The 72,089-nt window shown below is 44.1% G+C and overlaps 1 protein-coding gene across 2 annotated transcripts; it reads left to right on the plus strand.

Moving 5' to 3' along the window:
* Positions 1-18,315: 18,315 nt before the first annotated feature.
* On the plus strand, positions 18,316-47,375 carry LOC128423460 (protein FAM240B-like). 2 transcript variants are annotated; one of them, XM_053408598.1, is made up of 4 exons: positions 18,316-18,497; positions 42,595-42,637; positions 43,019-43,189; positions 46,894-47,375. In XM_053408598.1, exons 3-4 carry the CDS (start codon positions 43,050-43,052, stop codon positions 46,973-46,975), a joined length of 222 nt encoding a protein of 73 aa, XP_053264573.1. In that variant the 5' UTR covers positions 18,316-18,497; positions 42,595-42,637; positions 43,019-43,049; the 3' UTR covers positions 46,976-47,375. The 2 variants fall into 2 exon arrangements, with proteins under 2 accessions (XP_053264573.1, XP_053264572.1); XM_053408597.1 differs by having other exon boundaries at positions 18,317-18,497; positions 43,023-43,189.
* Positions 47,376-72,089: the final 24,714 nt, after the last annotated feature.

Raw genomic sequence — 72,089 nt, forward strand, 5'->3', positions numbered from 1 at the left:
ATACATTATTACAGCATATGTTTTTATAGTAGATTCTGTTTACCTTAGTGTCAAAAAAGTCTATTACATTTTTTTTTTAACAGAGCAGTTTCTCTGGCTTCCTCGAGCTACATGTAGATTATAAAATGTTGTCAAAGTGGCATCCATGTAAAATAAGAGGCGCTTTGGAATACTTTCCAACTGTATTTACTAGGGACAGTACTTAGTACGTAACTGTGTCTGGCAAATCACTACCTCCCCGGGTGTTGTAGACTGTAGACTGGAGTAGAATTTCTTATTTTAACTGTGCACAGAGCCATGTAGATTGGTGCAATAATATAAATGATAACAGCAGCAGCAACAACAACTCCTGTTGGGAAAGATTTTGGCAACACTTCTTTTAAAAAGTGTTAGCCTTCACGCTTGTGCATTTACAAACACCAGCTTTGCTCGGATGCCAACCGCCATAACCATTTCTCGAATTCCAGATAGCTTTATACAGAAACTAAATGTGCTCCATAATAAATATGAACAGTAAGTACTATGTTGAGATTAAACACTATTTCTTTTTTAAAAAAGAGGAAGCTGTCACAGTCAGCTGACTAATACAGATCAGATTGTTACAAAGTCAAGAGAAAGCGTGTTCTCCTTCAGGGAGAGCACGTGTTGCGGTGGGGTCTACTGAGCCACCCCCTTTGTTGCTGGGTAAGTTCTCCAAGATGGCCAGGGGGCATTGATTGGATTGCCGAGTTGCTGGGGGAAAAGTTATGTTGCAATTTTGGTGGGAGGGGTAAAAGGTTTAAATACTCTGCATGCAGCCTTCTACTTTCTCTTTTGCTGCATGCAACGGATCACCTGGAGCACTTGGACCGTCTGGAGGACAGTGGAGCGATCTTCTCATTGTCTGGTTACATTTCTTTATTTTCCCCTTCTTTTTAGTCTTCTCTAGTCCCTTAATTAATTTAATTCCCCCCCTTTTTTTTCTGTTTGATTTCCCACCCCACCCCTTACCCTGCCCTTTGGGAAGATTCTCCCTGTAACTGTGAGCGCTGCCTGTGCATAATCCTCCTGGGCTTGCCTTTCCCAATAGGGAGAGAGCCCCCATTAGGGGCTTTCTTTTGCAAAAAGGTTTTCCCCATTTTCGCCTGTTTGATTGTGGGGCTAGTCAGGGCTGTTCCCAGCTTACCTGGAATCACTTTCATTTATAGTATCCCCAAAGGTTGGCTTTATTTTGGGTGCGTGCAGTGCTGTTGGCCAAATTTTAATCTAGCCTTGGGCGGGAGCACTATATTGAGTTCCTTTAATATTGCAATGAGACAAAAAGGCTGAGAGCAGAAGCAGGGAGGCCTGCACGGCCTGCACATATCATTGAAGCCTAGCCTGCTACAGTTAGCAGTACAGTAAATTGTTAAGTTTCTGTGACATGTGACTCATTCTCTCTATAAGAATGTATCTGTTTGTTTGCAGGCTCACTTGTCGCTAATGTATATCTTAGGCAGACAGAGTGGAGCCAGAGGCTCTCTGTGCCTCCAATGAGCACTCTGTGTATGCTCTTTAACTATGCTGTTTCTGAACAAGTTTATTTTCTTCAAGTTTGTTTTGCCCTGATAGTGGCGACTGCCGTTTTAGAGACGAGCCATTGTGGCTTAGTGGCTAGAGTGCAGGACTAGGACCTGGGAGACAGGGTTCATTTCCCCCGCTTAGCCATTGTTATAACAAAGCAAAACAAGCTGCTCCTTTTGGACTATTTTGTTGCTGGGTAGTTTGGCCCATTTGTGATATTGCTCCCAAAAAGAACTTTGGGTTTCTTGAGGAGGTGCTTCCCTCTAAAGGGCAAGCAGGGGTACCTGGACAGGCGGCGGGCTGCCTCAAGTTTGTTATCTCATTGGAAACATTTATGTCTGGCCTAGCAGGTGATCCTAGGGCTTGGCCCGCTTGGCCCTATAATTTGATGGCCTCTGGCAGCGTTTCTGGCCTGAATAGCGTCCCCATATGGTGCACAAAGCATTGGTTTCACCTGTTCCTCACATTGTTTAGGTTTTTTCTTTTTGGAGTCTATGACAGGGCCTTTGCAGATGCCTCCAGAGCTTGCCTCTCCTGCAGAGGATGACTTGCTGATGCCCCAGGTACCTTCTTCCAGAAGGAAGCGTCTTCAGAGGCAGAAAAAAGCGGAGCAGGGATGATGCTTACATCTCCTTGCAGGTAAATCATCCCTGGGCTCTGATGATGATTCAGACATCACCTTGGACCTCTCCAGGGGTCAGGGTGAGGCTGTTCCGGGTCTTTAGGGATCATCCTGGATAGCTCAGCTGGTCAGCGTATGGTGCCGGTAATGCCTAGGTTGCAGGATTGGTCCCTGTTTGGGACAGCTGCATGCTCCCTCATCACTCTACCCGGACACTGAGGTCCAGCGCCGAGGGCCTTTCTGGTGGTTCCTTCACTGTGAGAAGCCAAGTTACAGGGAACCAGGTGGAGAGCCTTCTCGGAAGTGGCACCCGCCATGTGGTACACCCTCCCACCAGATGTCTACTACCAGACTTTTAGAAGACATCTAAGGCAGCCCTGTTTAGGGAAGCTTTTAATGTTTGATGCATTACTGTATTTTAATATATATATATATATTATATATATATATATATATATATATATATATATATATATATATATATATTGGACGCTGCCCAGAGTGGCTGGGGAAGCCCAGCCAAATGGGCGGGGTACAAATAGATTATTATTATTATTATTATTATTATTATTATTATTATTATTATTATTATATTGTGGGAGAGTGGACTAGATGATCCTTGGAGTCCCTTCCAACCCCACTATTCTATAAGTGGTAATTCACTATGATGGGAATGTTAGACGCAGGGCTGCCATCATCCCCTCAGCTCACTAGGATCCCAGGGACGGGGACATGTGGACCACTTGCGCAGCTCCACATTTCAAATGGAAATTCCCTGAGCAATAGAACCTGAAGCTGGTATGCAGGAAGCTGGCCCGGTGGCAGCTTTGTTGGGACTTCTTTAGGGTTTCTGGCCAGCGTTGGCCCTGTAAATTTACACATCATGGTGGCAACACGAGGCAGGGCATCTTGCCCAAGCGGGAGCCGGTAAGCAATAACTCAATACCTCTTGCCCATATTTCCATAAAAATATCTCCCTTGAAAGCCTGGCTAAAAGGTTATCTAGATGGGTCAGTGGCTTTGTGCTTGTGGGAAGGATTTTTCCCAATGTTTGGGATTCCTGTGGCTTTTCAGCCAGTGGCTCGGAATACAGCAACTCAAAAGCCAGTTAGAGAGCTACCTGTGGTAGCCTGAAAGAAGGTTAGGAAGCAGCTTGCATTGGGACGTATGGTGGGATCCCCTTGATTCTCCTTCTATTCCCGATTTTCATTTATCCCCATTGGGGATCGTCCCTAAGAAAGCCCATATAATTCCATCTGATCCATATTTATCGCATCCCAAAGGCACCTCAGTGAATGATGCTATCCCTCCGGAATTGTTCCGTGAAATATGCATCTTTGGATCAGGCAGTTGAGGTTACCAACAAATTGGAGGAGGTGCCTTGTTGGCATTATGCGATATTGAATCGGCTGTTAGGCTGCTGCCGGTTCACCCTCAAGATTTTAAGTAGTTAGGCTTTAATTGGATGGTCCTTATATTGATAAGGCGATGCCGGTGGGTTGCTCAATAGGCTGTGCAGCACTTGAGTCCTTTAGCGCCTTTCTGGATTGAACATGGCGAGTCAAGACTCGTTTAACTGGGGGTATCGTTATGTGGATTATTTTACTGGCTGGTTCATGTGACACCAGGCACTGCTTAGGCTAACTGGACGCCCCTTTATTCCCTGAGGAGCTGGGTGTTCTGTTGGCAGTGGAGGACAGTGGCTCCTACTGCCCCTTTTAACGTATTTGGGGGCTAGCTGGATACCATTGCTCAAACATCTGCTTGCCTGTGGAAAAGCTGTTTGCCTTGAAGGACGTTATTCTTGTAATACTTCCTCTGAAGCAAGTGTTGCTTTGTCAGATCCTATCGTTCCTAGGTCAGTTAAATTTTGCATGCAGGGTGGTTGCTCCAGGCTGCCCCTTCCATTCCCGCTTGGCCAGGTGGTCTCATGGCCCGGGGTCCCTTCATCATCATGTACAGTGGCCTTGAGCCTGGCAGGGCAAGGCAATCACATGTGACCTAACTTTTCTCGAGTTTTCCCCATTGTAGTGTCAGCGCACATCTGGACTGAGGAGTTTAGGGACCGTCGGGTCTGTCTTGGTCTGATAACCAAGCAGTGTGAGAGTCCTGGCAAAACGGTCCTCGTGCTCTGGCAGAGTCTTCGCACTGCTTAAGGTTTAATATTGCGTTTCTGCTCTCTTTATTTCGGGATCGTCTAATGTTTTCGCTGTCGCTCTATCCCGTTTTTTCAGTTGGAGAGCTTCAGATCCTGGGCTCTGGACGCCCAGCTATAGCCGGATTTTTCCGGAGCTCCTGTGGCACTTGGCAACAATTAATAATTATGAGGAGTAGTAGCTTACTTTTCCCCATCCGCTTTCAGGTCTTATGAGAAGGCCTGGACTGATTTCTTAAAATTTAGTTGGCAGTCCTCGGCCATTCAGAGGAACCTGACCCCATCTTCTGAGCAGGACCTGCAGTAATTCGCCCACCTGCTGCAGATCGGATACACTGTTAAAACTATCAGAATTCAGTCCGCTGCAATGTCTGCTAGAGTAAAGCTTTAATTTTTCAGAGACCCTTCTAAAAGTGTGTCGTGCGCAGGGTCTCGGAAGGTTGGAATAGGCTCCAACCTTCACAGGACAGCAGGCAGGAAGCCGGTCAATCTTTGACCTATGCAGTATCCGCAACAAGTTAAGACTTGTCGGCTGGTTCAAGATCAAGACGAGACTTATTTCAGTATTCCATTGTAATTTTGGTGTACTGAGGGTTGGGGAAATTGTGTTGGAGCCAGCACGGGGCTGAGAGTTTGGAGGCTTATTGCCTCAGGACTTTTCCTTATCTGCGTTGGAGCTTGTCATAAGTGTCTGGAGCTCTAAGTCAGACCTAGTGAGCAGGTTTGCCACCATCAGGCTTCCAGTCACAGGTGAGGTGGGCCCTTGCCCTGTTATTGGATACCGGAAATATTTGGCTTTTCGTTCCCTTGGGGGCTGCCTCGATCTTAGTGCACAGAAATGGGTTCCGGTTCGACAGGCATCTAATTGCTCACGTCGTGCGCCAGTTATTGCAGCCTGCGGCTTGCCTACCGCTGAACACGCCTCATTCAGCCCGGTTAAGGATTTGAGGAAATTCTTAGCAGTAAGGCCCTCTGGGGGGGGGATCCACTGTTCATTCATGAAAATGGTCGTCCCTTGGCACGGCATCAGTTTTCCAAGGTAATGCGTAAGGTTATTTCTGCTTGTGGGGTCCCGGCTTATGGTTTTGCACCCCATTCCTTTCGCATTGGTGCTGCTACAACAGCAGCCCATTGGGGGTTGTCGGCCCACAGGATTAAGGACTTGGGCCGGTGGAAGTCTGATGCGTTCAAGGGTTACGTGCGGAAGAGATGTTGAATTATTGTATTGATGTGTGCTTGTTCTCCACCCTGTAGGTCTCGCTCCAGTCCGTATCTGGATTGTGGGGCACAGCATCGTTCACTGGGCTGGCATCAGAGCGAGGCAGTCTGGAAGGGGACCGGATCTTGGCTTCCCACAGCACGTACAGGTGTCGTGGATATCCAGACGGGGAATGCGGTGGAGTGAATTCATCCCACTAATTAAGCGGAGGGTGCTTTCACATGGTCCCCCTTTGGCAATTGTGGTGCAGTTGGGGGAGAATGATATAGCAAAGGTTGATTGCTATACTTTGCGCTCCACAATTCAAAGAGACTTGGGGGAGTGGGTGACCTTAATACCTACCGTTAAAATATTTTGGTCACAATTGCTGCAAAGGAGCAATTGGCTGGGCATTTCTCAACCCAAGGCTGCTGAAAGGGCCAGGAAGCGAATTAATTCCGCAGTGAGCAAAAGGGTAACGGAATTGGGTGGGTTGGTGATTTACAACCCAGATATTACCTTCAAGGCTCTGGCCCTTTACCGCAATGATGGGGTACATCTTTCCGAGCTGGGGAATGATGTCTGGTTGGATGCGGTAATTGAAGGGTTGAAGAATGGGTTGGGATTGTGAGTGGTTGGCGGCGAGCATAAAGGGCTCGATTGGCGGTTAGGCATTGGTTATAAATCTGGTGGAGGAGGGGTTAGGATAGGCTGGGCCTGCCCCTCCATGGTTGCTGCGGAAAGGGAATTCCGTTAAAGGAATCCTGGGGCTTGCCATCTTTTCGTCCAATCCCTGGAATGGGACTAGGGCCGGCAAGCCTTCGGGGAGCAGGCGGGTGAGAGTTGAGGGTCTGTGTCTCAGCTCCAATTCTTCCCCGACTTGCTTTCCCCCGCACTGTCTTTCGGTGGTGCCCGGAAGTCAGTTCTGTCCCCAGGCGGGGGGACAGATAGTCTTAACCAATGCCTAAACAACCACTCACAGTTTGTATTTTAATAAAGTTGTGGCCAAAATCATGCCAAAAATCTTAAACAAAAAATTACGTGTCCATTGTGAGTTATTTTGGGGGGTGGATTGGGGACCTCAACACGCAAAGCGTGTTCTCCTTCAGGGAGAGCACGTGTTGCGGTGGGGTCTACTGAGCCACCCCCTTTGTTGCTGGGTAAGTTCTCCAAGATGGCCAGGGGGCATTGATTGGATTGCCGAGTTGCTGGGGGAAAAGTTATGTTGCAATTTTGGTGGGAGGGGTAAAAGGTTTAAATACTCTGCATGCAGCCTTCTACTTTCTCTTTTGCTGCATGCAACGGATCACCCGCCCACCCGCCCTAGAATAAGGGGTTGTTGCATTGACTTTGCTATGCCTGTCATGGGGTCGTCTGCCTTTGAGCAGGGGCCTGGTAGGAATTTTTCCACCTGGCAAATTGGCTGGCTGGGTGGTTTTTGCCTACTGCGTAGCAAATCGTCACAACTTGTAAGGTTGTGGTTAGGCATTGGTTATAAATCTGGTGGAGGAGGGGTTAGGATAGGCTGGGCCTGCCCCTCCATGGTTGCTGCGGAAAGGGAATTCCGTTAAAGGAATCCTGGGGCTTGCCATCTTTTCGTCCAATCCCTGGAATGGGACTAGGGCCGGCAAGCCTTCGGGGAGCAGGCGGGTGAGAGTTGAGGGTCTGTGTCTCAGCTCCAATTCTTCCCCGACTTGCTTTCCCCCGCACTGTCTTTCGGTGGTGCCCGGAAGTCAGTTCTGTCCCCAGGCGGGGGGACAGATAGTCTTAACCAATGCCTAAACAACCACTCACAGTTTGTATTTTAATAAAGTTGTGGCCAAAATCATGCCAAAAATCTTAAACAAAAAATTACGTGTCCATTGTGAGTTATTTTGGGGGGTGGATTGGGGACCTCAACACGCAAATAGCCTTATAAGGATAGGAGAACCCTTAGCAATATGTAATTGGGGGGGGGGGTTGTTTATTTTATTTAGCCAAATTTGTATACTGCTTAATCATAAAAAGCTTTAAGCGTTTTACATAAAATGTAAAATATGCATTAAAAGGATCAATAAAAGTCAACTGTTAGAAACAAGTTGGGCTGAGTCTCCCGTCCCCTTTTTTATTTATAAAGTAAAATGACATCTTGAAACACATGCCAGATTTACATCTGGGTGGGCTTGCTGAAACAAAAAAGTTTTTGCAGGTGCCAAAAGTAGTACAGGGAGTTTCAGAGGGTAGGTGCAGCCATGTTGAACAACCTCATTCCTTACAAAGAATTGTTGAAACAGTGATCACTGTTAAAATAGAATATTAAAAGTACATATGCTTATTTTCCTCTGTGAGATGTTTGGAACATAGCAAGCTGCCTTATGCCGGATCCGACTGACAGCAGGGGTTTCCAAGAGACCTCTTTGAAATCATCTGATTCCTTTTAGCCTCTGCTTGCATAAAGGTAAAGGGACCCCTGACCATTAGGTCCAATCGTGGCCGACTCTGGGGTTACGGCGCTCATCTCGCTTTACTGGCCGAGGGAGCCGGCGTACAGCTTCCGGGTCATGTGGCCAGCATGACTAAGCCGCTTCTGGCGAACCAGAGCAGCATACAGAAACGCCGTTTACCTTCCCACTGGAGCGGTACCTATTTATCTACTTGCAGTGGTGTGCTTTCGAACTGCTAGGTGGTCAGTGCACAGGGGCTAGCATAAGCATGTTCACAACCAAAACTAAAAAGGGCTGGGGTGGGGTGAAATGAAATGAAATGTGATAAGGCTTGGCCTAGAATAGATTCTCCCTTTGTTGGTATATGTTGCACAAAACATGGCATAGGTGTCATGTCAACCCAGATAATAGAAGATATACAGTCATACCTCAGGTTAAATATGCTTCAGGTTGAGCGTTTTCAGGTTGCGCTCCATGGCGACCCAGAAGTAACAGAACACGTTACTTCCGGGTTTTGTCGCTCATGCATGCGCAGACGCTCAAAATGATATCATGCGCATGCGCGGAAGCGGTGAAACGCGACCCGCAGATGCGCAGTCGCACATTACGTTCTACTCAGGATGCGAACGGGGCTGCGGAACGGATCCCGTCCGCATCCAGAGGTACCACTGTATTGGCTAGCTTGATGAACAGTTTTCTGTACCTCAAAGAGTTGCAATACCTTACTTTTTCAATTTTCTTAGCAGAGGAGGATATTTATGCATTATGCCATGAAAGCTTTGCTTCATACAGCACTGGCAGTTGTGTTCTGAGTGCAGTTTACATCAAAGACATTTGGACAATGGCTTCTAATGCTTGATATCTCCTTGTTTACAATAAGAGCTACTGGTCAAGATCCTTTGCCTGCCACATCTATTTTTATCACAAAGAACAGCACAAGGTTGCAAATGATGCTTATCGACTCTGCAATTAACATATTCTGATGTAAAACCAAAGGTCATTCATACTCTGTCCTTTGACTGAGCTTCATAAGATGGGGAAAAACATATTCCGAGAGATCAAAGTTGGGAAAAGTTCATTTCCCCTTTCTTGCAGCTCGATTTGATCTTTGCAGAATTGTCTGACCAACCGTTTTGGGCACAGAGGGCTCTCATATTTTGTCTTAATCAGTTCTGAAATGTTCAGTCATCATTCGAGATTGACTACATCAAAATAAAGGCACAAATATCATTCCTTCCCATTGAAATGAACTGTCACACTCCAACGTTGAAGACCCCATGTTGTAAATAACTTTGGCCTTTTGGAATCTAATCACTGATACCAAAGAAGGTCTGCAGTTAGTATCTGTTCAGCATCTTCTGTAGTGAAATCGGATGGGACAATTTCATTTAAATTCACTAACATTCTTCTGTTCCATTATTTTTCTTTCTGAAGTCCGATGCACCCACAGATTTGCCTGCAAATGTCATAAGTTTCATGAATTAGACATATAAGATAAACAGTGCAACGGTTCCAGGATCAATCCCTGGCATCTCTTGGTAGGGCTGGGAAATCCTGAAATCCTGAGGTAAATGAATCAATGATCACTCTGCACAAGGCAGCTTCCTATGTTCCCAACCTTACTTAGAAATGACTTATTCACTATATAATGAATGGCGGCGCTTGAAATGGAAGCAGCAGGAACTTCCAACGTTGGAAGAATGGCAGACAGAGATGATTGAATATGCCGAACTGGCAAAACTGACAGGGAAAATCCAAAACCAGCGTGACGAACTGTTTGAAAAGGACTGGAGTAAATTTGTACAATATATGAAGGAACATTGTAAACACTTCAAAACATTTGCAGGATTGATTTAAAATATTTTGTTAGGTTATGATTGGATACCTGTTTATAAATATTAGAAGTAAGTGTTTTCAGTATGGAGATAAGGTAAACAGGGTGATTTAGAAATGCTAAGATAAAAGTGATTACATATGGAAGTCAGGCAGGGGGACAGCAGGAAGTCAAAGCTCAGTTTGAGCAAAGATATACAGTGGTACCTCAGGTTAAGAACTTAATTCTTTCTGGAGGTCCGTTCTTAACCTGAAACTGTTCTTAACCTGAGGTACCACTGTAGCTAATGGGACCTCCTGCTGCCGCCACACGATTTCTGTCCTCATCCTGAAGCAAAGTTCTTAACCTGAGGGACTATTTCTGGGTTAGCAGAGTCTGTAACCTGAAGCGTCTGTAACCTGAGGTCCCACTGTCTGTGATGAAGAAATTTTATTTGGTTGTTATAAAGGAAAAAAGAAAATAAATAATAAATATTATATATATATATTTTTTTAAAAAAGAATAACGGCACTTGTTTTCATTCTATGGGTTTTCGTCAATCCAGAATGAACTCGTACATAACAAAATTGCCACCTGAGCACCCTGCAAGCCTACGTTGCAATGAATTATGCCACCACAATTCAGAAGAGTGACAGAAGTTAGCAACACTTCAACCTGTGGCCTGTTTATCCGCCCAAGGATGAAGTGCAGGGGCACAACCCTTCACCCTTAAAGTATGAGAAGAACATCAAAAGGATGTTTTGCCACCTCACCTGTCAAGGAAGGAGTGTTGCTGTAATGCAAGGCATAACCGCCAACTCAAAAAACATTTTCCTTACTATGAAGTACTTGGATAACTACAGTATGGATCTTATGGATCTAATTTTATCAGTTTATGTCAGTAGCAGGATTATTGCTGCAATAAACACTAAATGAGCCTTCTATAAATGTTTCATCTGCCACATCAGTCATGTCAATAATAAAAAAAAACCTTTGCAATCAACTAATAAAACATGTCAGCCCTCCACTTCGATGCCTTCCTGACCTTCAATTTTCCCTATAAAATGGTATTAAAAACAGATTTGTTGTCCTATATTTCAACAGCAGGTGAAGTAACCAAGATAACACTTTTAAAGGATGTAGAGGTGAAAAATTCAATGTAAATATTGTGATACCAACAGCGTTTATAGAAAGCAAAGCTGAATTTCAATTTCCAGGATAGTATTTAAGTAGCTCAAATAGGTTTTTTGGTGGTGCTTGTTGCCGTTATTCTCACGTAGCAAACATAGACTTTTATAGCCCTCATTTTGCATCTTCGAGATTAGCATGGCAGGCCATTGTGAGCAGGCAGAGAGTGCAAATTAGGGAGAAACTTGTATCTTTGTAAAATATTTTCTGTGGTGTTCACAGCATCCTGATAGCTTTGACACACTCCAGGTTTCTACTTAATGTTGTACAGCATCTATTTATATAAATATGATAAGAAGAAGAACAGAATTTAAACAGAAAAAAGAGGAGCAAGAAGAAAAAGATGGGAGAAAATGAGTAACCATTTAAGTAAAGGTAAAGGACCCCTGGATGGTTAAGTCCAGTCAAAGGCGACTATGGGGTTGTGGTGCTCATCTCGCATTCAGGCCAAGGGAGCCGGCGTTTGTCCACAGACAGCTTTCTAGGTCATGTAGCCACCATGACTAAACTGCTTCTGGCACAATGGAAACACCACAATGGAGCACATGGACATGCCATTCACCTTCCCACTGCAGTGGTACCTATTTATCTACTTGCACCGGTGTGCTTTCGAACTGCTAGGTTGGCAGGAGCTGGGACCGAGCAACGGGAGCTCACCCTGTCGCAGGGATTCGAACCGCCAACCTTCTGATTGGCAAGCCTAAGAGACTCAGTGGTTTAGACCACAGCGCCAGCCATGTCCGCATCATCTCAGATAAGGCTAAACCTACTGCACTTAAGGATCGCCCGCAGAGTTATAAGCCTCAGAGGATCTATGGAGCCCTTGAAGCTGGGAAGAGAACACCTATTCACCTTGCCTTTTGAAAGGGTGGCTGCAGATTTAATAGTAGTCAATGGCACCAAGGAATCAGGATTTGATTATGAGCAGGGGTGATATATCCACAGATAAGGAGCAGCAAAGATTTTGGTGTCCCAACCAAAAGGGGAGCAGATCCAACTTGCATCCAAGATAGATAGAGAACATTCCATTGTACAAGATTATTATGCAAGGGCATACTATAAATGTAACTGTGTTGTTGTGCAATTTTAAAAGTAACAAATAGGATTTGTTTGCTGCTTTCACAAAATCCATTTATTAATGTGTGTAATGTACATTGCTTTTTCCTTCTTTTTCAGTAGCATCGGTGCATGCTTGCCATGCAGAAGAAAAAGGGGGCATAATCTGATATGCAGTACTCAATCTCCCAAATGTTTAATACATTACTACACAACATCTCCCTATTACTACAGACAGCCCAGAAGTCACATATTCAGTCGCCAGAATCTGTGCTGCCATGATAGATACTCGTAGAAGGATGGTCTATGCTACAAATCAGTCCTAAAATGAAGGTCTATATTGTTAGATCTGTATCATTGAAGCCCCACGCTATATAGCTGTTTTAACTGGTCTTTTTAAATTCTTCTTATTAGTTTTTATTCACCCACTATTCATGCTTAATCAAATATTCTATGTATACGTTTTTATCTCGGGTTGGTTCTTGCTCCCATTTACTTAATAATTATTCACTTAGATGCATACTGTTATGCTATTCATTTAGATGTTTTGCTTATGCTGGTCTGTGACCGAATAAAGGAAATTCATTCATTCATTCAATACATTACTCTCCTCATGACTGTAGGAGATGACAAATGTGTTGTCATTTAAATTTCACAGATCTGCCCACACAAGGATGAGAACACGTTCTGAACCGTAAGGAGAATTTGATACCTGCAAATAAAAGGAAAACATTAGCATTGGCAAAGGTTAATTCTTCATAGCCAAACATTTTATGGGTTCCGCAGAGGTAGATGTTAATAGCACTAAACAGGTGTTTACAGTATTTGTAGACCAAAGTGCAGACACAGTAGGCAGATCACATTTTGACTCCCATCTGCGGTATTCTCCTGTTATACACATAGGATGTTGTCATGTCTGTTTTTAAATTTTCTTTGTCACTTCCTTACAGAAAAAAAAGTCACCTCAGTCTTTTGTTTTCTGCTATTCTTGGTACTTTTGCCGCCCTCAGAAGTGCAGGGAATCATGGCCCAGGAGAGAGCTTTCTCTGTGGCAAGCGGTAAATTGTAGTACACTACAGATGGGCCCGGGACACAGGTGGCACTGTGGGTTAAACTACAGAGCCTAGGACTTGTTGATCAGAAGGTCGGTGGTTCGAATCCCCATGACGGGGTGAGCTCCCGTTGCTCGGTCCCTGCTCCTGCCAACCTAGCAGTTCGAAAGCACATCAAACTGCAAGTAGATAAATAGGCGGGAAGGTAAACGGTGTTTCCGTGTGCTGCTCTGGTTTGCCAGAAGCGGCTTAGTCATGCTGGCCACATGACCCGGAAGCTGTCTGCGGACAAACGCCGGCTCCCTCGGCCTATAGAGCGAGATGAGCGCCACAACCCCAGAGTCGGCCACGACTGGACCTAATGGTCAGGGGTCCCTTTACCTTTACCTTACAGATGGGCCCAGACACTCGAATGAACCCATCACCTTATGACTTCATAAACATAATAAAATTAAGTGAGTTCACTTATCCCTTATGACCAAGTATTTTAAGCTCAACTGGTCCATTCACACATTGCTATGCGATTTTGTTATATGTCTGGAAGGCCTTTTAATTTTATCCTAGCCTTACCGCTAAGAGTTTATACAGTGCAAGCACACATGGGGAAAACACAGTAGGTTTGAGTAAGAGAAAGTATCTGGATTAAAATTATGAACTATTCATTCTGTTTGAAAGGGAATTTGAACCTGGGTCTCACCAGTCTAAGCCCACCATGGCAACCAATACACTCTCAATGAATTATATAACTTTGTGTTAAAAACAATTAAGACTGTGATCCTGTTCATGTATGATTAAAATCAACCAAATTTGTTCCTGAGCAAAGATGCACAAGACTGTGCCAGAAATCTTGACATATGTTCATAGGCTACAGCAATGAGTTGTTGTTGTTTAGTTGTTTAGTCGTGTCCGACTCTTCGTGACCCCATGGACCAGAGCACACCAGGCACTCCTGTCTTCCACTGCCTCCCGCAGTTTGGTCAAACTCATGCTGGTAGCTTCGCGAACATTATCCAACCATCTCGTCCTCTGTCGCCCCCTTCTTCTTGTGCCCTCCATCTTTCCCAACATCAGGGTCTTTTCCAGGGAGTCTTCTCTTCTCATGAGGTGGCCAAAGTATTGCAGCCTCAGCTTCACGATCTGCCCTTCCAGTGAGCACTCAGGGCTGATTTCCTTAAGAATGACTAGGTTTGATCTTCTTGCAGTCCATGGGACTCTCAAGAGTCTCCTCCAGCACCATAATGCAAAAGCATCAATTCTTCAGCAATCAGCCTTCTTTATAGTCCAGCTTTCACTTCCATACATCACTACTGGGAAAACCATAGCTTTTACTAAATGGACCTTTGTTGGCAAGGTGATGTCTCTACTTTTTAAGATGCTGTCTAGGTTTGTCCATGGACACAGCAATGAGAGTCGTGTGCAATTTTTCAGTACACCTGGAAACAACTTTAACAGAGAGCTCAGTAACGATAAAGCAATCTTCTATAATACAATAGTTTTGAAAAACAACAGCCATGAAATATAAAATCGTTGGTCTCCTAAACTGCAGCTAATGCCATTTTAGTTGAAGTTTCAAAAATTGCAAGAAGATTAAGATAAATTTGGTCAATGCCACAGCCAGAGACTGCTATATAATGTTATGCTTGATACTATGGATGAATTGAATGAAGACCGAGACTGGAATCTACATTTGTAATTCACCCAAAGGACCAAATATTTTCTCAAGAAATAACATCTTGTGGAGGTGGTCACCTGTAACAGAGGATAACTACAAATGAAGTCAGGTTATTGCAGCTGAGCAGCTAGCAATAACTTCGAGAATAAGGCTGCAATCCTATAGACACTTACCTGGGAATAAGCCCAATTAAATTCAGCTATGTTTGCTTCTGCGTATTGCACTATAACACTTAGACCAACTGTGTCAGTACGATATGTTATTTCCCCCTCATTATGTGTACAAGTTGCTGATATGCGCCGAATTTGTACCTAATAATTGAGCATGGGTGCCAATCGCACCTATTGTGACTGTCTGCCTTACATGGGAACTGGACCTGACAATTTTGTTAGCAAGTTCTGGATTTTGAAATTGGGGGGTGAAGCATTATTTTAGAAGTGACATGTCAGATGACAACCAATGGTCATTTTTAGAAAAACTTTTTACTGCAGAATTAATTTTTGAGTTGCTGATGAAGTCAACATCTTTTAAAAAGACAGTGCCTCTCTGCCTTTAACTCTCTTTGGTAGACATAAATCCAAAGATGAAACTTTTCCCAACATGGGGGTGGCGAGGGATAAAGCTGTACCTGCTGCTTTCTGCCTGCAGTGCAGCTGCTTTAAGGATATTTCTGTCCATTAAAAGATGGCAACCCTATATGTAAGCTCAGGTAGGTAGCTGTGTTGATCTGACGCAGTCGAAATATATAAAAAAATAAAAAATTGTCCAGTAGCACCTTAGAGATCAACTAAGTTTGTCTTAGTTGCCAGTAGGAGAACACTTCAATCTCCCAGGACATTCAATACAGGATCTCAAAGCAGCTGTCTTATTACAAAAGCATTTCAGAAGCAGACTCAAAAGAGAAGTTGCTGCATTACAACTTATCACTAAACTGAAAACTATGGAGAGACCTGGTCTTGATAGAGATATTGGATTCCAGTCTCATTACATCTGCATACTATCCCTTGCTTTTCCCTGTAGGGCTAATTGCAGTCATTAACAGTCATCAACAGGTTTACCATACCCATTGAGTCAATCACCCATCTCCTACTACCCTCCTGAGAAAAACCCCACCCCACCCTCCCACTATTTATAAGGGTCTGTTTCAGTGTATATGAAGTAGTGTGCATGCACAGGAAAGCTTATACCAAGAACAAACTTTGTTGGTCTATATGTAAGCTGCAATTGTATAGGGCTGGGTACTCTTGGCAGTTGAAATTGGGTTCAATGTACAGTGGTACCTCGGGTTACATACGCTTCAGGTTACATACACTTCAGGTTACAGACTCCGCCAACCCAGAAATAGTACCTCAGGTTAAGAACTTTGCTTCAGGATGAGAACAGAAATCGTGCTGCGGCGACACAGCGGCAGCAGGAGGCCCAATTAGCTAAAGTGGTGCTTCAGGTTAAGAACAGTTTCATGTTAAGAACGGACCTCCGGAACGAATTAAGTACTTAATCCGAGGTACCACTATATGTCATATGTGTATGCTTTTCATGTCACCCAAACAAGATTGTCTTCTTCCACTTTCTTCCTACTTAGGCTCTGCACACACCAGAGTGTTAATCTGCACATGGCTCACACATATCTGATTTCCCCATGTTTGCTTTTGTGCACATTTGTCCAAACATGAGTTCTTTTAATTTCAGTGTTTCCTTTCCACACTAGTAGGTTGTGATTGATAGGATGCATTTGCACTGTCCATTGTTGTTCCCTCCTCTCAAATAGTACTTTCCCACTGTCCCTGGAACCCTGGGCTCCATTATGGTCATGCACACAGGCATTTGTTTATATATGTGAATTGCTTTGGAAAAGAGAAAGAGAGATGCAAGTTTTTGGATATCCCAGATTTGCTTCAGATTGTTGCCTTCTACAGTCTGGAAAGTGACACACAAATGGCGATGGAGAAAGAGACAATGCGTGTACTTCTGTAAACCAAGAAAATCTTTAATAAAATTTATTTTAAGAAAAGAAATGGTGATGGAGGGGTGAATGGCTTTCTCAATGTTCTCCTCTCACACGTTGGTTGAGTTTGATTCAGCATTCATAAAGAACTCCCAAACTGCAGCCAAAATGTGTATATTTTGGGGGTGAAAGCTAACACCCCTTATACTGGATCGGTATCTAAAAATACAACATAAAAGGGCTTTTTTTTGGTCCAAGATAATTTACGTTTTGAGGAATCCAGGGGATTGCTGATACTGAATGGGTTTCTGGAAAAGTAGGTTTTTATATATTGCAATGTTGCATGTTTCTCGGTGCTGTGTAACCATTTGTACTTTTTTGTGAAGTGGTCATTTAAAAAGTGAATTTTTGTGAGTTTATATATTGTGTATATTTGTAACAATGAAAAAAAAGTCAAGCCCAGAGGTGGCTTACAAAGTAAATGTAATAATTAACATCATTTATCCAGGTCACAGAATATAGCTATTCTTGGCACTGAAATTATGTTTCCCGGGCACAGAATGTGCTGGATTCCATTTGTTATTTATTAATCGTACCTACAGGACCACCTCTCCTGGTATGTCCCACGGTGGGCCTTACGGTTTTCAAACAAAAACATCTTGGAGATCCCGGGCCACAGGGAGGTTAGGCTGGCCTCAACCAGAGCCAGGGCTTTTTCAGCTGTGGCCCGGATTTGGTGGAACGCTCTGTCACAAGAGACTAGGGCCCTGCGGGATTTGACATCTTTCTGCAGGGCCTGCAAGACAGAGCTGTTCCACCAGACCTTTGGCCAAGGCACAGTCTGACCCCTCTCCTTTGGTAATCCTCATAGAACTCTAGCCCAATGGTTGCCATTAATTTGATTCTGAATTGATTTTAGAATGTATTTCAATTAATTGATTGTGATTTTATGTAAACTGTGTTACTTTTACTGCTGTTAGCCACTCTGAGCCCAGTTTTGGCTGGGGAGGGCAGGATATAAATATATTATTATTATTATTATTATTATTATTATTATTATTATTATTTCATTTTTCTGTTCTAGCATTCAGGAAACTCATCATGCTACCCCCATACAGTGGTACCTCAGGTTACATACACTTCAGGTTACAGACTCCGCTAACCCAGAAATAGTGCTTCAGGTAAAGAACTTTGCTTCAGGATGAGAACAGAAATTGTGCTCCAGCAGCATGGCGGCAGCAGGAGGCCCCATTAGCTAAAGTGGTGCTTCAGGTTAAGAACAGTTTCAGGTTAAAAATGGACCTCCGGAATGAATTAAGTACTTAACCCGAGGTACCACTGTACTTTGTTAGATCAGCAAGTCAACGCACCGTTTGAAATTCCCCCCAAGACTGCATGAGTTTTTCGCAACACAAACACCCTCCATTTATATTTGCCAGGATGGTAGTGTGAAATTCTTCAGCTTCCAGGAGAGATTGTTCTTTAGGCTGCCCTCTTTATTGTCCTTGTGGCCTCCAGACATTGCCAAGGTCATCCCGCTCTCTCCGTAGCATCTGATAATGTAGGAGGGACAGAAGCATCTGAGAGGGCTGTGTTTCCTGGTCATCTCAGACAGGGGGCTGCAAAGTTCAGGAAATGAGCTTGGTCTGCTAGCTATTTCAAAATAGCCTTCATATGATGAAGGATTTATGTTGCCCACCCCCACCCCTTCAAATAAAAAGTACAGAGGGATGCATTTCATTGCTGCTCTCAAGCTTCTTGCACCGAAGCAAAGGACCGTTATTGTCATAGTTGCGTGATCTGTCGGCGCCGCGTAGAGACCATCTTAAAAGTAAGTAAGGCGTTTTTGCTTGAGCTGCTCTCTGTATCATACATTTCATTGATGTACGCAGTGAAAGGAGAGTTGCTGCTAAGCACACTAGAATGAATATGCTGTTTTAGTTCTTATTCATAAACGTAAGTCAGGGAAAGATGCCCAGAATGATACCATTCTGCTAAAGCTTACTACAGTTGGCATAGAAGAGATATTTTAGGATTATGTCCCTTACTGAAGCCAGCGGACAATATATCTCAGCTTGTCCCTGCGTAATAAAGACCAATGTGCCACGCAGTTAAATGAGTCACACTGCTAACATCTATACCGTTTTGCACTTTATTTCTGCAAACTGTTTCATGGATTGTTCCCTATAGATGTGGCACCAAACAAAAGCGACAATGCTGCCTTTATCAGATATCTGTGTCCTCTGGTACTGGATGTTATATTGTTCTATCTATTTGTCTATCAAGGAATCCAAAAAGTCAACTCGGAGCACATCTCCATGCAGGTCAAATCCGACTGGGGTGTGTACATCACATAGTGTCTCTCATCCATTTGCAGCTGAACATGTGAGCAACTTGGAGATGAGGTGACAGGAAAGTATTTGTGATGGTTGCTTCATAAACACACCAATTGGCACTGCAGTCATCCAGTTAAGAACATATGTGTATGAACAACACCAAAGTTGTACAGTCATACCTTGGAAGTCGAACAGAATCCATTCCAGAAGTCCATTCGACTTCCAAAACGTTTGGAAACCAAAGTGTGGCTTCTGATTGGTTGCAGGAGCGGCCTGCAGCCAATCGGAAGCCGCAGAAGGACACTGGACATTCACACTGGACATTCGGCTTCCAAAAATTGTTCGAAAACTGGAACACTCACTTCCGGGTTTTGATTGTTCGGGAGCCGATTTGTTCAGAAGCCAAGGCGTTCAGGATCCAAGGTATGACTGTACTTGCTTTGTTAGAACTTTATTCTTAGGTTAAAGCTTCAGTCTGCAATCCTATCCATGTCTACTCAGAAGCAAGTCCCATTAAGTTCAATGGGTATTATTCTTGGGGAAGTGGGTATATCATTACAGTCTAAATCTTCTTAACTATCCCAAATTTTGTAACTGTTATGTATTTGTTACTTTGTAAACCATTTCTTAAAACACTGCCTTCTGAAATCAATGAAAACGGAAGCTCTAGGTCATAATCTTGGAAAGCTTCAACAGGACACATTATTGAAATGTAGTCTAGTTCACATGTGCATTTTCCCAACAATTCCCCCTCCAGATAATAACTGATTATTGAAATTTCCTGTGCCTGTATCTGTCTACAACCTAGTTCGTGCATTATTTCTTCATATGTGTGTGGGAACCTGCACATGTACTGAGCTGCCTATGAACATGCATGCTTCCGAATGAAGAATCGTTGCCGTGATATCCATTGGACTGTATTTGACATATAAAATCAGCACTGATTTTAGTGCATCAGTAAAATTCAATATTTGCAAACAACAACAACAGAAAAGCAGCATTAAACACCATTTGAAAATAGCAGACACAAAACCTCCCAGTAAGAAAACTTGATCCAGAAAGTGCTAGCAATTTCTATAACTGCACTGGAATAAGATGGTCTTCATTAGCTTCTGAAGAGCAGAAGTGCCAGTTAGAATGGCTGGCCAAAAGCGCGTGGGCCAATCAAACTTCGCCAAGGTGGAAATTTCATGAGATAGCACCCCCTCCCCCAATATGTTGCCCAGTTCATGCTTAATAACATAACAAAAAAAGGGGGGGGGCTCTGCTAGATCAGGCCTAATTGTCATCTAATCCAGCATTCTGTTCTCACAACGACCAACCAAGTACCTTCTGGGAAGTCCGCAAGCAGGAAATGAGTGCAATAGCCCTCTCCTGTTGCCCAGCAACTGATAAAATGTACAGCACACTGGCAGTTTATATGTTGAGTGGAATGTGGGTGGCTCTGTGGTCTAAACCACTGAACATCTTGGGCATCCCAATCAGAAGGTCGGCGGTTTGAATCCCGCGGCGGGGTGAGCTCCCGTTGCTCTGTCCCAGCTCCTGCCAAACTAGCAGTTTGAAAGCACGCCAGTGCAAGTAGATAAATAGGTACCGTTGTGGCAGGAAGGTAAACGGTGTTTCCATGGCACCAGACTGTCCGTGGATTGGCGTGGGGATTCTGTTTGTTCTGGCTGCGCCATTTCCCCCCCTGTGTCATTCCATTTCCCCCTCTCTTCCTCACACACACCGCAGTGGTGCCTCCTCCATCCTCCTGGCTTCTCCCCGCCCTGCCTAGAGGAGGAAGGGGGCTAGGCTGAGCTGGCTGAATGCCATTTTAAGCAGCCCCTCTCCGGAGCCAGCCCTTTCGCACCACTCATCTTCCCTCCACCACCACCGCTGCCCTGGTGCTCCTGTGGGCCAGAGAGTGGAGCGGACAAGCTCCCTCTGCCTACCCACGAGGAGCGGCGGCAGCGGCAGCCCCTGGGAAGGTAAGCACAGCAGCTGGGGGGGTAGAGAGGAGGACTACTTGCCCTCCTCACCTCTTCTTCCAGCTCCAACCCCCGATGCTGCTTCTCTGGCCTGCCACAAGGTCAGAGGGACAGTGGACGGCCCGCGGCTAAAAAAATTTGCCGACCCCTGGTCAAGAAGGTGCTTTCTGCAGATGTTGCAGAGAGAAGTGAGGGGAAGTTCCAGCTCGTCAGCCTGAGAAGGTTGCCCATCTAGGAGAAGGAAAACTCTTACCCTAAATCTCGGCTACCTTGTGGGATATCTTCAGGAGTGTGGCGAACACACAGGGTCCCCGGACGTTTCACCATCTATTGATCCCTGTGCCACCACTTTATTTCTCGCTGCCACCACTCAGGCCCTACCTGGTACAATACTGAGTCCAGTCAGGGGTAAATTGGAACATAAACTTTAGTTTATTTATTGCAGTTTAACAAGTGTGTGGTTTCATAAACAATATCTGTCAATTACAATCATGGGGTGCCTATCCAGACCTATAACTTCCACTACCTGCTCTCACTCACTAAACCACCTCTCAGATATTTACTTGTCTTCCTAGCCCCTAACTGTTCCTGACCTATCTTATTTCACTACACTAACTCAACCTACCCTCAGACTCTATCCCAATTCACTCCCACTCCAACCAACTACCCAACTCCCAACGAACTCCCCCTTCGCCCCTCCCAGAGCTGGTTTTATAGTCCCTCTGACTCCACCCCCTGGGTTCTGATTGGGTAACCTGTTTAACTATTTCACCTCCAGCACTCTCATATGTTAACATCACAAGGAGAAAAAAGGCTAAGGAGTAAATCTTACACAAATCTGGAGTCTCTAAAATGGTGAATGGTGTTTTATTCGCCTCCTTCTAGCACCTCCTGCGGTCAAGCGCATGCCATACGCATTGCTCTGCTTTCCTTTGGACCACATCAGTGAGGCCGAGACAGGGGTCTTTCCTTTTTTAAAAAAATAAATTAATCAATTTTTCGATACAAACATCAACCGCAAAAAACACATACAACAAAAACCATAATAACAGTAATAACACAATTTGACAATTCAGATTTGAATACACTGATATACCTATGACTACACCTTTTTAAACAATATTTTCCCACCTCTCTCTCCTCCCCCTAATTCCCACCACTATCTGCCTTATCGCTTCAATATTCGTTCCAGATTTCTTCATATTTATCCATTCTTATTTGCATCGACATGCAATTCGTTCGTTTGTAGCTAATCTGTCTATATTATCAATCCATGTGCTCAATGGAATCTTTTTGGGGCTCTTCCAAATCATCCAAACAAGTTTTTTTGCTTCCAATATAGTATGGTACATCCATTTTTTTTTTTACCCCTTGAAATCTCCCACGTTTCCGGACTATAATTTAGAATTCAATTCAGTCCCCCTAAATAACAATTTCTTTTTATTACTCTTGCTATAAATATCCTTACCTTGCACCAAAATGATCTTATCATCAGGCAGTTAATCAACATATGTATTATGTTCACATTTTTACTCCCGCATCTCCAGCAATAGTCTGCACTTGTTATTTTCTTCTGGTATAGTTTTGCTGGAGTCCAGTGGACTCTGAATATTATTTTCTGTTGAATAAGCCTTAGTCTTAGATCCATAGAGGCCATTTCTGTTGATTTTATACTTGACTCCCATATATCATTTCTTATCTGTACCCCTAACTCTTCACTCCATTTTTGTCTATCATATTCTAAATCGTATTTGTTCCTGTTGAGTAGGGTTTTATATAGCGCAAGGGTAGAGTTTTTTGTTTTTGTTGCAGAAATTAAATCTTGTAACAGCATGGGTGTTTCCGATGCTGCAATAGAGTCAGGGCCAAACTGCAGTGGTCATCTGGGCAGTCCAGGACCTCCATACACACTGCCCAGGCTTTTGCCCCAAGGAAGTCATGTCGGTGCTGCTAACAGCGATTTGACTTCATCTCCAGAGGCACACTACACTCCATTGTCTTTTGAAACAAATGGATGCCAGCAAATATGAGAGATGGTACACAGTCATCATGATGGGATGCGGGTGGCGCTGTGGGTTAAACCACAGAGCCTAGGGCTTGCTGATCAGAAGGTCGGCGGTTCAAATCCCCGTGACGGGGTGAGCTCCCGTTGCTCGGTCCCTGCTCCTGCCAACCTAGCAGTTCAAAAGCACGTCAAAGTGCAAGTAGATAAATAGGTACCACTCCGGCAGGAAGGTAAACGGCGTTTCCGTGCGCTCCTCTGGTTCGCCAGAAGCGACTTAGTCATGCTGGCCACATGAAGTGGAAAGCTGTACGCCAGCTCCCTCGGCCAATAAAGCGAGATGAGCGCCACAACCCCAGAGTCGGTCACGACTGGACCTAATGGTCAGGGATCCCTTTACCTTTACCTTTACACACCCATCATGATTAGAAACCATGGGTAGACTTATCCCCCATTCATTTGCCTAATCTCCTTTTGAACAATCCAAACAGGTGGCCGGCACTAAATCTTGGGGCAGAGAATTCCATAGATTAACTATGCATTGTGTTAAAAATAACTTCCTTTTGTCTTCTATCGCTCCGCATGAATGCATGCCCAGTTTCAGGGGCACTGCTTGCACAGATTGGGAAATACCTGCAAAAAACAACCTTATGTCATTTCATTAGTCATTGCATTTGTCTAAGGCTGGAAAAATGCTTCAGAAGTCTAAGAACCAACATCAAACTATTATGCATAAGACTTGATGCATCCTGGGGAAAAACATATTCAAATTCTCAGACTCAAGCATTAATATTTTAGGAGCTGCAGTGACCTAGGGCTTGGTTCTTTTTTTTCCTCCAGCTGGAAAACTTGTTCCATCAGTGGGGATAAACCGGGGAGAGGTATCTCAGGAATACCTTGCACCTAGAGTGTGCTCATTAAATCTGAACACACAAAAATGTCTTCTCAGAGCCTTATGCAGGTTTTCATGAATGCTCGTTGATTTTAATGCAGGCTCTGAATAAGCTTTTTATTCCCACTGATATACCAAAACAGAGAATGCGTTTCAGGTTTACTTGCTTTAAGAAAGCAAGTAAAACCACATGGTTATATCCCAGGGGTCAGCAAACTTTAACAGCATGGGGCCGGTCCACTGTCCCTCAGACTTTGTGGGGGGCCGGACTATATTTTGAAAAAATATAGTAATGGATGAATTCCTATGCCCCACAAATAACCCAGAGATGCATTTTAAAGCAAAGCACACATTCTACTGATGTAAAAACACCAGGCAGGCCCCGCAAATAACCCAGAGATGCATTTTAAATAAAAGGACACATTCTAATCATGTAAAAACGTGCTGATTCCTGGACCGTCCAGGGGCCGGATTTAGAAGGCAAATGGGCCGGATCCGGCCTTAGTTTGCCCAGGCCTTAGTTTGCCTGCCCATGTTATAGACAGCATATTCAGGAAAAGAATATGAATTCTTTGCAGCTACAGAATGCAGCATTTATTCATTGTACCTATATCTCACCTTTTCCTCTAATGAGCTCAAGGTGTACAAATTTATCCCCTTCCTCATGTAATCCCTAAAACAACTTTGGGAGGTAGGCTAGTCTGCAAGTCAGTGAGCTTAATGGTTGAGTGGGAATTAAAATCCTGGTCTCCCGGGTCATAGTCCAACACTCTAGAAATGTAAAAGGATGAAGTCCTTTCTGCGATAAGCAAAATTTTGGTTGAAACAGTTTGTCGGCAAATAGTTTAGAGTGAATAAGGGCCTCTGGCAGCTAGCATCACATGGTTCCTTGGCTATCCTTGTTGCAGACCATAGATGTAAGCTGATTTAACTATAGAAAACAAAAAGGAGAAATGTTGGTAATAAGAGTTTGAAAAAAAGCAACAATTTTGCTCCTCCGACCTGACTCAAAAGGAGCAATTGGCCAACAGCAAGTTTTTTCAGTTAAATCAAAAGATCTGCTTAATAAAGGATGGAGGTATCTGATGAAGAATTAGGTTTGGTAAAGGCGGCGTAAAAACACATTTCTGACCTTCAAAACACACATCTGTGTTAATGTTTTTGAATGAGCTGGGAGGAGGATGATTTGGCAAGTCTCCAACTTGGCAGAGAAAAATCTAGTTGAAATGGATTAGAGTTTTTCTTTTACCCTCCTCTTCTCTCCCCCCCCCCCCCGGTCCCTGAGCAGATTTGCAACTACTTTTAAAACATTTCTGAACTTAGAGAAGGGGAAACAGGGAGAATCAGGTGAAAGATAAACATGGAACAATCCTTAGCATTTGGGTATTGCTTTCAAGTGTTCAAAGCACTTTACATGGATTATCTCGGTGCAATTCTTACAACAGCCCTGCAAGGTTTTGTTGTTTAGTCATTTAGTCGTGTCCGGCTCTTCGTGACCCCATGGACCAGAGCACGCCAGGCACTCCTGTCTTCCACTGCCTCCTGCAGTTTGGTCAAACTCATGCTGGTAGCTTCAAGAACACTGTCCAACCATCTCGTCCTCTGTCGTCTCCTTCTCCTTGTGCCCTCCATCTTTCCCAACATCAGGGTCTTTTCCAGGGAGTCTTCTCTTCTCATGAGGTGGCCAAAGTATTGGAGCCTCAGCTTCAGGATCTGTCCTTCCAGTGAGCACTCAGGGCTGATTTCCTTCAGAATGGATAGGTTTGATCTTCTTGCAGTCCATGGGGCTCTCAAGAGTCTCCTCCAGCACCATAATTCAAAAGCATCAATTCTTCGGCGATCAGCCTTCTTTATGGTCCCTGCAAGGTAGACCCATGTTATTAACGCCCCATATTGAGAAAGTGGCTTGCCTAAGGTCATCAAGTGAGTTCATTGCAGTGGCAAGATTCACACCAGGGACTTGCAGATTCATAGGACTTCTCCAGACAACCTGCTCCTTGCGTATTCACCCTGATATGCTTGCACTGTGTTCATATGTCTTCCCATTAACCATTGTGCACCCCACACTTTTCTGTGTCTTTCCTTGTCAATCTTCCTAACAGTAAGCCTGTTGTTTGTTTTTAAGAGGGTTTGTCACACAATTAAACCACTTTAATTGTGCAACCCTAAATTTCCAGTAAGCATTTGCTTCCCTCCCACAAAATTGGGACAGTCTGGATGCCCTCATAGCTCAGGCTCTACAACTGCACTAACTCCCTGGGTGCATAAAATATATCTGTCCCTTTAAAGTATATATACCAGAAGAAAGCATATGGGGAAGGACAAGATCTGGTCCACCATCTGGTCAAGAAAGAATGAGGGGAAGGGGAAGATCTGATCCAGCTTTGGTTTTTATATACAGTGGTACCTCGGGTTAAGAACTTAATTCATTCTGGAGGTCCATTCTTAACCTGAAACTGTTCTTAACCTGAAGACCACTTTAGCTAATGGGGCCTCCTGCCACCGCCACGCTGCCGCTGTGCAATTTCTGTTCTCATCCTGAAGCAAAGTTCTTAACCTGAGGTACTATTTCTGGGTTAGCGGAATCTGTAACCTGAAGCGTATGTAACCTGAGGTACCACAGTATACACCTGTAATGCAAGCTGTGAAATTGTGTTAACCGTGTGCGTGAGGAACCTGTTCCGACCACTATATGAGATATATCTGTTTTTATTCCCATAAGGCCACAATCCTATGCAAAGTTACCATGGAGTAATCTCTGCTGAACAGAGAGGGTTTTCTTCCAAGTAAACAAGCTTAGGGTTGCTCTGCTTTAAGCATGACAGAGCTTTCGTCATCAGCTCTTAATGGCTGGCCTTTATTGAGGAACAGAATGGCACAGGCTTGTTGTTCTATTACAGCAGAAGCAAACAATTCCTGCGGAAAAGAGAATCACTGGAGTGCATTTCAGCACATGACCTTATAAAAGTGGTCACCAGGCTTTACCTCCACGCTGAATTGTATCAAGGGATTAAGCACAGTAATGTTACACATGCTGCGGAACACAATACAGCTGTCAGCTGTATGAGAAGAAGATTCCCTTTTTCTTCTCATGTTATGAGAAGTCTTGTGTTATGTCACAGGAACGTTATATCCAAAGAAAAGATTTCAGTTCCATATGTCTTTCCAAGACAATACATTCATGAACACAATCATTCAAAATGACTCCGGTCACAGGAGTGCGTAGCATTTAAAACCCTCTAGTCTGTGGGTCTTGGCTGTGGATTGCCCAAGTCATGAGTACAAAGGCACATACGAGGCAACATCCCGTAATTTGCCTAGGTTGTAATCATATGAAGACAAAACTAGGAATAAATCCCATTGAGTTCAACGGAACATGCATAGGCTTGTGCTGTTAGATTTCTTTCCATAGAGCTCCTTTCAAAACATGACTCTCATTCCCTGTTCAGCAATTCATCTTGCTTGCACTTCCTAGTAAAGCAATCAGGATTTTTTCTGTTTTCTGTCCTGTCAAATATATGGTATAGATATATATATACATCCATTCATAGTCTCAGCTAAATTTCCTAATACAGTGGTACCTTGGGTTACATACGCTTCGGGTTACATATGCTTCAGGTTACATACGCTTCAGGTTACAGACTCCGCTAACCCAGAAATAGTGCCTCGGGTTAAGAACTTTGCTTCAGGATGGGAACAGAAATCGTGCTCCGGCGGCGTGGCAGCAGCAGGAGGCGCCATTAGCTAAAGTGGTGCTTCAGGTTAAGAACAGTTTCAGGTTAAGAACAGACCTCCAGAACAAATTAAGTACTTAACCCGAGGTGCCACTGTAGAGCTTTACTTTTTACTTTTTTTCTCTCCATTCCTTTTTTGTCCCCTACATATAATGGCTCTTGATTGTAACATTAAATTCTACTCAGTAGAATAATGTACTCAGTAGAATAGCTTGCTGCGTGTCAAGGTCCCCAAGACACCCCAAAGGAAAACACAATTGACACTTAATTTTTGTTTAATTTTTTTGGCATAATTTTGGCCACAACTTTATTCAAATACAGCAATGTGAGTGCTTGCTTAGGCATTGGTAGCACTAACTGACCCCGCACGGGGACAGCTCTGACATTCGCACCCCCCGCGAGGTCAGCAAGGGTAAGTCACCTGGGGAGAGAGACGGGACTGGGAACCATGCCTCACCTCTCCCCAGCATGCTCCCAGGGGCTTGCGTGGCCCTAGCCCCTTGCCAGGGTGTTTCGGACAAAAGCATGGGGGAGCCCCTGGGTTCCTTTAACGGTAAAACCCTTCAGCAGCAGCAGCAGCATTTTGGGGGGCAGGCACAGCCGAATCCATACCCCCCAGCAACCAATTCCAGACCAATGCCTAACCGCTAATCTTACAAGTTGTGACGATTTGCTACGCGGTAGGCGAAAACCAAGTGGCACACACTAATCTGCCAAATGGCAAAATTCCTACCGGGCCCCTGCCCCAAAGCAGATGACCCCATGACAGGCAATAGCAAGGTCAAGCAAACAGCCTAACATTAGGGAAGGGAGGGCGGGTGATCCGAAACACGCAGCGAAAGAGGACGTCCGTTGCTGCGTGCCTTGTATTTAACAAATAGGGCTGTCAATCACTAAATGGCAACATGTAATTTTCCCCAGTAACAGCCCGCCCCTGCTTACGAGTTGGCCAAACCATCTACCCAGAAACAGCAAGGTGTCTTGGCATCCCCAACCGCAACACGTGCTCTCCATGAGGGAGAACACACTATTCAGCAAACTAAGGCTTGGGGGCAGGATCCAGCCCAATCGCCTTCTCAATCCGGCCCGCAGATGGTCTGGGAATCAGCGTGTTTTTACATGAGTAGAATGTGTCCTTTTATTGAAAATGCATCTCTGGGTTATTTGTGGGGCACAGGAATTCATTCATTTCCCCCCCTCAAAATATAGTCTGGCCCCCCACAAGGGCTGAGGGACAGTGGACCAGCCCCCTGCTGAAAAAGTTTGCTGACCCCTGGACTACATCTTTGATAGGTTTCCGTTTAACCTGCTGCTTCCTTCTGGGAAGACGAATAAAGTCATCCCATATCTTCAATCCATTTGATCCTGCAGTTGGTTTCCGGGTCCAGTTCAAAGTTCTGGTTTTGACCTATAAATAGTCTTTAGAAGGAGTTCAGGACTCCATTATCTCAAGGACCACCTCTCTGCATATGAACTGACCCAGACCCTGTTATCATCATTGCTGGTCTTTCTTCATGTTTCTGCTCCGCTGGAGGTCCAGAAGATGGCAACAGGAAAACAGGCATTTTCAGTGATGGCTCCCAATTTATGTAAAGCTCTCTCCAGGGAAACTCACCAGGCACCATCCCATCTTGTTATCCTATCTATTCTGTATTTATGGTTTCTGTGGAAAATCCAATCATTTTAAGAAATACAGAAACAGTATATCCTGGTTAAATTTGTGGGGGGAAGTATATAGAATGGCCTTTTGATAAAGATGACAGCATGTGGCTGAGCAAAAAAAAAATTTTTTGCAGGTATAAGCAGCACTGAGTCCAGCCTGAAGCACTGTGTGAAAACTACCTCAGTATCTGAGATCTGGCGACAATCTGTGTGGCAGACGGTATTTAGCTAGATTGACCAATGGTCTCAGTATAAGGTCATTTACACACACACACACACACACACACACACACACACACACACACACACACTTGCACGAGATGAAATTTCATTTGTGTCAGGGCTCAATAACTAGCCTGCCTAGTTATTTTATCGGTCACCCTGCTTTCCTACATGTTGGTAAGTTCCCTTTTGGAACTGTTTCTGCAAAATCAGTACGAGCTTCCTTGCTTCTTTAGCGATTGTTCCCTTGTGCTTTTTTCTTTGACAGAAATGTGTTGTTTAAAATTAAGCAATAAAAAAATTCGTATGGGCTGCTTCCAGTACTAGTTGCTCTCAGAGTAGACCCACTAAAATGACTGGATCTAAGTCAGCCATGACTATTCATTTCAGTGGGTCTACTCTGAGTAGGATCAGCATTGGATACAATCCGATGTCTGGTTTCAAGTCACTCTTAATATACATTTTTATATTTTTCTCTCCCTATCAATAATGAATTCAGTTAACTCTTGTTTCATTTATAACCTCACTTTGTCACAGAGCTCAAAGCAGCATGCATGCTCACTCCCCATTTTGTCCTGCGAGGTGGCTTAGACTCCAAGTGCTTAATTCCAATATCATGCTTCTTGTCTTCAAAACATAATGCCTGTTGATTTAAACTAAAAAAGCAATAATACCTCATAAATGGCTTTCTCTTAGCTGTCTTTGGAGTGATTTATCCAGTGGCTATAAACCAGCAGAGTTTAGGCACACTTAATCCCATTGAACAAACCAACTTTAAGCACGCCTAATGCAATCTTGGATTGCGGCCATGAACTTTACGCTGCCAAATGCACTTGTCGGACACACATGCAAAGAAAGGAATATTATTTACTGACGAGATAAATAGCAAAAGGCAGGTCACCGGCATTAATGAGTCCATTTGGACTGGCAACAATCGATGCAGGATCCCCTCGTGGCTTTGCAGATGTCAGCTGTGTTGATTCAGGGAGCCTGACATTTGCCATCGCCTCTTTCCGAAAGCATCTCAGCTCTGTAGCACTCGTAGCCAAAAGCCAATCACTCACCACACACGGGCAAGAAGATCATGCGCTCTTCAAAATAACAGTTTCGCATTACAGGCAGGACTTTAGACATTGGCTGGTGTGTCACCTAACCTCCCCCAGTGGTTTATCGGTTGTAGCACACCATTGGTAGTGTGGGGAGGGGTATCCTAACCCTCCCCACTCACCAGGGAGTTAGTTGTTAACAATTCACAGCTCAGTCACACTGGGCCTACTCTGGCCCTGTAAGCCATGAGAACATCAAAAGAGCCTGCTGGCCAATGACACACGTAGCTCAGCATCCTGTTATCACATTGGCCAACCAAATGTCTATGGGAAATCGTGTCCTCCATTACGGAGAGCACGTGTTGCGGTGAGGTCACCCAAACTGCCCTGCTGTTGCAGAGGCGGATACGATTGGATGGCCTCAACTCCCAATTGGTTGCCCCTCGGTTGCCGGGGAAGGAATTTGGCTCAGGGAGCTTGTGATTGGCAACCGAGGGGATATTTATATCCCTGCACGTGTCGTTGAGCTTCCTCTTTTTGCTGCCACCCACCCTCTCTCCCTATATTTAGGGTGCTTATTGACCTTGCTACGCCTGTCATGGGGTCGTCTGCTTTGGAGCAGGGGCCTGGAAGGAATTTTGCCATTTGGCTGATTGGCTGGGGCCATTTGGTTTTTGCCTACCACGTAGCAAATCATCACAACTTTGTAAGGTTGGCGGTTAGGCATTGGTTCTGTTGGTTGGTAGAGGGGATGTGGTTGGCTGTGCCTGCCCCTTCAAGTTGCTGCTGCAAGGGTATTCCATTAAAGCAGCGCTTCTCAACCTGTGGGTCCCCAGATGTTGTTGGACTACAACTCCCATCATCCCTGAGCTCTGGCCTTGCTAGCTAGGGGTGATGGGAGTTGTAGTTCAACATCTGGGGACCCACAGGTTGAGAAAGGCCGCATTAAAGGAATCCAGGGGTTTGCTTTGCTCTTGTCCGAACCCCTGTCAAGGGGCTAGGGCCACGCCAGAGCCCCTGGGAGCATTTGGGGTGAGGTTAAAGGCAGCCCAGTCCTCCCCCAGATTGTTTTGCCTTACTGACTTCCGCAGAGCTACAGTTGTCATTTCTGGTCCTGCCTGAGCGCAGGATCAGATAGTCAAACCAATGCCTAAGCAACCACTCACATGCTGTAATCAATAAAGTTGTGGCCAAAATTATGCCAAAAACCTTAAACCATAATTCTGTGTCTATTGTGAATTATTTCAAGGGTGGTTTGAAGACCCTGACACGCAAACAGCACTTTTCTGGAGTACATCATGCTTTGAAGCTATGAGGAACAGAAGCCCTGAAAATGCACCCCCAAGTCCTCAGTTCAAATGCGCTGCTAATAAAGGGGTCATCTGTCCTACTTTACAGAGGACAGTCCTCTGCTTGAGGGCTGCCTCTATGAATTTGAAGGACAGTCAGCTCAAAGTCTCATTTAAAGATGAAGGACCAGGGCAGAGGACTTGGAAGTCGCTCATCAGCAGTAAGGCTGAGCAGGCAGGCAGGTCATCTATTTAAATCCTAGTCATTATTTCTAAATTCACATCAGTACATTTTAATTGACATATTTAAAAAATGTGCAAATCAGCATCCTCTTTTGTCTTCATTTTTGGTGACGCCTGTCCCATTGTTCAGCAGTGCACAAGTGGCCTAGCTAATCAAAGTTGTTCCACCTCTAGCATGTAGATACACAAAATTTGCTTGAAAGTGGTCCTGCATCAACACCTCCCCACAAATGGAAAATTAGAGAACAGAGGTGGGGAAACCTCCAGATGTAGCTGGACTCTCCCATCATTACTGTCCATTGTCCATGCTGGACTGAGATACCCACAACAGCTGGAGAGCCACAGTCTTCCCATCCCTGACCCTATTGAAGAGGCGCAGTTGTTGTCTCTGCCTTTCCCAAGCAAAGATTTTGTCACGCGTGCATTTTAAGACAAGCGGCCCTCCATTTTTAGTCTGGTAATGGTTCTGCCTCATCAACTTTATTCCGCACCTGCCAACTTGTATATTTGGACTGACTATTAAATAGAAGTACCTGCATTCTATTTCTTGGTAGTCTATTTCTTTCCTCTGATCTTGTAGCAAAGCAACACAATTGAGATGCTCGTGCTTGATCTATTTTGCTTTCCACATAACAACATTAGTGGCATTTCCAAATTTCCATTTACTCTCTTTGGTAACATCGTTTCCCTGTCCCTGTGAGGCCTACCTTCGCAAATTCAATCTAAAAATAATCAATGCACTCTAATATGATTAAATCTAAAAATAAGCCTTCCTGTGTTATCTCGTGTAGTAAAAACACTTTCTGAAGTCCATCCAGTTATTTCTTTCATTTGGCAGCGGACGCATCTGCTTGGCCTGTTTACAACCAGTGCTATGTCAGAAATGATTGCCTGGGAGCAGGTTTCTCATTGTTGTCCTTTAGGAGGCTTGTCACCACGGGCTTAAATTAAATCTCGCTCAGTCAGAACTAATGCAGCCGTAACAGGCCAGCTCAGGTCAGTCCTAACCCCAGAGATTTACAAGACGACTGCTTGAAGCATTTCACATAGCTTAACAAAACATTACTGTGTCTACACGTCGTCACACATTTAGAAATCCTGGACGCAGGCAATGTGCGGTACCTGCTTAAAGTTAACATTTCAATTTTCTAAGACGCTGTTTGCCATTTCTCTCATCATATGGAGTGTGCAAGCAGCCAAACAATTGACAAGAGGTGAATCAATTATGGGCAAGAGGTGAATTAATTATGGAATATATTTCTTGGTTCTTCCTATGTTGTTATCCACAATCCTAAACTTTTAGAGCAGTGCAAAGTGAGGGCCAAACAATATGTTGTGGGATTCAGGCTTTTTTGTTTAAAAATATATGGGCTTGAAGTGATGGCTTACTTTGAAGAAAAAAGCAACACTGGGGCTTCAATCTGGAAGATGCTTCCAATGTTGATCGGGATTCTGTACCAAACCTCCGTGCCAGTTGTTATTTGTCCTTAAAGTGGTGGCATTTCCTGTAAACAGCTTGCGCACAAGCTAAAGGGGACCACAGCTACAGGAATCCTTAAATATGCAGAGATCTGAGTGTGCAAAGAAATGGACCCAGAGATAAGCCACACAGGGCATAGCTAAACTCCACAATTAAACCAAACTGTGGATTTCTCTCCTGCAAGATGTAGCGATGGATACCAATCTGGAAGGCTTCAACAGAGGATTGGGCAACTTCCTGGAGGACAGGCCATGATGGCTATGTTCCCCCCTCCAGGGTCAGAGACTGTATGCTTCTGAATACCAGTTGCTGGAATCAACAAGCGGGGAGTGCACTGTTTCACCCAGGTCTTGTTTGTGGGCTTCCCATAGGCATCTGTTTGGCCACTGACACAACAATATGCTGTACTGTGTGGGCCTTTGCTCTGATCCAGATGGGCTCTTACTGTATGCTCTTAGGCTCTTGTCCAAAACAACAACAAACCTCTGGTTACGTGAAACATATTCAATAAACACACAAGACGTAAGCAGCTGTACGTTTGAAAAAATAAGATATACTATTCATTGTATTGAATTGTCGATTTCAACAGAAGTAGCTCATAAAGTTCAACGAAAATTAGAAGACCCAGTGGATCAGTTCATTCTCTAATCAGTTTATGCATAAGGTCCATATATGTGAAAGTGTCTATTCCACCTGTCTGTTCATAGAGTCCAACAATCCACACGAAAGGTTGTTACAGTTCCACATAATCCTTTCACAGAGTCTAAGACAAGGATTTCCAGAAAATTAGCCTTGTTTCGCTATCCTGGGCTTCATCAGTAGTACAAACTCATACAGTGGTACCTCGGGTTAAGTAGTTAATTCGTTCCGGAGGTCCGTTCTTAACCTGAAGCTGTTCTTAACCTGAAGCACCACTTTAGCTAATGGGGCCTCCTGCTGCTGCTGCACCGCCAGAGCACAATTTCTGTTCTCATCCTGAAGCAAAGTTCTTAACCCAAGGTACTATTTCTGGGTTAGTGGAGTCTGTAACCTGAAGCGTATGTAACCTGAGGTACCACTGTATATATCACAGGACAGTGGATCTTATAGCATAGTAGTAGCTCTTGTTTAGGGACGCGGGTGGCACTGTGGGTAAAAGCCTCAGCGCCTAGGACTTGCCGATCGAAAGGTCAGCGGTTCGAATCCCCGCGGCGGGGTACGCTCCCGTTGCTCGGTCCCAGCACCTGCCAACCTAGCAGTTCGAAAGCACCCCCGGGTGCAAGTAGATAAATAGGGACCGCTTTCTAGCGGGAAGGTAAACGGCGTTTCCGTGTGGTGCGCTGGCTTGCCAGATGCAGCTTTGTCACGCTGGCCACATGACCTGGAAGTGTCTCCGGACAGCGCTGGCCCCCGGCCTCTTAAGTGAGATGGGCGCACAACCCCAGAGTCTGTCAAGACTGGCCCGTACGGGCAGGGGTACCTTTACCTTTTTAGCTCTTGTTTGCTTCTGGATTCAGTTTGATTCTAATTTGTAGCAGAGTGGGCCTCTCTCTAGGAGATGGAGACTAAGGTCAAGATAAAAGGTAAAGGTCCCATGGACGGTTAAGTCCAGTCAAAGGCGACTCTGGGGTTGCGGCGCTCATCTCGCTTCAGGTCAAGGGAGCCAGGGTTTGTCCAAAGACAGCTTTCCAGGTCATGGGGCCAGCATGACTAAACCACTTCTGGCACAACAGGACACCATGACAGAAGCTAGAGCGCATGGAAACGCCACAGTGGAAGTATTTATCTACTTGCACCGGTGTGCTTTCAAACTGCTAGGTTGACAGGAGCTGGGACAGAGCAACGGGAGCTCACCCTGTCGCGGGGATTCGAACCGCTGACCTTCTGATCAGCAAGCCAAAGAGGCTCAGCAGTTTAGACCACAGTGCCACCCACAATCCTTCAAGAGTTGCATGCTCTGAACTTCCTGTTATATGGGGGGGGGGGTTATATGAGTTTTTCTTCTTCATGTACAAATTTAGATTACATTGTCCAGTACTTTTTTTTAAAGTATTGGACAACTTCATCATGAAGTTCTTACAGTAAGTGCCCCACTTTTAACATTGGTGGGGGAAAGGTGCCGGTGCTGCGCACCCCCAGAAAAAGTACTGACATTGTCCATGATGGGAGGCAGGAATGGTGCCTACCCATTTTGGTCCCGTACCAGATTCCTGTGCAGCAACCTCACCTGGGGGAGCCTGGGGCAGGGGTTTGTGAGGTAAGGATGGCATAGTCACACTTGCGGGAGTGCCAACAAGACTCTGCCAGTATTTCACACAGCTCTGATGCTGCTGCTCCATCCCTGTCCCAGCCCAGCCCAGCCCCATCCAGGTCAACTGCAGCAATGCTGGTGTTGGGGGGTAGATCTCTATTGGCCCTGCCCCACCGTTCCAGCAACTAGTGCAGGACAGTAATTTCCACTACACCTGAAGAGAGGAAGCTAGCTAAGAAACTATAGGTCAGGCCATGTGACACATACACCATGTGACCTTTAAAGGCCATGTGACCTTTAAAGCCCTAAACGGCCTCGGTCCTGTATACCTGAAGGAGAGTCTCCACCCCCATCGTTCTGCCCGGACGCTGAGGTCCCACGTCGAGGGCCTTCTGGCGGTTCCCTCATTGTGAGAAGTGAGGTTACAGGGAACCAGGCAGAGGGCCTTCTCGGTAGTGGTGCCTGCCCTGTGGAACGCCCTCCCATCAGATGTCAAGGCAATAAACAAGTATTTTACTTTTAAAAGACAACTGTTTAGGGAAGTTTTTAAAGTCTGACGCTGTATTGTTTTTAATATTCAGTTGGAAGCCGCCCAGAGTGGCTGGGGAAACCCAGTCAGATGGGCGGGGACCCCTGACCGTTAGGTCCAGTCGTGACCAACTCTGGGGTTGCGGCGCTCATCTCGCTTTATTGGCCGAGGGAGCCAGCGTTTGTCCGCAAACAGCTTCTGGGTCATGTGGTCAGCATGACTAAGCCACTTCTGGTGAACCAGAGCAGCTCACGGAGCGGTACCTATTTATCTACTTGCACTTTGACATGCTTTCGCACTGCTAGGTTGGCAGAAGTTGGGACCGAGCAATGAGAGCTCACCCCGTCGCGGGGATTCATTTTTTTTCTTTTTTTTCTTTATTTATACAACAAGGAAAAAAACACACAAAAAAACACAAATACCAAATTACATACAAATTACAAAAATAGCCATAGACACATAGTTTTCTTGGCAAACAATAAAACATCTATTGGTCTTAACACTAAAGACCCAACTTCCCGTCTATTCCATATTTCAAATTCATATTACTTATTGCCAATACACATTTTTTCCATAATTAAACTTATTCTCAATAAATCTAATTTCTTCTACCTACCTAGCAACTATTACTGAAGTTCCTCGAATGCTGCAACAGAATTTAAACTACTATATTTATTTTTCAGATATTCTTTGAAAACCTCCCATTTAGAAACAAATTTCTGTTTTGATTTATTCTTTATTTTTTCTGATAAACCATCTAATTTGGCATATTCTGTCAGCTTTTGGATCCAATCTTGTATAGAGGGGATTTCATTACTCTTCCATTTTGCTGCGATCAAAACTCTTGCTGCTGCCGTCGCATATAAAAAGATACCCTTCCTCTTTTGTCGCGGGGATTCAAACCGCCAACCTTCTGATCGGCAAATCCTAGGCTATGTGGTTTAACCCACAGCGCCACCCGTGTCCATGGGCAGGGTATAAATGATTAATTAATTAATATTAATAATAAATTAATAATACACAGCTTTATCATTGTAGAGCACGAGACTCTTAATCTCAGGGTTGTGGGTTCAAGCCCCACATTGGGCAAAAGATTCCTGCATTGTAGGGGGTTGGACTAGATCACCCTCGTGATCACTTTCTGTGATCATTCCTACACCTTACTCCATCCCCGGCATCTACCAACCCTCACTATTAGAGAGCAAGTTCTTCTATAGCCTGAAATGGTTGGGAATCATACACAAAACCCTAGGGAAACTTTGGGCAAACTTGAAAGATTTGTTGTTTAGTCGTTTAGTCGTGTCCGACTCTTCGTGACCCCATGGACCAGAGCACGCCAGGCACCTCTGTCCTCCACTACCTCCCGCAGTTTGGTCAAACTCATGCTGGTAACCTCGAAAACACTATCCAACCATCTCGTCCTCTGTCGTCCCCTTCTCCTTGTGCCCTCCATCTTTCCCAGCATCAGTGTCTTCTCCAGGGAGTCTTCTCTTCTCATGAGGTGGCCAAAGTACTGGAGCCTCAGCTTCAGGATCTGTCCTTCCAGTGAGCACTCAGGGCTGATTTCCTTAAGAATGGATGCGTTTGATCTTCTTGCAGTCCATGGGACTCTCAAGAGTCTTCTCCAGCACCGTAATTCAAAAGCATCAATTCTTCGGCGATCAGCCTTCTTTATGGTCCAGCTCTCACTTCCATACATCACTACTGGGAAAACCATGGCTTTAACTATACGGACTCGAAAGATATGCATGGCTATTTCTGTGCCCCGAGAGGGTGGAATTGGAGCTTTGTTTCTTGAACAGCAGTCACGTTGCAAGCCGTTTATTGAAACAGAAAGGCATTCCAGAAGCGGCATGTGGCATGGGATGGGAGTCTGTTGTCCAAAGAGAAAAAGTAAAATGAGATAAAAACCCAATGCTTCCTAGGCATGCAGATGCCTCTGGTCTTGCCTAAAGTAGCCTTGAAAACAACGGGGCACTTCAAAGAGTTTATTTCTGCTCCTGACATACAGGATCTTTGAATTTCCAGCGCAATAATTGAATTTATATGATTAGTAGTCCCCAGCTTTGTTTTCCTTACTATGACTGGGAGGTAAAGTAAGACTAATGAGATTTGTGTGGAGGGGAAGTCTAGGCAGATGGGCAAGCATCCATTTCCTCCCGGATGAGAGATGCACTAGACTTACAGGGGGAAGGAGATGCATCTGAAATGCTGATACGTTTTATTCTCCTTGCTGCCCTATTCAGTCATCGGCTCTTTGCAATTTGTTTTAGGAAAAAGCATGCACCATATACCTTGGGAAGACCATTTCTTAGCAAATAGCTTCCTGGCGGATGGGTTGCTTACTGGGAGGGAGAGGGGCAAGGAGGCACAGTGAAAACACAGTAGCAGAAGCATTGGATTAGCTTCACTGGTGAGTTTTCATTGCTCCTCTCCTTTCCAGTAAGCAACAGTGACCCATTCACCAGAAAGCTAGCATGGCGGTTCAACTCTACCACATCTGGCAAATAGAAAATCATAGAATTGTAGCGTTGGAAGGGACTACTAGGGTCATCTAGTCCAGCCCCCAGCAAGGCAGAAGTCTCAACGAAAGCATCCAGGACAGATGGCCATCGAACCTCTGCCGAAAAACCTCCAAGGAAGAAGAGTCCACAATAGGGCTACCAGACATCCCCGGTTCCTGGGGACAGCCCCCAGATTTGCAAATCTGTCCCCTGACAAATTCCGTCCCTGGAACGTCCCCAGATTTGCAAATCTGTCCCCGGGAAACGTGGCAGCAGCAGCCTCAGCAGCCCGGAGCCAGCCTGGTAGCGCTGCTTGCTGCTGTGGCGCCCGCCATTTTTCCTGCGCCACAGCAGCAAGCATCTCCTGAAGCCAGCCAGAGCCAACTGCACTACCAGGCTGGCCCCTCCTGGGCAATGGCTTCCCGCCCATGACCCCCAAGCCTCCCCTGATCTGTCAAAACAAAGGAGGAAGGGGGAAGGAGATTGGGGAAGCCTCGGGAGTCACAGGCGCACGGCGCGCCATTGCCCAGTTTTTAAAAAAACTCTGCGCATTTATGTTTCACAGGGTGCGAAAGAAGGGCTTTGCACCTTTATACAATATGCATGTGTGCTTGGGCCCATCCCCACTACTGACTCCCTGTTGCTACTCAGCTTCCAAAATAATTAAAAAAGGGTCCCCAAATTCATTGAAAAAAATCTGGTCCACAACCTCCCAAAGGAGTCCGTTCCACTGTCAAACAGCTCTTACTGTCAGAAAGTTCTTTCCAATGTTTAGTCGGAATCTCCTTCCTTATCACTTGAAGCAATTGGTTCGAATCCTACCCTCCGCAGAAGGAGAGGACAATCTTGCTCCATTTTCCAAGTGACAGCCCTTGAGATATTTGAAGATGGCAATCATATCTCCTCTTATCCAGGCTAAACATACCCAGTTCCTTCAACCGTTCCTCATAAGGCTTGGTTTCAAACATCTTCCAGGACAACATGCCCATGACAAGGAACTCATAAGTCACTTAGTCTCAGCTGTTGGAAATATTGTATCTAGACACTGGAAGGACATATCAGGAGTGAACATGGGCCACTTATGTCAAACTGTGGCTGGCCTGTGGCTCTTCAGACATTGCTGGACTGCAAGTCAAATAATCCCTAAGCATTGGCCATCATGGGTAAGGCTGATGCGAGTCCAATGACATCTGAAGACACCACAACTTAGCCACCCCCATCCTAATCACGTATTAACACCCTGTAGCAAACATTTAAAAGAACTGCCTAAGGTCATTTTCTAACTTTGGTTGCACAGCCACCAACCAGCCAGTTGACGTATTATTTTTCTTTTATTACAGGATGGGCTTTCCCATAGGTGATTTTTGAGTTGACATAAAATATAACCTGTCTTGAAATAGATACCAGAGGGAAGTGAAATAAAGCAGCAGGCAAACCCATTGACCTAAGCCTTTTAAAGAAAATTATAGCCGTTTAATAGAACATGATTCTGCAATTCAGGATCATGGGTAAATGTTAACTTGCCTCACTCCCATTTGAAATTAAACTAAATATTGCAGTGATTAACTGAAAAATCAATGCTTTCTTCATATGAAGCCATAGGTGCAACCAGCAGCAGCCATTAAACGGTCCCAAGTGTGCACTCAGCAACCATTTATCTCCTCACGGAATGGCTAGCTGCCATCCCCATTTCATGATCATTGGTCCCAAGGCATCCCCTTTATTTCTTTCAAACTATACTTTAGTCCAGCCAGTTCTAAGCCTTCTGTTATTCCAGCAATACTTTGACCTAGGCAACCTTTTCATAAACAAGGTTTGTTAGATCTAATGAAAATAAAATTGCCAATTTCTATGTTTCAATGTTCCCCCCCGCCGCCGCTGCCCCCCAATAAAAGATTGCAATGAAGTATATGTGTTTGGACAGATTAAAAGGGAACACTGATTGGCTAAGAATGTCTATATGCACCATCTCAGTCATCTCAGTGTGGTGTAGTGGTTAAGAGCGGTAGTCACCTAATCTGGGGAACCGGGTTCGCGTCTCCGCTCCTCCACATGCAGCTGCTGGGTGACCTTGGGCCAGTCATACTTCTTTGAAGTCTCTCAGCCCCACTTACCTCACAGAGTGTTTGTTGTGGGGGAGGAAGGGAAAGGAGATTGTTAGCCGCTTTGAGACTCCTGAAGGGGAGTGAAAGGCGGGATATCAAATCCAAACTCTTCTTCTTCTTCTTCATCTTTAGGCAGAATACAGTCGTACCTTGGTACGCGTCCGTTTTGGCTTGCGAACGCCGCAAACCCAGAAGTAAGTGCTCCAGTTTGCGAACGTTCTTTGGAAGCCAAACGTCTGACATGGCTTCCGAAGCTTTCGATTGGCTGTAGGAAGCTCCTGCAGCCAATTAGAAGCTGTGCCTTGGTTATCAAAAGTTTTTGGAAGTCAAACGGACTTCCCGGATGGATTTCGTTCGACAACCAAGTTACGACTGTAATAGGGTGGGTTCCTCGTCATGCTGGATAAAAGTAACAAGTGGGGTGCTGCAGGTTTTTGTCCTGGGCCCATAAAATAATAATAGTAATAGTAATAGTAATAGTAATAGTAATAATAATAATAATAATAATAATAATAATTTATTATTTATACCCTGCCCATCTGGCTGGGTTTCCTCAGCCACTCTGGGCAGCTTCCAACAGAATATTAAAATACAATAACCTATTAAACATTAAAAGCTTCCCTAAACAGGGCTGCCTTCAGATGTCTTCTAAATGTCAGGTAGTTGTTTATTTCTTTGACATGTGATGGGAGGGCGTTCCACAGGGCGGGTGCCACTACCGAGAAGGCCCTCTGCCTGGTTCCCTGTAACTTGGCTTCTTGCAGTGAGGGAACCGCCAGTAGGCCCTCGGAGCTGGACCTCAGTGTCCAGGCAGAACAATGGGGGTGGAGACGCTCCTTCAGGTATACTGGACTGAAGCCGTTTAGGGCTTTAAAGGTCAGCAACAACACTTTGAATTGTGCTCGGAAACGTACTGGGAGCCGTTGTTGTTCAGCGTCTTTATAAATGACTTGGACGAGGGAATTGAGGGGATGTTCATCAAATTTGCAGATGACCAAACTGGGAGGGGTAGCTAATGCAGCAGAAGAAATAATCAGGATTCAAAATGACCTTAACAGATTGGAGAACTGGGTGTGAGCTAACAAAATGAATTTCAGCAGGAAGAAGTGTAAGGTTCTATACTTAGGCAGAAAGCACCAGCTGCACAAATATAATATTGGAGACACCTGGCTTGCTAGTAGTACATGTGAAAAGGATCTAGAGTTCTTAGTGGACCACAAGCTTAACATGAGTCAACAGTGTGATCCAGCAGCAAAAAAAGCTAATGCTATTCTAGGCTGCATCAACAGAAGAATAGTGTCCAGATCAAGAGAAGTCGTAGTCCCACTCTATTCTGCCTTGTTCAGACCGCACCTGGAATAGTGTGTCTAGTTCTTAGAGCAACAGTTTAAGAAAGATGTTGAGAAGCTGGGATATGTGCTTCCAACTTTACGATTTTGGTACTAGTATTGACAGCAGATACTTCAGTTCCTTCCTTGAGCAACAGCAGCCATTGTGGAACATGGAGTAGGAAACTGGAGCCTAGGATTTTGAGACATATGATGTCTGACATTATCAAATATTTCTGTTAAAACTGGGTCAAATCATATGGAACCCTAATAATGTAATCAGCTGCTTGTACATCTTGGGAACCCCTTTAATTTACCTTTTAATAAATGATATAAATTTGGATGATTCCCTCCAGATTCGGAGGAAGTCTGAGAAAACTGCCGGAAGTACATTGACTAGTAAGTATCACAGAAAATTAGTCTCCTAGCAATCTGCAATAATTGATCTTCCTGCCATACCTTGAAAATATCACTGAAACTCTGCCATTACTTTTCTTAATGTACAGATGCCACAAAATGTCTCTATTAATGTGCTAAAGTGAGAGCAATAACTTTATCCTGTGTTTTGATCTCAAAGGTCAAACAGCAACAGTTGTATTAAAGTGAAATATATTTTTATCATAAACGCTTCTAGATGAAGAATGGTTAACTGCAGTTGTTATGCCTTTATGAATAAAGAGATAATTCAGCCTCCCGAAATCTATATTGCAAAGTAGGCCACAGTGCAAACTGTATTAGATGATGGAAAACTGAGTTAACTCCTAATTTGGTGGGTGGGAGGGAGGTTTTTGTCCTTCTCGTCTACAGAAAAATGAACAGTCAGTATATCCGCCATGAAGTATTTGCCTCTGAGACTGGGGAGCTGAAAGACTTCTGGGAAAAGACCATTGAGAAGCAGACTCAGCATTTTGAAGCGGAGAAAGATCGTAAACAAAGAAGTGCATTGGCACGGTAAGTATGTGATTTGTACTTCAGATGTTTTACTTGGGATTAAATATATATATAGTGAGCCCTGCAATTTGCTATTTAGCCATCTCCAATGACCACGGGAGCCTCACAAAGTTGACATTTTAAAGAGCAGTTCAGCTGTGCACTGCCAGAATTGACAAGCGCTTCCCTACCTGAAACTAATAAATATTTTGGCTGTGTCTGCTTTAAGGAAAAACCTATGAAAAACAGAGTGCCAGTTGCATGCACACAGAAAAATGATGTGCGTGTGAAGACCCCCAAACCCCCTCCAAAATAAATCACACAGGACACAGAATATTTGTTTAAGCTTTTTGGCCTTAATTTTGGCCACAACTTTATTGATTACAGCATGTGAGTGGTTGCTTAGGCATTGGTTCGGACTACCTGAACCTGCACCGGCAGGAGCAGGACTGACAACTGGAACCTCCAGAGGTCAGGAAGGGAAAACATACTGGGGGAGAACAGAGGTGGATTTCCGCCTCTTAGCTCACCCCAGATTCTCCCAGGAACTCTGGCATGGCCCTATCCCTGAGAGGGGATCAGACAGAGCAAATCGAGCCCCTGGATTCCTTTAACGGAATTCCCTAGCAGCAGCAAAAATGAGGGGCTAGCACAGCCAATCCATAATCCCCTCCACCAAAGAATGAACCAATGCCTAACTGCCAACCTTACAAGTTGTGACGATTTGCTACAGGGAAGGCAAAAACCAAATGGCACCAGCCAATCAGCCAAGTGGCAAAATTCCTACTGGGCCCCTGCTCCAAAAACTAGACCCCTAGACAGGCATAGCAAGGTCAAAAACACAACCTTGAATTATAGGGAGGGTGGGAGATCCGCTGCACGATGCGCAAGAGAAAGTACTTCACCTCGTGAAGCCCCTTAAATAGCCCCTTAGTTGCCAATCAAACCCCAACCAACAGAAAATTTCTCCCAGCAACAAAGGGGCAACCATTGAGGTGAGGAGGTCATCCAAACCGGCCCGCCCCATCAACAAGAAGGCAGTTTGGTGATCTCGCTGCAACACGTGGCTCTCCATGATTTGGAGGACAGGATATCCCAATGATCCAGTTTTCAGCCTTAGGACCTGGAGTGGAAGCCCCGTAACCACTTAGCTTAATATAAAACGCAACTGAGGGCTTCAGCCTCTAACTTTCACCCTACATCAGGAAGGAAAGGACAGGAATTTCTTCTCACTTACACCTTTTAAAGACACTTCCAGGACTTCAAAAATGTGTACTCCAGTGTATGTAACAAACAGACAGGATCCCCTCAGCTCATTCTTCAGCCAGAAGCATTCAAGCACCCAAAAGAGCACAGAAAGAGGAGCAGCTTCAAATGCCATGACCGGCTCACTCGTTCCACCCCAAACTTGTCTGCAACGAGCATGAGGGTTTGCCTTCAGATGTCTTTTAAATTCAATTCAATTCAAAATCCTTTATTAGGCATATCACACCTCACATTAACAAACATCATATACAGACTGTATAAAATACGGGCTCAGCGAACACAATTTATCCCAGTCCTATTCTTAACTCCAAAAAATAAATCAATGTACATAAATAATATAATACAACACAGCAACATCACCTACCATTAAAAACCACTAAGTCTCTTTATCATGGCCCATTCTTTCTTCATGGACAGCACTTAAAAATTCAGCCGCTATTAAAGTAATTTGATCATCGCTGTCCGCCAGCAGGTCCTGAACAGTTGGTTGTGTAAAAAACTGTCTATTAAATTTTAGGGCCTCAAATAATTGTCTTCTGGCATAGCTGCCAAAATCACAGGAAAAGAATATATGCTCTAGAGTATCGGGTTCCTGTTTTCTGCATTTACAGAGACGCTCTGATTCTGGGATAGCTAAGTATCTTCCTCTCACTACCGCCGAGGGAAACATGTTAAATCTGGCCAACATAAACAGCCTACACGATTCATGTTTCTTCAGATTTGTCATGTATCCCTTTTGGAAATCTCTACACAAAGGGAGATTTAGGTGGATAGGAGAGCAGGTGCTGTGCTTTGCAACCTCAAGCATGGCGAGAACACTTTTTTCTGTAAGAGTCTTCCTGATAATTTCCCATGTATCTTTGGGATCAGAGATTTCATAGAATCATAGAATCATAGAATCATAGAATCATAGAGTTGGAAGAGACCACAAGGGCCATCGAGTCCAACCCCCTGCCAAGCAGGAAACACCATCAGAGCACTCCTGACATATGGTTGTCAAGCCTCTGCTTAAAGACCTCCAAAGAAGGAGACTCCACCACACTCCTTGGCAGCAAATTCCACTGTCGAACAGCTCTTACTGTCAGGAAGTTCTTCCTAATGTTTAGGTGGAATCTTCTTTCTTGTAATTTCAAAATCAGTTAGAGTGAGCCCTATCGAATCCAGTTTTCTCCTACAAATCAATGATAGATTGTAGATTGTAGATGTCTTTTAAAGGTTGCGTAGTTGCTTATCTCGTTGGCTCGGAGGTCACATAACTCCATACCCTCCAACTTTTCTCCGATGAACACGGCCGTCTTGCACCAGGGCGCCAAATTCTAGAGGGCGCCAGGGAAGAGGTGGAGGCTGGGCGCGGTGCCTACTGGCACCAGCTCACTGCCCTTGCCCACCTCCGCCATGCCGCTCCGAAGCAGCACCGCGCCCGGAGCCTCCGCCTGCCGTGGCCACCACGGCACGGGCGCCAGGGAAGAGGCAGAGGCTGGGCGTGGCACCTCCCAGCATCAGTTCACCACCCTAGCCCGCTTCGCTGAAGCAGTGCCACACCAGGAACCTCTGCCTCTTTCCCACCGGAGGAGTCGCCCTCCAGCCGCTGCCCGTCTCCTCCAGCCCCGCAAAGCTGCCGGCAGCGTCGTAAAAAGGTCGCCAACTCTGGGAAACGGGGGGGGGGGTGGAGGGATCTTTGCATCGTTCTGCCCGAACACTGAGGTCCAGCGCCGAGGGCCTTCTGGCAGTTCCCTCGCTGCGAGAAGCCAAGTTACAGGGAACCAGGCAGAGGGCCTTCTTGGTGGTGGCACCCGCCCTGTGGAACACCCTCCCACCAGATGTCAAAGAGAAAAATAACCACCAAACTTTTGGAAGACATCTGAAGGCAGCCCTGTTTAGGGAAGCTTTTAATGTTTAATAGGTTATTGTATTTTAGTGTTTTGTTGGAAGCCGTCCAGAGTGGCTGGGGAAACCCAGCCAGATGGGTGGGGTATAAATAAATTATTATTATTATTATTATTATTATTATTATTATTATTATTATTATTTGCACCACGGCATGGGATGTACTTAAGACAGCCCTGCCGATGAAAATAGGGACATTCTAAGGAAAAGCAAGACATTCCGGGATCAAATCAGAAACCAGGACGGCTTCTGTAAATCCAGGACTGTACCCGGAAAATAGGGACACTTGGAGGGTCTGATTTTCATCATGGCCACAATCAGTCTGGGGAAGCAAGAGTTGCCCAGGGCAGATGCTAGCATTGTTTTATAACAAATTTAGAAGGGGACACATGTGCAAACTCTGCAGGAATATTTCCTTTTTTAAGATGCAGTAAAAATAGAGAAGAAATCCCTTGTGAAATCCCTCGCTAAGGAGCATCCCCAAGGATGTACCGTGAGGTATTTATTTTCTAATGAGTTTCTCTCTGCTAAGCAGTGCATATACTAACCTTCCAAATCTTTCTTCCAATTAGACTCAGGAGCGAATGGACAGAAAGGCTGGAGAAAAGGTTGAAACTGCTCAAAGAACAAGAGAACGAAGAAGCCCCTAACTGAAGAGAAAATTGTGCATTTTAATGTATTTGAATGGAACACAATGACCAGAATTGAAAGGAGAAGCGTTTGTGTTCTGACTGAGGTGGAGCTATAATGTCCAGCTTGCATTCACTTAGAAATTTCACTGACTTTACACGGATGAATGGATGGATGTTTTATTCCTTTGTGTCTCTTAGTCTATTTGACTTCCTGCTTTAGTTATCAAAAAGTTACTAACCCTACGTTCTCCACTCCCCTTCCCCTAGAGCTTTCTTGGCAATAATATTTCAGTAATCTATCTCTTGAATTTTTGTAGCAATTGTGGGGGTTTGAGTTTCTAGATTTTTAATGTTGTTCGTTGCCCTAGGATGCCTTCAGGCAGAGAAGCAACTGATAAATATGATAAATAAATAATCTCGTATTTGCATTTTTGGACACTTATTCTCATGTTAGCATTTTTGGCTGTTATGTCATTTTGCAACATTTCATCAGAATTGTGTGTGAGGCCACAGACAGATTATCTAAAGAAATCAAACATCATTTATTTATTTATTTTATTTATTTATTTGCCAACTTAACAAAGGAAGGACATACAAATAAACTGATTACAATTAAAGATAAAAAATGATTATATAGAATATTATTATCATTAGCTATTTATTTATTCCCTGTCTTTTCCCCTGATGGGACTCAAGGTACCTTACACATTAAAAAAAAACCAACCTAAAAACATTGAAATATCAATCATTAAAATGCAATTAAACACTGATAGAATTAAAACTATATGCATATATAAAATCTGTTTAAAAACATGCTGATAATCAGAATGGTAAAGGTAAAGGACTCCTGGGTGGTTAAGTCCAGTCGAATTTGACTATGGGGTGTGGTGCTCTCATCTCTGCTTTCAGACCGTGCAAGCCAGCATTTGTCCAGGTCATGTGACCAGCACGACTAAACCGCTTCTGGTGCAACAGAACACTGTGACGGAAGCCAGAGCGCACGGAAACACCGTTTACCTTCCTGCCCCAGTGGTACCTATTTATCTACTTGAGCTAGTATGCTTTTTAACTGCTAGGCTGGCAGACGTTGGGACTGAGCAACGGGACCTCATCCCATTGCAGGGATTCAAACCACCAACCTTCTGATTGGCAAGCCCGAGAGGCTCAGTGGTTTAGACCACAACACCACCCACATTCCAGTAATCCGAATAAAAACAGCAAGGCACCAGTCTTTTAATTTAAAACAGTCAGTTCCCTCTTATCAGCTCACACTTAGGATATAATAACCATCAGTACATCCATCTTAAGTTAAACATTCAAATTAACATAATTCCTCCATTTTTCAGATAGGTATGAAATTGATGTTTATAAAAACATGTTTAAATATAGCCAGGGCATTGAGGTCTTCAGACTATTGCGTGATAGACAGGGAGTGTTTATGCTTTCAGAGTCCACATATAAGTCTCCTGGTGACCATAAGAACTCACCAAATCAGCTGTCATTGTCCTGCCACTAATCCCCATACTGTGGGGAAATAATTTAAAAGTACACGAGCATCTGCATATATCGAGGATTTTGCCCATTCAAAATTGATAAGGACGGGAACTTCAGACTAAAAAGAACATATCAATGGACAAGCCCACATCATGTGCCTTGGGATGTTAAGCTTGGATTCAGATGGCGCCAAACCATGGCTTAGCCCTGAGTAGCAGAACAGGACTGGAGGGGCCACTACTTTTGCTCTGAATACCTGCATGCTTGCTCTAGCATGCATGCTTATAATAATATAATAATAATTTATTATTTATACCCCGCCCATCTGGCTGGGCTTCCCCAGCCACTCTGGGCGGCTTCCCACAAAAGATTAAAATACAGTAATGCATCAAACATTAAAAGCTTCCCTAAACAGGGCTGCCTTCAGATGTCTTCCAAAAGTCTGGTCGTTGTTGTTCTCTTTGACATCTGGTGGGAGGGCGTTCCACAGGGTGGGTGCCACTACCGAGAAGGCCCTCTGCTTAGCCATTGTTTGGCACAAAATTGCAAGCAAACCAGACCAACATCACATCATGTGAATTTATAGCCCCCCCATAGCAGGAGTTCTCTGGTAGCAACTGCTAAATAGCAACTGCTATTTAGCAACTGCTAAATAAATAATATGAAAACAGACGGTGCAGCACCTTTCATGCTTGACAAAAGTCTTTCCCAAATTCTACAGCAACAGCTAAACAGCAGAAGACAACAAAGAAGGAAAGGGGGGGGGGAGAAGGGCATTTGAAGAGGCATTGGGCACGGGGACACTTCGCTGGTTTTCAGGTTATATGCTCTCCTACAGCAATAACCAGAAGGCAGACTGAAATCTAGTGGTAGTTCTCTGGCTGGTTTGAAATAGATCAGTGAAAATGTCTCATTCCCAGTTGTTTAATAATGACAACAACAAAAAGAAACCCGCATTCCTAAAAACACAAAATATTGCTGAAATTAAGAAAGCAAAAGCAGGGGCATTGAGTGTGGGTGCATGTGTGGAAAGATTGTTGGTACTCAAAACAAATTCCTGGGCCAAGAATATAATCATTCTAAGTGCATATCTCTGACCCCTGACTTCAGTTGGTGGATGACAGGGTTTCAGTAAAACACAGATTAAAGTCTGCCACTCCTTTTTCCGTGTGCCATTTTCCTGTCAGTTTTCACTCGGTCTGACATTGTAAATAAAAGACTACCGAGTTTGCCCATAGTACAATAGAGAGTGAATACTCTACTCCTTCTTTGGCAAACACTCGTAGCCAATTAAGATTGTCTTCCATGAACACAGTTTTAACAATGAGTCCATAAGTGACTGGAGGCCAATTCTGGACCCACATGTCCTTCCACAGTGAGGACATTGGGTTCCAGGCAGGAGTTGATCACGGTGTGGATTTGCCAAGCGTGCCTTCCTCTTAGCACGTTTCTCTTTTGCATCCTGAGTTTGAGTATCTTCAAAGCCCATGACACCTTTGGTAAAGGCTGTTCTCCAATTGGAGCGCTCGCAGGCAAGTGTTTCCCAATTGTTGATGCTCATACTACATTTTTTGGGATTTGCCTTGAGAGAGTCTTTAAACCTCTTTTGTTGACCACCAGCATTACGCTTTCCATTTTTAAGTTTGGAATAGAGTAGTTGCCTTGGAAGACAATAAACAGGCATCCACACAACGTGACCAGTCCAATGAAGTTGATGTTGAAGAATCATTGCTTTGACACTGGTGATCTTTGCTTCTTCCAGTACACTGGCATTAGTTCGCCTGTCTTCCCAAGTGATGTGTAAAAATTTTCAGAGACACTGTTGATGGAATCTTTTGAGGAGTTGGAGATGGTCTTTATAAGTGGTCCATGTTTCACAAGCATACAGTAAGGTTGGTAGTACACGGAGTGAATACTATCAGGGCCTTGATGTTAGTTGGAGGGGTCAAGGTCAGGTAGGAACCCTTTCCAAAATGCAGCCGTCAAAGACAGTTTCTAGAGCAGCTACTAGTTGCTTAAACTGAAGCAAATCTTGAAACAACAGCTAAAACATAAGAAGCCCCTGCTGGATCAGACCAATGACTTTTTTAGTCCAATATCTGTTTTCACAGAGGAACCCTAGAACTCTTCCCTGCCAATCAGAGACAATACTGAGCTAGATGGGCCAATCATCTCACTTGGTATGTAGCAACTTCCTCTTCCAATATGAAGAATGGGGATTGGCCCATGCTGGCTAAAATCAAGCTCTTGGGTTCTTTAGACATCAGTAGCTCTGCTTGAAAATAAATATGTATTTGTATGGCAGGTATGCAGTATTTGGTGATCAGACTATCACCTTGCTTACTTTTCTTCTTTCATTTCCCATGACAGGAAATGGATTGAGATAGGCTTGACACACATTAAATGAGAAAGTTGAAACTGAACTTCTTTGATTAACACCTTTCTTTCACTTTACTTTATGAGGGCACTAGAAACATATTTTATTGCGGGGTTTAACTCCATTTTCATTTTTGCCTTGTAGTTCACCTTTAATGTCTGGATGAATTATTTTAGAACTAGATTCCACAATGGTAGATTTAGGGCTCAGGGTCACATTATCTATATTTATATAAGTACCAAAATCCCAAAGTCAATTTCTTTTCTTTTCCTTCTTTTTTTCCAAGGGTATCTCACTTGCACTTTTATAAATTACTGAGAGCAAAATAGTACATCCCCCCCACCCCAGTAATAAATACAATTTAAGATCAATCAGGAAAAAGGAGCTAAATTCAAGTCTAAAATGCCACGAATGAAACTTAATCATCAGCAGGAACATTACTCAATAAAATCTAAGGCAAGTTGAAAAGACAGGAGTATAAATCTTTAATTCATCTTGAAGGTCCTTATAAAAGAAGCAAAGGAAGCAAAGGCAAAACTTGCAGTCCTTCCCAAAATATATAAAAGACTTAAAATAGAAATCCCGAAGGATCATAAGATTGTGGTCATCCACCTACCAAAACGACATAAGTTCAAAGGCGCACTGCTCTCAAGATCACTGTAAAGGGACTTGGGGGTTGCTTGTGCGTAAAGGGTGCTGCAGCTCTAGGCAACGTTACCTGGCTAAACCTTTCCCTGGCTGGACAGCCCTTTCTCCATGACTGTCTCAGTCACTGGCAGAATCCGTCAGTGGGCGTTTTCTGAACTTCTTCCAACATAAAAATTCCTTCACTCCAAGTCTCCGCCTAGCCTCTCTGCGCGGAAGTCTCCTGCGCAGAGTGGGCGTGCCCAACGGAGGTCCTGGGCTCTCCCCGCTGCTCTCTGTGGAAGAGTCTCGGAGCCCTCCCTCCGCAGCCTCCTCTTGCTTCCTGGTGTCCCTCCTATTTCCTTCCTCAAAGGAAGCTTGCTCTCTCTCCCTGCTGGTTCCTTCTCCTGCATCGTCAGGGAGCCTTACCTCCACCCTAGGCTCCGATGGCAGTTCCCTGACAATCACCTTGGCTTATTTTTTGGACTAAGGCTTGGATGTAGGAGAGAATGAAGCTGAACACAGAGAAGTTGAAAGTGAATTGAGTCCATTCCATGTGTGCATGTTTTTCATGTCATCCACACAACATTGTCCTCATCCAAGTGGCAACACACACTTTCTGTTGGTTTACAAGCTGGCCCCTCTCACTGTTCTCGGAGCTTGCTTACCGGTAACCTCCTCTGGCTGACATCCCAGACAGACCAGGGAGATTTTGATAGGTGACATTTTCCCAGCGTGGGTAAATGCACACCCCCTGCCTCCCTAGCAGGGAAAGAAGACAGTCAGAAACGTCTATTTACATGCTTTTATTTCTGACTTTACAGCACTAGAGAAAAACAGGTCTGATCAATTCAGTTCTTCTAGCAAGTCTGACAAACTTCCTGTACATACGCAAACGGAAGGTTTCAAATTACACTCTTCACAGAGCTCTGAGAAGCCTGTGAACTTCCGGGAATCTTCTTTCCCACAGATAGCCACATCATGTGATGTCAACAAGCTGGCTGTCTGCAGCTGCGATGTTCTCATATACTGGCACTTCCCCCCCACATAATTTATGAAAGAGGCAACCACATGCCAACATTGCATGACTCCTTAGTAACTCGTCCATCAGCTGTGCAGGCTGAAGAATGCATCCAATCTGATAGAAATGGACTTGATAAATTTATGAATTTGTGGGCAAAGGATTTTGGGTACAATATTCAATTTGAGGAATGGGAAAAATTGTGGAAAGAGAATATAAAATTTACCGCATGTACGTTACTGAAAGAGAATGTGATGAAAATGGTTTATAGATGGTACATGACACCTGTAAAACTAGCAAAGATGTATAAGGTTGATAACAAATGTTGGAAATGCAAAGATAAAGAAGGGTCGTTCTTTCATCAGTGGTGGGAATGTAAGAAAGTGAAAAGCTTTTGGGAAATGATATATAATGAGATGAAAAAAATGTTAAGATATACTTTTGTGAAAAACCCGAAGCTTTTCTTTTAGGTTTTGTAGGAAAGGACATAAGAAGAAAGGACTGTAAGCTTTTCCAATATGCTGTAATGGCAGCCAGAATCCTGTTGGCCCAGAAGTGGAAACAAGAGGAGATACCGACGATAGAAGAATGGAGATCAAAATTGATAGACTATGCGGAACTGGATAAATTAACTGGGAAAATTAGATATACTAAAGACCAAAAGCTCATCGAGGACTGGGGAAAATTTGTGGATTATCTGAAAAATATATGTGGTGTAAATACAACGCTAGTGGGATTTCAAGAGGCACTGTAAAAAATAAATAAGTATTGTTTATCAGAAATAATGGGAGTAAGGAGGAACAATGGCAATACGAAAGAAGGGAATGTGTATTAAAGGTATAAATATGGATGATTGTCAGAGACGCTGAAGGAAGTCCAAAACAGTCATAATTTGTTGTATTCGGGATAAAATGTATAACTGGATGAAAACTAATAAAATTTATTTTTTAAAAAAGATAAATTTATGAATTTTTGGTAATATTGTCATTGGCATACAGCATCCACAGTGGAGGGCAGAACTGGAATCTTCTGTTTCTTTGCTTTATGCCTCAATTTATTATTTTTATTATTTTTGAGAAGTTTCTTTAAGGCTTCCTTTGTGGAAACCTTATCATTGTTCCCTTCTACAGGGGAAGATTAAACAGTGTTGAAAACAACTAAATTAAATATGGAAAGGAATGACTAACAGCACTTTTACATTCAATCATTTTGCATCTAGATGAATCCATACCTGTGGATATGGGGAGGGGGGAATAATTGGGTTGTGGCAACTTTGCATGAGAATGAATGATAGTTGACTAGTCTTAATTATGATTATTAAATGTTGGGTAACTGTTGCCCTAGAGCACTGTGAACATCCATGGCAGTTTCTGGAATCACGACAAAGGCATTGTGTCAATACTGTCCTGATGTTATGCCAACAGCACAGGCAGAACTGCTGGTGCAGATGCTTAGAGTCACAGTACTAGTTAACATTTTCATTGTGTTTCTGAGATTAGCAATTGTAATTTACAATTTACTTACAGCCATGTTCTCAAATTTAGGTGGTAAAATGCATTGTGCAAAATTGAATTTCTCTCTCTCTCTTTCTCTCATGTGTGTGGGGTGTGTGTGTGTGTGTGTGTGTGTGTGTTCACTCTTGCAGGAAATTGTTTTGAGTGATAGACACCAAACAGTGCTCCTCTTAATTTAATATGCTCATCAAGATTTATGTAAGGAACTGTAGACTTTTGGCATTTTCTTAGGAAAAAAATATTCTACTTGTTCTTTGATTAATACATTGCTATACATCTATGATTTTGATTGCCAGTGAAACACACTTATCTTCCTAGCTATTATTTCCCCCTCATTCTTCTGGCCATGACCCCACAGTATTAAAAGTGCTTACTTGCGAGAAAGCAGAAAGAAAATTCAAACAATCTCCTCCATAAAATATGAATGTAATAAACACACATAATAAAGACTTATCTAGAAACAATCTGAATCCGGCTTCTATTTCTGAGCACTATATTGTGCATTTAGAAAAAGAATAGATAACTCCATTTTATTGTCGTCTACTGAGAACCTTTCAATAGTATGGACAACAGCAGCCAAAACAGAACAATATTTTAACTGCTTAGCAGACAGAGGCCTCTTAGGCATTTAATTGAATCTATGTCTGACTCTATATTGCGCATGACCTGTGCCCCGCAACCAGAAATGGGTTTTCTTACACTTGTTTTGTTGTAAAAATACATCAGATGTGACAGTGCTTTGAACACAGTTGACCTACGGAAACCAGAGCAAAGTCATTTCTTGCTAATACTGTATTGCCAGCCTTGGCAGGCTGTCTAAAAGGCGAGTGATAAACTTTCACATACCTGACACAGGATAATCTCTTACTTGAGTATATAGGCTTAAAGCATGCACACAACACCTAACGTGCGCCTTGATGGCGTTATCGTGTAACATACTGTTCACTCTGCAATTTAAGGTAAAAGGTAAAGGTACCCCTGCCCGTACGGGCCAGTCGTGTCCGACTCTAGGGTTGTGCGCCCATCTCACTTAAGAGGCCGGGGGCCAGTGCTGTCCGGAGACACTTCCGGGTCACGTAGCCAGCGTGACAAAGCTGCTCTGGCGAACCGGCACCAGCGCAGCACACGGAAACGCCGTTTACCTTCCCGCTATAAAGCGGTCCCTATTTATCTACTTGCACTTAAGGGTGCTTTCGAACTGCTAGGTGGGCAGGAGCTGGGACAGAACGACGGGAGCTCACCCCGCCGCGGGGATTCGAACCGCCGACCATGCGATCGGCAAGCCCTAGGCACTGAGGTTTTATCCACAGCGCCACCCGCGTCCTGACTCTGCAATTTACTTGTGTCAATTTTTGTATGACTTTTCTTTTGAAGTTTAAAAAAACTAGTAGCAAGATAAAGGAGGGCAAGTTGACATTTGAGGGCAGCTCCAGTTATTATATTAACATGTATGCCACACAAATATCAGATGATGTCAGGGACTAGACTGAGGAGAATGGTGGGGACCGCCAGCCCGCCCCCTGAACCTTCCCGAGAAAAGGAGGACAGTTTAGATTTAGAACAGTGGTTTGCAGAAGGGCATAGCTCAGAGGCTCTAGAGGGGAGAAGCTGGGAAATATTGGGAGAGGGGCAGGAGGAAGAAGAAGCACTAGGGGAAAGACAGCTGACAGACTCAGTGTCTTTAGAAAGTATTCCTGACACCAGGGGTGTCTTACCCATAGAGGCTAGTGGTGCAGGGCGCCAGGGGGCCAAGTTCTGGAGGGTGCCAGAGAAGAGGCGGAGGCTGGATGCAGCGCCTCCTGGCATCAGCTTGCCCGCCTCCGCCATGCTGCACCGAAGCAGCGCCACGCCCGGAGCCTCCGCCTGCCATAGCCACCGTGGCATGAAGCGGCCAGCTGAGCCGGGAGACGCCATGTCCAGCCTCTGCCTCTTTCCCACCGGAGGAGCTGCCCTCCAGCCGCTGCCCGCTGTGATGTTAACGTATGAGAGTGCTGGAGGTGAAATAGTTAAACAGGTTACCCAATCAGAACCCAGGGGGGTGGAGTCAGAGGGACTATAAAACCAGCTCTGGGAGGGGCAAAGGGAGGAGTTCGTTGGGAGTCCGGTGGTTGGTTGGAGTGGGAGTAAATTGGGATAGAGTCTGTGGGCAGGTTGAGTTAGTGTAGCGAAATCAGCTGAGTCAGGAACAGTTAGGGCCTAGGAAGACAAGTAAATATCTAAGAGGTGGTTTAGTGAGTGAGAGCAGGTAGCAGAAGTTATAGATCTGGATAGGCACCCCATGGTTGTAATTGACCGAAACTGTTTATGAAACCACACACTTGTTAAACTGCAATAAATAAGCAGAAGTTTATGTTCCAATTTAACCCTGACTGGACTCAGTATTGTACCAGGTAGGGCCTGGGTGGTGGCAGCGAGAAATAAAGTGGTGGCACAGGGATCAATAGACGGTGAAATGTCCGGGGACCCTGTGTGATCGCCACACCTGCCTCCTCCAGCCCCGCAAAGTTGGGCATGTCGCTGGCAGCGCCATCCTCCCTAAAATAGGTCGGCAACTCTGGGAAATTGGGGGGGGGCCGCCGGAAGGATGTTTGCACCACAGCGCCGGATATGCTTAAGACGGCCCTGCCTGACACACACCCCTCCCAGGACCCGGCAAGCATTGAGAGTAGGAGAAAGGAAAGCTCAGAGGCAGAAAGCACAGATCAGCTGACGCAAGGATAATATAGAAAAGTCGAGACGGAGAGGGGTGGGACTTTACTCGGAGCAACACCATTACTGCAATGGAGAGGCACTTTGCAAAGCTTCTCTCTGTGAATATTGAATAAAGGACTTGGTAAGAACTCTTCAGGGACGCGGGTGGCGCTGTGGGTTAAACCACAGAGCCGAGGACTTGCCAATCAGAAGGTTGGCGCTTCAAATCCCTGTGACGGGATGAGCTCCCGTTGCTCGGTCCCAGCTCCTGCCCACCTAGCAGTTCAAAAGCACGTCAAAGTGCAAGTAGATAAATAGGTACCGCTCCAGCGGGAAGGTAAACAGTGTTTCCGTGCACTACTCTAGTTCGCCAGTAGCAGCTTAGTCATGCTGGCCACATGACCTGGAAGCTGTACACCGGCTCCCTGGGCCAGTAAAGTGAGATGAGCGCCACAACCCCAGGGTCAGTCACAACTGGACCTAATGGTCAGGAGTATCTTTACTCTTCTTGTTATCTTCTTCTTGGCTACCCACCATGGGAGGGATTGACTTTCCTGAAGCCTGACACATCTTGACAACCAAAAACCTACGAAAAGCGTTAACACAGATTCACTCATTCACTAAAAAGCAAGGACATTGTTAAGGCTCTCACCTTAACTTCTACACTTCCTCTATTAAAGAGTTTCTACAGTAGAGGTAACTAACCATTGGCCCTCCAGCTCCATCACCAAGCCCAACGGTCAGGGTAGATGGAAGCCGTAATCGTCCATCGTCTAGTTAGACACCCTCTGTTCTACAGTCTCAAAATTAGACCTTAAAGTTTAGGTTCCAACCTCACTCCCGTCTAGCCTAATTTTATTCCCCTGAAGGCTGAGAGTGACACTGACATGGGACTCAGTGCTCTGGGTTGGAAATGATGGTTTGCTGGGAAACAGGAAGTGTAGGAGGGAATAGCAAAATTAATTGTTTATAGAAAATGATGGAAATGAATGCACACACCCACAGTCACACACCCCAAAAAAGTGCAAGTCAAGCCTCCATTTTGCCCATCAGCAAGCATGGTAACTAAGGGCTGGTAATATTTGCTCTTGGGCGCTTCCATGATAGATTTTTTTCATTGTGTACCCAGGCACAGAAATACAGAACAAGAAGATGTAGCGATGAGTGGAGGAGTAATGACTGTGGGGAAGAAAACATAGCATGAAAAAACACATTGGAATTGGCAATGAGTGTGTCGCTGAGAACCTGGATACAGTCAGAATCCTATTTGAATGGATTCTTGTCTTCGCTGGCTGCCATCTTTAGCCAGGGGTTAAATATTTTTGCTTCCGTCTGCTGGTCAACAGAAACTCTGTTTGCGTGTTCGGACCTTTAAACCTCCCCCTTAAATAAATCCAGACAAGACTCAATTTTTGGTTTGGTTTTTGGCAGAATTTAGGCCACAACTTTATTGATTACAGCAAGTGACTGGTTGCATAGGCTCTGGTTCAACTAGCTCCCTGCACCTTTGCAGGTAGCCCTGACCGAGGGCACCAGCATAGGTCAGCCTAGGGTGAACACCTGGATAGGTGGAAAGCCAGGAACAGGCCATATCCACCACCCAGATGTCTCCCTGGACTCAGGCACAGGCACAACCCCCTCACAGGGTTGACTAAACCATTGAGTCCCTGGATTCCTTTAACGGAATACCCTTCACATAGGAATGGCAAGAGCGTTCTCCCATCCCTATCACCTGAACCAGAGCCTATCCGCAACCTTACAAGTTGTGATGATTTGCTACACGGCAGGGGAAACCAAAACGGCACCAGCCAATTAGCCAAGTGGGGAAAATTCCTGCCATGCCCCTGTCCCAACGACAGACGACACATGACGGCATAGCAAGGTCAAGCACACAGCCCTAAAAATAGTGAGAGGTGGGCGGGTGTTCTGATGCACGCACCGAAAGAAGAAGCTCTGGGTCACATGCATAGGTATATATAGGTCCCTTGGTCCATTTAGACAGCTCCCCATTGGCCAGATTAAACCCAGCAACGAGGGACCTACCAATCGGGTGTTGTGACTATCCAATCGTACCCACCCACAACACAGGGTTTGGTTTCTGGGTCTCACAGCAACACATGCCCTCTTTAAGGGCGGACCTGATTTTTCCTCTGCAGAAACTCAGGCTTGGCCTTTAAGTGAAATGCTTGTTTAGACTCATTCCTGCATTGCCAAACCATGCAATAATTATAACTATGGTCTTTCTCTCTCTCTTTCTCTCTCTCTCTATATACAGTCACACCTCGGGTTAAATATGCTTCAGGTTGAGCATTTTCAGGTTACGCTCCACAGTGACCCAGAAGTAACAGAATGCGTTACTTCCGGGTTTCACCGCTCGCGCATGCGCAGACGTTCAAAATGATGTCACGCGCATGAGCAGAAGCAGCGAATCGCGACCCGCAGACACGCAGTCGCGGGTTTTATTCTACTCAGGATGCAAATGGGGCTCCGGAACGGATCCCATTTGCATCCAGAGGTACCACTGTATATGTCTCTGCATGCTCAAACATTAGCATTTTCTCTCTCTGCTATACTCTTGGAAATCATAGTGCATGAGGACTCTCCCCTCATGATTTCCAGGAACTGGTTTCCAGCATTTCATTTCTGTTTCTTCTTCAACGATAAACCTTGACTACAGCAGCAATCTCCCCGCCCCCCCGCCAATCATCTGAGGGGCAATCTGCCCTCCCTGGTCAAATTTGGATCTGATCCTAGCACCATTTGCTCCCCTTTTTCTGAGCTCCCAGTTGCTGCACTGATGCAGGGACTGAGCTGCTTGCATGCTCTCATATCACAGCATTTTGATTTACAAAAACTGCCAGCCAAAAACGTCCTCGCAGTTTAACTTCCTACACACAGAGAAACCCTGTCTCTCTCTCTATATATATCTATAACTGACAATCAAGATTCTAGATAGGGAGCGGCACTAACCTCTGCCCTAGCGCTAATTGCATACGCCTGCATCAAAATCTCTCCGGAATTAGATGGAGCGTGTTGGTTGAGGAGTATGCTAGGAGCTGCGCTCAACCCAATTCCTAATCGGCTACAGTTGTTCATATCCTGCGGGCAGGATTTAGGGTGATTTAAAGTTGGCCCCCCAAAATATCCCCAGGTCTGATTCAAGAACTCCCTTCATATGTGGCCAGATCTAAATTTCCATGGAAGCTAACAGGAAGCTAACAGTTGATTGGCACAAGCTTTGGAGCAGATCTATTTGCCTCCAGGGGGGAAATGTGACAACTGTGCTGCATGTCACCAGTATCTGCTTATGACTCATTATCTGGGCTCAGCAGCTCTTGGCTTGTCAGGCCTCCGTACCTTCTCAGCTGCAGCCTGAGAGTGCAGAATATTATAAAGACAAAACAAAGGAGATTGCATGTTTATGTGATAGGTTAACTCATTTCAGAGCAGCCATGTATCAGATAATAAAAATGGGAACATAAAGAAATCAGTGACGGGTGGATTAGGATTAGATAGGTGGACACTATCTCTGATTTATGGGTTGCTATAAATAAAAATGCAAAGGATTGTTGCAGCAAAAGCCTACAGAGTTGACTTTTTAAAAAAGGGAAAACTGGCATTGTTTCTCAGGGATTATGGGTAGTTCTCCCACTAGGAATAGTAATTGACTCCTCTTTGGTTATTTACTCTATTTTCTTTTCAGTCCATATACTGTCTTCCTTCCTAAGCCCTTTGGCTATCAGGTTGTGTTTGCTGAACTCTCATTATCTTTATTTTTCACCTTGCTACCTAGTGTGATACTCAACGCTTATTTGGCTCAGTTTATTGGTCAAACTGCTGGTTGACAGAACAAATAATGAAATACAATATATATTCTTAGCATCTTGTGCTATGAAGCCCCTTTGAGAGGGTTTTTGAAAGAAACTGGGAAATTGCAAGATGGAAATTAAAAACAAACAAATCAGATGAAGTAAGCCATTGTCTATGAAAGCTCTTGCCGCAATAAAGTAGCATTTAGCACTTTTGGACTTTTTTCCAATGAAGGTTTTTCAGGCCTCTAAGGATAGTTTCATGCAGAAACATTTCCCCCTTGATCTCTTGCACCTATGCTCACAAAGGGTGGCGGGAGTTTTGGAATAGTCAGCCTCCATACGGTTGTGAAACCAAAACACATTTCTTTCTGCCATTGTTTGTTCAGACATTGGAAATCTGGCCACCCAGTCTGTTGCCCACAGTAATGACTCCCTTTGCACCTCCCTTTGATAGAAGAGATACTTGCATTCCCCCCCCCCCCATACCTGGGTGGGACTTGCACTCTATCGAAAAGCCTGACAATAATGATATTGTAATTTTCATTACAGGGACGCAGGTGGCGCTGTGGGTAAAAGCCTCAGCGCCTAGGGCTTGCCGATCGAAAGGTCGGCGGTTCGAATCCCCACAGCAGGGTGCGCTCCTGCTGCTCGGTCCCAGCGCCTGCCAACCTAGCAGTTCGAAAGCACCCCCGGGTGCAAGTAGATAAATAGGGACCGCTTACTAGCGGGAAGGTAAACGGCGTTCCGTGTGCTGTGCTGGCTCGCCAGATGCAGCTTGTCACGCTGGCCACGTGACCCGGAAGTGTCTTCGGACAGCGCTGGCCCCCGGCCTATAGAGTGAGATGGGTGCACAACCCTAGAGTATGTCAAGACTGGCCCGTACGGGCAGGGGTACCTTTACCTTTTACCTAATTTTCATTACACTCCTTGGTCATCACTGTGTGCCCACAATTATGACACTTTCAGCATCCTGGGACAAAGGGAGGTTGCACCTATCCCATAAGAGGACAGGACTTGTATCAAAACGCCTGACATTTGTTCTATTATTAACTATGCAATTATGATTACAGCCATCTATCATTTCAAGCCACCCACTGTTTGCCCACAAACATGACATCCTCTGCACCTTTATTTTTTTTCGTGGGGGGAGGCTGCACCTGTAATCCCATTGAGCTAAATGGTTCTTACTTCTGACTAAACCAGCATCGGCTCAAGGAATGGCATTGTTATCCCTCGACTGATTCAGAGGTAAGCATCTTTGTTTTCAATGGAAGGTACTTTACAGCAATTGAGCTCACACTGAGGTTACAAAGTTATTGAGATCCACCATGAGCTCTGCTAGTAAATGATACCTGTACGCCCTATATATCTTGCAATTGTAATCCTGTCCAGTTGACCCTGCTGGTAAGGCTCCTTTCGATGATCTACACAGTTTCTTAAGGGAAGAAGTATGCATAGCTGTGACTTCAGCATGGTGAAAGAATGCCTATGTAATCTTCTTAAAAACCTCCTTAAGAATCTCCATAATCTTTGCAAAGAAGCCTTTTGTTTTTATTCTATGTCCCAGGGACATGCCTGCAGCAAGTGAGGAGGCCAAGGGTCATGGCAGGTGAGCCCTGGGCTTCTTTGAAACAGGATAGAAATTTAATAAAATCAGTTAGTTCACATTTGCTGCCCCCATCGTGCTGGGATTCTTCAGCCCTTCTCTTGCAAACCAAAAGGATGAATCTCCTTTATATTAAACTGTGCTTGTGCGATACCATTTTACAATGCACTTCAAAAGTTTAGTTTAGAATTAATGCCTTGACTGGTGTGACATTGGATCTTGTCCATAAGATTTGCAAAGCAGAAAACAGCAATCAAAGGTTTATTATAGAAGGAGGTCTAACTGTCAGAATGCATTGTGGGAGAAATATTGATGGACGAGTTTTCAAAACCCTTTTTAAAACAGAGGCTAAAATTGGAATTGGAAGTACTGGCCTAGCTTTCTCCACAGACAGCCTAGAGTCTGGCTTACAACAATTACTGAATGACTGAATGCAAACACTCAATCAAAAGAAAAATGAGAAAGTTTGCCTAATATTGAACATCAATCAATGCTTTGATGTGCCTCTACGCTATCCCATCAATGTGAATGAAGTCCGCTGCATAAGACTATAGAAATGAGAATAGATGGACTAGAAAGATTCAGAAAAAGGAATGTACTCATTCAGTTGATTCCCTTGAAAATATTTTTCAAGATGTCAATAAAATCCCTAAATATTTATCCTCAGATAAGCAGCCTTGTTTATGAGAAAGGAAGCAGGGCAGGTATCTTGTGTTTAATCAGTTAAAGGGGGGGAGAGTGTAATTTTTGCATTATTTGCCCAGTGTCACCTGAAATCTACTTATTTAAGACAAATGCCAAGAATTAGCAGGTGGCAACCTAATGTGCATAAACAGGATTTGCAGTGTCACTAAGGCAAGTAGGTGTTAGACAAGATTCTTAGAGGACATAGCATTTAGTTGAGAGAATTTTGTGGGAAAGCTATCATATTACCACCATTAAATGCTGCACAGTCCAAAGCAAGAGGCTACACGTATACTACAGTGGTACCTCGGGTTACATACGCTTCAGGTTACACACTCTGCTAACCCAGAAATAGTGCTTCAGGTTAAGAACTTTGCTTCAGGATAAGAACAGAAATCGTGCTCCGGCAGTGCAGCGGCAGCGGGAGTCCCCATTAGCTAAAGTGGTTAAGAACAGTTTCAGGTTAAGAACGGACCTCCGGAACGAATTAAGTACTTAACCTGAGGTACCACTGTACCTCCAGAATCAGAGGCAGTTTGCTCCGAATACCAGTTGCTGGGGGCAACAGCAGGAAAGGAATATTACTATTGTGTCCTGCCTATGGACTTCTCACAAGCATCTGATTAGGTAAAAAGGTAAAGGACCCCTGGATGGTTAAGTCCAGTCAAAGGCAACTATGGGGTGTGGCACTCATCTTGCTTTCAGGCCGAGGGAGCCAGTATTTGTCCGCAGATCATGGGGCCAGCATGACTAGACTGCTTCTGGTGCGACGGGACACCATGACGGAAGCCATAGCGCACAGAAACACTGTTTACCTTCCCGCCCCAGTGGTACCTATTTATCTACTTGCACTGGTGTGCTTTGAACTGCTAGGTTGGCAGGAGCTGGGAAAGAGCAACGGGAGCTCACTCCATCGCAGGGATTCAAACCGCCGACCTTCCGATCGGCAAGCCCAAGAGGCTAGGTGGTTAAGACCACAGTTTAGGCTTACCCTGGATAGTGGCTTATCAGCAGTGGCTGAGTAGGGTGACTGCTTACAGATTACCAAAAAGCAGAAATGCATTGCATCAGGGACAGAATGGGTGACACCTATTTTCACAAAACTTGCAGGCGCAAAGTTATATGCATAGGCCAAATTCAGAAACAATTGCTACAATTTAAAAAGAAACACAGTACATCTCCCATAGTGGGGAAGACTGGGGCTGTGTATACACAGCAAACTTTTTCAGTAGGGGGCCCTCAGAGCTTGTGGGGGGCCAGAGTATATTTTGAAGGGGGGAAATGAATGAATTCCTATGCCCCACAAATAACCCAGAGATGCATTTTAAATAAAAGGACACATTCTACTCATGTAAAAACACGCTGATTCCCGGACCGTCCGCGGGCCGGATTGAGAAGGCGATTGGGCTGGATCTGGCCCCTGAGCTTTAGTTTGCCTACCCATGCACTATACCTTTAAAGCACTTTTAAAGCACATTATTTCTCTCAAAGAATTCTGGGCACTGGAACTGTACCTGGAGGGGGGCAACTGCCCCCCTAAATCAATCAAAATCAATACAAATCTGAGGTTCTGCTCCCCGCTAACAAAAGCCTGGCCCCCCCCACAAAAATCCTGGCTACACCCACGAGTATCTACATAGTCTAGCTGTTGCTAGGTATTGTCAAGGCACCTATAAAGGTAAAGGTAAAGGTACCCCTGCCCGTACGGGCCAGTCTTGACAGACTCTAGGGTTGTGCGCTCATCTCACTCTAGAGGCCGGGAGCCAGCGCTCTAGGCAGACACTTCCGGGTCACGTGGCCAGCGTGACGAAGCTGTATCTGGCGAGGCAGCACAGCACACGGAACGCCGTTTACCTTTCCGCTAGTAAGCGGTCCCTATTTATCTACTTGCACCCGGGACTGCTTTCGAACTGCTAGGTTGGCAGGCGCTGGGACCGAGCAACGGGAGTGCACCCCACCGCGGGGATCGGCAAGTCCTAGGCGCTGAGGTTTTACCCACAGCACCACCCGCGTCCCTCAAGGCACCTATACTCCCTTCTTAAGGTTTTTTTAAATAAAAAAAATTAAATCATGCTTCATTGGGGCTGCCCTACTAACAGAGGGCACTGTTAAACCGTGAACAATGTCTGCCATGCGATCGGCAAGTCCTAGGCGCTGAGGTTTTACCCACATCGCCACCCGCATCCCTCAAGGCACCTATACTCCCTTCTTAAGGTTTTTTTAAATTAAAAAAAATTAAATCATGCTTCATTGGGGCTACCCTACTAACAGAGGGTAAACCTCTGTTAAACCGTGAACAATGTCTGCCATCTCTCCAGAGGTCTGTCCTCTGCAAAACAGTACCCATGGACCCTCTATTTCTGAGAAAGATTTGCTCTGCAACTTCTCTGTTAGCTTTTCATCACCATCTGAAAGCTGCGTTATTCCAGAAGGCATTTGGGATTGTGTCTTTGAAGAGATGTCCTATCCCGGTTGCTCTAAATAGCTTTTCACTTTCCACTGGTTTTTGGTTTTTATTTACTGCAGCTTAATTGAGTAATTAGTTCTTGATTGTTGTTTTCTGCATACCATGTGCTGGTTTAACGTGTTTCTCTTTGCTGTTGTTAGCTTTGGCTCAAAAGGGCAGGATACAGATATTCTGGTATGAATAACTACTTACCAGTAAAGAAAGCCTGTTTAAAGCCTATTAAAATATTAGCAAGATCCGAGCTTCATTTCAATTCAAAATACGGCATAAAATGATACCCATTTCAAATTTTCACATAGCATCACCTATTATTTGCTTTTCAAATACCAAACAAACACAAAAGGACAAGAGTTAATAAAAAAAATTCTGTATTTCATATGTAACTATGCAATATGTTTCTTATATAGAATTTTTAAAAGCTGACATTCTAGTTCATATTTCTTGTATTTATTTATTTATTATACCAGAAGATAATATTTAAAATAGTTTATGGAAACAGAAAGCAGATTTGCAGTTTTTTGCTAGACTGGCTCTTTTTTACTACAGTAAGGTAAAAACAGTGCATTAGTGCATGAAAACATGACAATTTTAAAATAATTGTTTCTTACAACACACTCCTGAGGAATTCTAATGCAAAGTGAGGGACTTCAGTGTGACTTACCCTGAGGTAAGTGAGTTCTGGGTTTCAACCTTAAAGAATTCATATCACCAGTGACAATGTAAAGCCACAGAAGTTTTGTTACAATTTTATTTTATTTTATTGCTAATGTATACCTAGTAGTTTAATTTTAATATTCAACTATATGAGTAAAAAGCGGGGGAAATCAAGAGAGTTCTAGCTGAGGAAATTAAAGTATGAGATCATTCACTGTATTTTGGCAAATTTGTTGTAGATTGTGCACACTCCCAACATTTAAAATATCCCCCAAAGAATCATGGGAACTGTGGTTTTCCCCACACAGAGCTACCATTTCCAGCACCCTTAACAAACTACAGTTCCCAGGATTCTTTGACAGGGGTCGTGGTGAAACATGCTCTAAATGTCTGGCACATGCACAGCCCTATTCCCCAAATTACTTCTATGTTCGCCCTACAAACACATCTCTACTTGACAAGCTAAACAGCCATCCTACTATGCAGTTTATGGATTCAACAAATGATCTTTGTAGTAATTAGCACATCATGTTTTACTGTCCTATAAGTCATGTTTTATTAACACCATTAAACTCAAGAACAATATAGCTCAGGAGAGCTGAAATAAAAGTCTTCCACTGTATAAAACAAAATCCCTTTGCATTTTAAGACTTGTGCACCTCAAGGGTAATGGCAATGCAGTGGCCCTCAAACTTCCAAGGCAAGAACCAAAGTGGAGTGAATTAAAGTAAAAAGTGGTAAATCTCTGAATGAGCACACTTGGCTAATCTACTTGCAATGAATACATGAGGACTGAGGTCTTGTAATGGTCAGTTCTTAGAACAGAAAGTATTGATCAGATGTGTAGAGATTTTTTAAAAAACAACTGAATGTACATTTCCAAAATATAAGATTAAAAACAAATAAAATAAAACCTACATGCAGCAACAGTGTTTTGTGTTGTGTAGGCTCCTATGATATAAGTAATGGGCCCCGCCTGCTAGCCTGCTCCCTAAAATATCACTGGTTTGCTCATTTCTATATATAGGGTGCCTACATTCTGCATGGACTGGTTGCATGGCAATATGTGCAAATGAGTTTAAATACCTATTAGGTCCATAAATTACCATATAGCATATATTCAACACAAAAAGCAGCAACAATTTGCTGTTGACAAAGGACAGCTAGCCCCATTATCCAGTAGCTTAGGGCCTCATCAAACCTAAATCCAGCCCTGGATCTTATTATAAGTTCTTGTTAAGTTCAAGTCTGCTGCAACTGGATTTCTTATGGACAGTGCCAATCCTGGATGTGTTGGATTTATGACCATTATGCTCATTTGCCTTCAAGAGCAGTAAAGCTCTTCTGGATGAAATATTAATTGCCTCTGAAATATTAATTGCCTCTGGTTTTGGGGTGAACTCCGCAACGTGTTTAAGTTTTTCATTCACACACAAGAGTAATAACAATATAATACAGTGGTACCTCAGGTTACATACGCTTCAGGTTACTTACGCTTCAGGTTACAGACTCCGCTAACCCAGAAATAGTGCTTCTGGTTAAGCACTTTGCTTTAGGATGAGAACAGAAATCATGTTGCGGCGGCGCGGTGGCAGCGGGAAGCCCCATTAACTAAAGTGGTGCTTCAGGTTAAGAACAGTTTCAGGTTAAGAACGGACCTCCGGAACAAATTAAGTACTTAACCTGAGGTACCACTGTAATCGTCAGTGCTGTCAACATTGCATTGATAAAAGGCTCAGAACACCCCACCCCAGGCAAGGCAGATGATCCAGCAAGGGAGACCTGGAGAAACAACTTTCTTTTGATCCAGAGACAGAGGTGAATCTTTGATCCATGTTGTACATCCCCATCCAGTGTTCTTAACATGCAAGAAGTTCCCTGCAACAAGGGCTGAATTGTGGCCACGCCAACAATTGTTAGTACCAAGACTTACAGTCTGAAGATTAATGTTGGCATTTGCTACAGATGGTCCCAGCAGTTCTGCTTTTGCAGCATGGGTCACCCCACCCCTTTCCTTCCCTTTGCTAAACTGTCCAATGTGTGCCACTCTAGCAACCCTGGTTGTTGGAATGTGTCTGGAATCCTTGCTAGCATTCCCAGCAGAGAAGTCTTTTTTTGCCTCTGATTTTGGATACTGTAGGTAGTTTACCTGTACTGTGGAGAGGAGGGCATTGAGCATTGCAATTTTTTCTTCCATACAACCTGTATTTTGTGGTGGTGATGATGATGATAATAATAATAATAATAATAATAATAATAATAATAATAATAATAATAATTTAATATTTATACCCCTTCCATTTGGTTGGGTTTCCCCAGCCACTCTGGGCAGCTTCCATCAAAATATTAAAATACAATAATTCATCAAATATTAAAAGCTTCCCTAAACAGGGCTGCCTTCAGATGTCTTCTAAATGTCAGGTAGTTGTTTATTTCTTTGACATGTGATGGGAGGACGTTCCACAGGGCAGGCGCCACTACCAAGAAGGCCCTCTGCCTGGTTCCCTGTAACCTCACTTCTCGCAGTGAGGGAACCGTCAGAAGGTCCTCAGAGCTGGACTTCCATGTCCGGGCTGAATGATGGGGGTGGAGATGCTCCTTCAGGTGTACTGGGCCAAGGCTGTTTGAGGCTTTAAAGCACCAACACTTTGAATTGTGCCCGGAAATGTACTGGGAGCCAATGTAGGTCTTTCAGGACCAGTGTTATGTGGTCTTGGCGGCCACTCAGTTTCTCAGATTGCCAAATGTCCGCCTTGGGCCCAAAAAGACTTGGAACCCCTGACCTAGAGATCTGTCAAAAGACAAAAATAAGTCAATGGGAGGAATATTTCATACGCCACATTTGGGGATGATAGAAAGTTGTGCCATTGAGTGGCCAAGGAGTGCAGGCTGTGACATAAGTCTGCTTCAGCCCTGTACCACACCTGTCCTGTCAACATTTCTCCCCATATTGGCTGAAATATCTTCATTGCCCAAAGAGATCTGCTGGCAGTGTTCCTCTGGTATATTCGGTGATTTCCACTGACATATCTGTCATTGCAGAATCCATACCTGATGTTCAGCTGACATAGCAGGACTTCCCACACATATTAAAAATCTACACACATATTAAAAAATGCTATGAAAATGCTTTTTTAAAAAACCTTTTGAAAAAGATATTGAATTTCCCATAGCTCAACATCGCTATCTAGTGTCACCTTTGAATACTGCACATTAGAGCATGTTTAAAATGTTTCCTTTGCAGCTGTATAGCTGAGCCTCCTCAAGCCCGTCAGCCAGTGGATCTCAAGTATAAGATTGTTCCCTTAAAGACTTGTAATTCTAAAATGTAAACATGTTTGGTTTTGTATAATTGTGTCTTCCTGTTTGCTTTAGAAGCTGAGTGCTGCTAAAGAGAAACTACCGACTTCTAATCAATTAATTAGAGCTATACTGTCTGTGATGGCACTGTAATAAGGCAGGCAATATAAAATAATGTTCCGACATAATCTGCCCCTTTCAAAATCCTGTCTAAGTGCCCTGTAAAAGATGCACAAGTCACAGGAGGCTAATTTATTTTACAAGGCAATTAATAAAGGAGAACATTCCATGAAAAACATGAAATTTCCTGCAGGTGATGGCTTGGGACACGTGAGGTAACACACATTCTTAACAACAGACACTCACTCCATGTGGGAACTGTGTTGGCGTGTTGAGGGACTCATATATTTATGTGGGTGGAATCCCACATCAGATCATGAACCTAGGAGCATCCATGGGGAAGAAATGAGCATGTTCATCAGGCCTGGGAAAACAACTACATGTGATAGTGACAAATCCTTATCTTCTCACACAGGGTGCCATCAAACACCTGCATTAATTGTGGCAGAGACAGCACTGCCAACAGTCAGAAATGATGGACATTTGTGCCCACCAACATCTGGAGGGTGAAACATTCCCTATCCATGCCATAAATGGTGTGTTGTATGAAGAAGCGTTTTTCTATAGCAGCAGATTCAGGGCCGAGAAATCAGTTTATTTTCCTTTTCTTTTTTTAAAATGATCTTTATTGGTTTTCCAGATTTTACATATTTCACCATCATAAATAATAATAATAATAATAATAATAATAATAATAATAATAATAATAATTTTTATTTATACCCTGCCCTCCCCAGCCAAGGCTGGGCTCAGGGCGGCTAACAAGCAATAATAAAAACAAGTTGAATGAACACAATACATGCCTTATTCCTTTTAACCTTAATACTTTAACTCTAAACAAGTTTGTACTTCCCTCCCTCCTTCTTCTGGTTTCTCTATATTTTCTTTATATTTACGCATTTGCCATGTTTACATTCTATGTGCACTTAATACTATTCAAAAATTCATTAAATGTACATCCTTCAATTGTTGTAATATATTTGTTCAATGTTCTTAAATCCAAAACAAATGATTTTTAATAAACATTCTGAGGTCTATTTCAGTCCTGCGAGTGTCTTTATTTGTGTATAGTTCTATACTATGTATGTTGTAAATTTCATCCAGTCTCTTTGGAATGCTTCATCGCCCTGTTCTCTGATTTTTCCAGTCAATTTTGCTATTTCTGCGTACTCTTTGTGTTTCCGCTGCTATTCCTCAACTGTGGGTATTTCATGTTGCTTCCATTTCTGTGCGAGTAAAGGTAAAGGTAAAGGGGACCCCTGACCGTTAGGTCCAGGCATGACTGACTCTGGGGTTGTGGCGCTCATCTCGCTTTATTGGCCGAGGGAGCCAGCGTACAGCTTCCGGGTCATGTGGCCAGCATGACTAAGCCGCTTCTGGCGAACCAGTGCAGTGTACAGAAACACCATTTACCTTCCCACCGGGGCGGTACCTATTTATCTACTTGCACTTTCATGTGCTTTCAAACTGCTAGGTTGGCAGGAGCTGGGACCGAGCAACGGGAGCTCACCCGGTCGCGGGGATTCAAACCGCCGACCTTCTGATCGGCAAGCCCTAGGCTCTGTGGTTTAACTCACAGTGCCACCCACGTCCCTCTGTGCGAGTAGTATCAGAGAAATCAGTTTCGCTGGATGATCAAATGCTAGCATTATGAAAAAGGAAGAAAATCCAGGAGATTTCCCAAGCACTGCATTTCCACATGCCAAATTTCTGCCTGCCATCTACTTTCCAAGGACACACATCAATGAAAATTAGAGCTTGCTGGATTAGGCTCATCTAGTCCAACATCCTGTCTTCACAGTGGCCAAACAGATGCCCCTGGGAAGCCCACAAAGAGGATTTTAGTACCACAGCATTATTCCCTTCTGCAATTTCCAAGGACTGGTAATGAACCTACTTCTTGGCTGAGAACATAGCCTTTGAAACTTCAGAACTCATTTGAATATGAAGTGCATTAAGTAAAACGGTTCATTCAGCCTGATGGCAAAGATATAATAATGAATGCATTGATTGTGGTGGTATAATAGCCTTGAGATTTTATCTGTGCTTAGGAAAATCCAAGCTGGTTCCATGCTGCCAAGCAATTGGCAACTTGACAAGGAAACTCAAACAATGCCAAAGGGCAAAAGTTTCTGGAGGCAATTGTGTTACTTTCCTTGTGAACAATTTAGATCTATTAGCTCTCTAATGAGTGCTAATCTTTATTGTTCCGTGCACCCCAAAGAGTCAGTTTTTACATTTTTTTTCTATTTAAATTTAAATTTAACTTAATTCAGAAAAGAAAGAAGAGTAGAAATGGGTTCTTTCCTCTCTCCTTTTCTTTCTCTCTCAAGTCATCAACAACATAATCACAAATGTACTCATTAGGGTTTTTTATTCCTTACGTTTAAGAATAATGATACACAAATAAAGAAAAGCAGAACCAAATGATCAATAATGTGCCGTTTCGGGAATCAATTAGAAAACAATTAGTCCAAGGGTAATTAATCTTGTCTTACAGAACAACGCCCTAATGAACTTCAGCAAACAGCTTCTAGTGGGAAACCAGAAAACGGAACAGTCATTTTTGTTAGGAACAATTAATTTAATGCAATATCTATGCATAGAACATCTCTTTCAAATTTTCAGAAGTACTCATTAATTACTAATTTCACATTAGGCATTCCATTAGCTCAATGCGTGCAAAGGTTTTGATGGCCACCACATATTAGGTCTCTTATCCCATACAACTCAATGACATTTAAATTAATTCATTTAAAATCATTTGAACCA

The sequence above is a fragment of the Podarcis raffonei genome, chromosome 11 (genome assembly GCF_027172205.1).
Source record: "Podarcis raffonei isolate rPodRaf1 chromosome 11, rPodRaf1.pri, whole genome shotgun sequence".
NCBI classification, from domain to species: domain Eukaryota; kingdom Metazoa; phylum Chordata; class Lepidosauria; order Squamata; family Lacertidae; genus Podarcis; species Podarcis raffonei.

Excerpts from the sequence above, each read along its gene's own strand:
- LOC128423460 (XM_053408598.1), top strand. The coding sequence starts at position 43,050 with ATGAACAGTCAGTATATCCGCCATGAAGTATTTGCCTCTGAGACTGGG. Across the intron at positions 43,190-46,893 it reads CAAAGAAGTGCATTGGCACG|ACTCAGGAGCGAATGGACAG; the intron begins GTAAGTATGTGA and ends TCTTCCAATTAG.